This window comes from Vipera ursinii (genome assembly GCF_947247035.1).
Source record: "Vipera ursinii genome assembly, chromosome: 7".
NCBI classification, from domain to species: Eukaryota; Metazoa; Chordata; class Lepidosauria; order Squamata; family Viperidae; genus Vipera; species Vipera ursinii.
Genome location: NC_139521.1, coordinates 54773880 through 54839031, shown reverse-complemented (window position 1 = coordinate 54839031; position 65152 = coordinate 54773880). Strand labels below are relative to the sequence as shown.

Sequence of the window (65152 nt, the reverse complement as noted above, 5' to 3'; positions counted from 1 at the left end):
CAGTACCAAACTTCCTCAGAAAGAAGTAAGACTTACCTCCAAAAAGTTAAGGAATTGCAGACTTTGTGAATTCCGATGGTCGATTAAAGAATTCCGACAAGGTACAATTCCTCCCTCCCTCCCTCCCTTTGCTAATTCATTTTCCTCTTTCTGTCTTGCATTTTCTACCCCCAACACCACCCATGTTGAATTCAGAGTCTGCCACATTCAGACGAGCTGTACCTTCAGAAGGGTTCCATGGCTGGAGAACAAAGTCGGAGAATTGGAAGAGTCCAAGCAGGGGCTCTGCTTCCAGGCTGGAGGCCTTCCAGGCCTTGCAGGCCTAAGGGACGCGCCCAGGGGCCTCTGAAGGAAAAGCAAAGAAGAGGCAAGGGCTGTTGGGGAGAGTTGGTCTCCGGGACTCAAAGGGGTGGGGAAAGGAGAGAGGGACTCTGCTGCTTTTTTTCTTCTTTGTGGATTGCGATGTGGATTCCCAGCCAGACAGCCCTGTTTGTTCCCCGCCTGGGCTCAACCGTGGGGGATCTCGCTGGTGTTTTTAATAGACTCCTCAAGGGAGCAGCAGCAGCAGCAGCAACTCCAGGCACTTAATTGATGACCTGGTGCTTAAGACGTGCAACTTTGAAAAGCAATGTGGATTTCTTCTTTAGAGCCCAGGCTTTTGCTCCTTCTCCCCACCCTATCTCTCTGCATTCTTCTTCCTACCCGCCTTCCTGTCCCTATGTCGCCTGCGATTCTAACAGACAGTTGGGGGAGCCTGCCAAATCTGTCTGATTTACTATGAGTAAACCCTAAATATTGAGGAGAAAGAGGGAAAGAGAGAAGAGGGAGGGAGGGAGAAAACACGCTGGTCGCCGTCTTCCCCATTTTTGGCCAAGGAAAGGGATCAAGGCATGCACAAAGTCCCCGGGAAGGAATAGATGGCCACGCAGAGCCAGAAGAAGAAGGAGACGGAAAAAGGAGAAGGACAAGGGGAAAAGAACAAACAATGATCCCTTAAAATGAGGTGGGAGCCATCATTACCTGCTGGCCTGAAAAAAAGAAGTTTGTCTCCCATTTTAGACAATAAAATGCAAGGTGTTTTTTGAGAGTCAAGCAGGATTCACGGATCGAGTCAACAATGGCAGAATCCAGCATGAGGATTCATTGGGTTCCTTGTACGGTCGAATCCACGTACATTTGTGCCACGAATGAGATTACAGATACACACTAAGGCTGCTGCGGTCCTGAAGCAGCTTCTGTCGGAAGAAAGGCCCACTGAAAATCACGGGGTTTAATCCTGCAACGTCTATAGGAACCGTCTATAAATTGCAACTCTGTAATCCTTGAATAGTAAATAAGTAAATGCCCTGATTTTTTCCGAACCTTGTTTCTAAATTTCCTTGATACCGGAGCCCTGGCCATCTGTGTTCTTTTTTTTAAAGTGCTGGTTCGGGTTAGCCGCAATTGTATTAATCATTACCATTAATTAAACAGTGTGCAGGTAGGAGAATAACCGTAATAAATATCTCCCAGACCCCTCATTCCCCAATCTGAAGGGTTGACAAGAGAGAATCAATCGACAGCAAACTCCTGGCGATGGAACAGGGTGATAAGGGAGAAAGTTCCCGATCCGGCTGCCTCTAGCCTCCCCACCCCTAAGCTCGCCCTGCCTTTACCGAAGTTGGAGCTGGGGTGAATGCAGGCCACTAACCCCCCCCCCCCCCCGCCGCCCCTCCGGGCCTTCCCACTGAGGCCTTCCACCATCAGGCCCTCCAGATGCGTTAGACACCAACTCTCAGGTGGCAACGAGGAGAGTTGCTGTCCCAAACATCTGGAGGTGTCAAGGTGTGCATATAGATAACATTCAGAAAAGATCCATCTTCAGCTGTGATTTTGGAGTCTCAATATTCAAACTTTCAAATTTGACGGGCGCGCATTTTTTTCTCCCCCCACTGGATTCCGGCTTTTTTTTTTTTAAACTCAAAAGTAAATGTCACCTGGTGTTTGTGCTGATTTTTTCCCCCACAGATTAAGCAATCAACGTTTCCCTGAAACCGGAAGATTATATAATCTAAGTGACTCCCGCGCGGGTGAGTTCGGGGGCTTCAGCGCTTTGGGGTTTTGTGCTGAGAGCCCTTTTTTTTTTCTTGATCTGGACTCTGGGACGTTGAGCCCACGCGTGCCTGAGTTGCTAGGAGGGCCTGTCTTTGCAGATTGCGAACTATAAATCCAGCCTTCGCCGAATCCTATGAAGTGGCGAGGGTTTTGCGAGCGGAAGGGATGCGTAACAGGTCAAGCCAAAAAATGGACGGTTGAATGAGGTTCCTGCTGCTGGATTTCACCGCAAAGCGACTTGCAAGTTGGCTCGGGCAGAGGCGACTTCAGGTGCTGAACACTTCCGGCTTCCCCCTTGCACTCTTCCCCCCTTCAAGTCCCCTGCCCTTCCTTCGCTGTCCAGAAAACGAAGGAGGAGAGCTTGTGTGCACAGGCCGGGTCTAGTCTGTTGGGGGGGAATCAAAAGGGAAGAAAAAGGAAGTTGCTCTGTAGGGCCTGGCCATCACCAGCGATGGACTTTAACTTGGATCTTTCTCTCCCTGCTATTTGGCCACGATGCAGAGCAGAACAAAGGCAGGTCTGTGTGCCGGGATTGTTGATAAAGTTACAACATAGCAAAACCCGCACACACACACACACACACACACACACACACCCAAATCTGGGCGTCCGGGGAGAAGTGGGAAGAGTTTCAGCCTCGATTCTCCAGTCCTTTGGCCATATCCGCTGTATGCGCGCTGGATTCCCCCCCCCTCTCCGCTCCCTTTCTCTCCTAATTTTACCACAGTTTTGTTTTAAATCCTTTTAGCTCTCGTCTGTCCCTGTGTCGGAACCTCCCGGCTCGGAGAGCTGGCGGGCTAATCCATCCCGATTTGCGTCATCTTCCCGCAGACACGCAAAACATAATCCGAAATGATTTTAAGAACCGGTAGCTCGAGATACAAGTAGGTCCACCTCGCTGGAAGGCAAACATTGCAACAAATTGCCGACCGGCCTCTCGAAAGGAAACACTCAGCCGCCCCAGGCCAGCCCGTTTATTTCCCCCTCCCCCATTGCCGGTCCACAAGGGGAATTGTGGGTCATTGTTTGGGGAGTGGGGGGGAGGTGCTCGCATCGATTTGGGGCAAAGGTCAGTTCCTCCTTAATTAACGGAGGAACCTCGTTTGAAAGGGGCGGAGGGAGAAAGAGACCAAAAATCGGCGAGGGAGAAACGTTAGGTCTATTTGACCATTTTATTGGTCAGTTATTTGTACTAGGCACACTCCGGCCAAGGTTCAGAACGGTAAACCTCAAGTTTTAAAATGGGGGGTGGGGGGGTCAGAAGGGCAATCTGGGGAGAAAATTCCGCAGGTTTTCAGCGAGGCTTACTCCAGAGCAACCTCTCTGCCTTAAGGCTTCGTGCAGTTTCTTCGTGGGAAGTCAAGAGAATCAGACCTTCTGGATCAAACCCATTCAGACATTGGTTGTTGATTCGATCCAGGAAGTAAATGACAGGCCTGAATTTCTCTCGATCCCGGAAAACACGCTCCACCTTTGCGAGACTTGGCACTTTATTTACACCTCGTTCGTGCTGCTATGCCAGAGGCAATCTCCGAGGACGGAAATCAGACATTTTCAAAGTTCTCAGGCTTAAAGGCCCCCTAATAAAGGTTTCACGGGGTGTGTTTTTTTAAAAAAACCCGAAATAAATCCCTCCTCCCCTTTTTTTAAATAGCAGGTTGGATCAGAGCTAAGTATTATTTTTTTCCTTAGTACTTGGGAAATCCTCCCTGGGAAATTCATTCAAAATTTACAAAAAAAAAAAAAAAATCCAGACCAAACTGTATGCTGTATATTTTACTCCCATGAAACACATTTTTTTCCAATGTTGCTGAAAAGGAAAACACTAATTATACGAAATGTTATACACGGGGTATGTTTTACAATTGCAGTTTCAAAAGTCACCATTGCATCCACCAGAGGTACTATTCTAAAACTGATATTCACACAATGGGACTTCCTTTTTAATAATAATAATAATAATAATAATATTAATAACATGTTAGAAACATACAGTGTTGCATTTTAGTACAGTATATACATTCCCTTGCTCGCAAGCGGAAAAAGAAAAGAAAAACAAATCCCTACTCTCTTGTGTAACATGCTTTATTTTTAAAGCCTAACTTTGAAAAACACTGTGGAGATATTACTAACAACTGCTTTTATAAAATTAATTTTGACATTTCAATATATATATACATCCTTTCCCGTCGTTTTTTTTTCCTTTTAATGTTAACAAGGCTAAACATAAAAAATAACAAGCTTATAAGGAACATTAAAATGTCATACCATATCCAGTCAAACGTTTGTCCGTATTTTATATATATTTATAATATATGTCCTTGTCTCGGTTGGGAACATTTCTTTCCCAATTTATTTTATTATTATTATTTTTTTAAAAAACAAACAAACCTCTTTCCGTTTATTTTAAGGAGCCGAAGAACGCCCTTTGAAAAGCAAGGAAGGCCGAGATTTCAAGGGTTTCCCTCCGCTCCCTTCCGCCTGGGGTAGATTCAATTCGGCCGCCCGGTCGCTCCTCCTTCCGCTCTCTGCCCACCCGCCCCAGCGCCCGTTTGCTTTGGATGGGAGGCTTCCAGTCCTCAGATGCCGAGGCGGAGGAGCCTCCTCCGTCCCTCCCGACTGTCGCGCGCGATCGCCTGCCCTCCTTCCCCGCCCTCCCCCCTCCCTCCCTCCCTCCCTCCCTCCCACGCAGCAACGAGAGCAGCCACCCCGCAGCCTGGCCGAAGAGGCTGGCCCCGTCCTCACACCGGCCTGTCCACGGCATATTGGCAGGCGCTCAGGTTGGAGGCCGGGGTCTGGACGCTGGCGTAGCCGAAGCTGGAGTGCTGCTTGGCTTTGAGTCTCAGGCTGGCCAAGCTAGAGTTACACGTGTCCCGGTAAACGTAGGGAGGGGTCGGCGGGGCGTAGGGGCAGGCGGGCGTGGGCACGGCCGAATTGAGCGAAGGGTTGCTCAGGTTGTTCAAGTTGTTGAGGCTGTTGAGGCCGGAGCCCGGCACGCCGGCCACCGCCGAGGGCACCATGCTGGAAGACATGCTCATGGAGGAGATGGAGTTGGGGGGGGAGAACATGCTCTGCGAGGAAAGCGGGTTGACGTTCATGGAGTTGAAGAAGGGGAAGCTCTTGGTGGAGAGCGAGGCGGAGGTCAGCCCTTTGGCGGCCCAGTTGTTGTACGAGTAGCCCGGGTACATGTCGTCGTAGGGCTGCATCAGCCCGTTGAACTGCGGCCCGAAGCCGTTCTTACAGAGTTCCGCCTGCTGGTTCCGCTCCCGTTTCCGCCACTTGGCCCGCCGGTTCTTGAACCAAACCTGAAGGAGAGGGGAGGGAGGAGGAGGAGGAGGAGGAGGAGGAGGAGGAGGAGGAGGAGGAGGAGAGGAACAGAGCGAATGAGAGCTGGTCAGTGAGGGGAAACCAAAGGACACCAGCATGCCCCCCTCAGCCCTCCGAGACCCCCGCACTACGGGGCTTCCCGACCTCCCCGGGGGAAGGGAAGGGGCAAGCAAACAGCACAAACCAGAAGCCCCCCTCCCCCCACACACTTCTTCAGTGCCGCCTTCCTCTCCCGCTCCAGCCTCGGACTTCATCACCCAGGTTTTTGTTTTACCAAAAATTTTTTTTTAGCCCGTTTTAAAAAGAATGTTAAGTCCTTCAGCTGAGTTTGAACAATAAACGCGCGCCGCGCTCTGATATGGCAAATGAAGCCTTTCAAGGCTGTTTTACACGAGTGGCGGGTGGGGGAGAAGAGAGAGAAAAGGCTTTGGAAGAGTTGTCCGAACGTGAAATGTACCGTTATTTATCTAACAAGAGCCTCTCCTGGCCCTCCCGTTTTTTCGAGAGAGGAGCACCACTGAAAATCTTTGCATCCTCACGATCACAAGACCTCGCTCTCAGCAAGACTCCCTTCCAAGAAAACCTTAAGTAACCTACACGGAAATGGGCTCCAGAGTTAAAGGCCCAAGTCCCAGTAAAAACAGCGCGAGGTTCTGTTGGCAGAGACCTCCCCACTCCCCGCCCCACAGAACGCCATTTCCTTAGATTTCGCTGAAGTTAGCAGGCAAACCTGTTTAGCCTAGAATGTTACACCTTTCACACAAACTGGTCCAAGGAGGGAAGAGTTTTGTTTCTCTGGCCTTATTAACGTATTTATAGCTACATAAACCAACCGGTCTACCCTGGCATTTACATGCGGAAAATAAGCACCCAAGAGCGGGCCTGCGCTGAATTTAACGAATAGGCTTCTCCAAAGAGCGGCCAATCTTCTTCTCCTTAAAAGGGACAAAAATGCTTATCCGAAACTGACTTTGAGACGGGGAGGACTTTGTTCCTAGCCCCGACAAAAGGTATGTTGAGGTCCGAAGGCAAAGATAGTTCATAACAAACTCTGATAACTAGCCAAGAAAACGTCCTATGCATCTGCTGGTTGGTTTTCACCCCGCGTTTCTTCTCTCTCTCTCTCTCTCTCTCTGTCTCTCTCTCTGTCTCTCTCTCTGTCTCTCTCTCTCTCTCTCTCTCTCTCTCTGTCTCTCTCTCTGTCTCTGTCTCTGTCTCTCTCTCTCTCTCTCTCTCTCTCTCTCTCTCTCTCTCTCTCTCTCTCTCTCTCTCTCTCTCTCTCTCTCTCTCCACTTCATTCATTTTGATCCGAGTGGTAATCTTGAACAAAAGGCATGGGCTCAATTTTTCCTCTCCAAACCTCTCACTCTCCCTTCCACCTCTAAAAGTCTAAGGCAAGGAAGTTAATCGCTTTAACACCTATTTTCTACACAGGAGAGGAAGAACGATCCTCACGGTTACATTAATAATCCAGAAGTAGCTTGAAATTTAAATCCGGTCAATGATTTCCTTTCCAGCAGCCCGACAAAAAAGAAATCAACGTAAATATCGGCTAGGAAACCTTCTAATAAATCTTTACCTTAACAGCTTGTGACAGCAGCGTCTTTTCTTTCATGTGCTAATCATTAGTTAGAGCTAAGCCACGTCCGCCCCAGCTTCTTCTCCTGAGCTTTTGGCAAAGTTTGCTCTTTCTCAACGCGCGAAGGACGGGCGCCTCCATCGCCAAGACAAAGGCGACAGGCGCGCGCCTCCTTCGCCAATCCACATTCCCAGTTGCCTGCTCGGCCCACCCGCCCCCTGCCACTTTCTGATGTGGATTCGGATGGTCGCTGCTCTTTGGCTGACCCCACGCGAGGTCTGGTCTAGCTGGGCCCGCCACGCTCCCCCTCGCCACGCCAGTCGTTCGTACTGCTCTCTGCACACCCAAACGCTGAGGCGGCCGCTCCAGACTGCAGACAACCTGCAGGGTGGACCGTCTTTCCGCCATCCACAACGGAAGGCCGGGCGTCTTTTCAGGGCCTCACGAGCAGAGAGCCGTGCGCTTTTGGAGCAGAAGATCGGACTGCAGCATCGCGCACAGCTGAAGGTCTATTGTTCAGTTGTGAGTAGAGGCCCGCTTCCCTCGTCCAGGGTTTGTTTTTTGTTTTTTTTAGGCGTCTGGAACGACAATCCGACATGTTGTTACAGAGTAAATCAGTCTAGATGTGGTTTACTGCTGATTGGAGCCACCACAATAGTACAATTGGAAATCTGAGGGTAATTGCATCGCCCGTTAGAACAGAAACGCAAACTTGCCTAGAATCCCAACAATAGCAGCAACAGCCAAATCTCAAGAGCAACAATTCTATTAGAGAGAACCAAAATGTCGCAAAGGAACCCGGAAGGCTGCTTCAATACACTGTTTCCGCGTTGTTTCCGAAAGGACAATTTTCCAAGGTTTAAAATGGTTTGAACCGCAGGAATTCCAGGTGAATTGACTGAGGAAGCCAAAAGGATCAGCTTCTTCCTTATACTTGGCCATATTTTCCCCAGTCGCATGTTGTTTATTTGCACTAAAGCGTGAGTCCCAACCCTTCCGATTTTTAATTTAAAAAAAAAAAAACTTTGGGATTTGTATACTTTCTGAGCGTTGCAATTAAAAGGGATTCATCAAATGGACGGTATGGAATTGATTGGCATTCATTTAATCTAGGAAAGACATTACATTGGAAATGCAACACTTCCCCCCCCCCCTAAATGTGGATAACTTTGCCACAAAGTTATTTCCACTCTATTGTTCAGTGACAAAAGTTTGGAAAGGAACAGGTTTAAAGTGGAGTAAGTTCTCCCCTTTTATAGCAACTGTTTTGGAGAGTCTTTTTCACTCCTGTCTAAGAAAACAACTGTGTGGTTTTTACACCACTGTTTTTTTTTTTAAAAAAATGCTCCTTCTCCTCTCCCTCTCCCTTTTCTTATGTGTGCCTGTGAATGTGTGTGTGCGCTTGTGTATGAAATAACAGCAGCGACAACATGGAAACCATCTAACCTCTGCTTCTCTGGGCATATTCCCCCCCCCACCTTCATTTCACTGACTTCCACCAAACCTTTCTTCAAGTAAACCTTGGCATCAAATCCAAAGGTTCACTTACCAACTTTCCTCACTCCAAGCAGTAGTAATTATTCAAACCCTACGGAGCTTTAGAGTCACTAATAACACCGAATTAAGAGATCCCCAGCTACCAATTTCTCTGCCTAAAAAACCTAAACTCAGTTTACACCAGGAAAACTCGAGCCGCACTGGATTCCATCTGATTTTTCCAACAAGGGGTAGTTCTGAACTATAATCTCGGTAGAAAAATGGCCTTCCCCCCCCCCCCCGGAGCCGCCGCCCCCTTCCTCTCAGGCGCTTTGGGGGAAGCTTTATTTTTTTTTTCCTCTTCCCCTCCGACTGAGCTGCCTGATCCTGTCGGATTTTAGGGGCTTTGAGATGGAGCCATAAATCTAAGGCGAGAAGAGGGATGGGGAATAAGCCACCAGAGTTGTGAAAGCGGAGGGAAAGGAGGGCGGGCGGAGGGCAAAGAATGCAGAGGAGGGAGCGTCGCGGGGCCCGGGAAGGCGGCCGAGGCCTGGCGTTTGGCGCATTCGGGCTGGGCGCACGTCGGAGCCTGCCCTGAGCCGCTTTCTTGGCGCAGGTTCCCTTGCTCCTTCGCATCCCGTTCAGAACACGCCGCACAGTCGGGCCCATTCATCATCTTCGGAGGGGAAGGCAATCCGTCAGGGCCTGACAGACAGAACCCGAGGAGCTGCGCCGGGCCAAAGCCCGCCTCGCTGGAGGCGAAATCGAAAGCAGCGGCCGCCGCCGCCTCCGCCGCCTCCTCTCCCCGCGAAGTCCCGCCCAGCGGCCCCCTGGCACCTCGGCGCTTCTCTTACCCGGACTCTGGCCTCGGTGAGGTTGGTCCAGACCGCGATCTCCTCCCGCGTCGACATGTCCGGGTAGCGGTTCCGTTGGAAGGTGGCCTCCAGTTCCTGCAGCTGCTGGCTGGTGAAGTGAGTCCGCTGCCGCCGCTGCCGCTTCTTCTTGGACGGATCTTCGGCGCCCGCCTCCTCATTCTTGCTCGGCTGGCTTTTCTCTTTTTCTGCGAAAGGAAAAGCAGCGTCGGGTCACCGGGGCCCGTCGGGGAGAGGGAGGGGAGGAGAGAAGGCGCGGCGGCGGAAAGGCAAGGCAAGGCAAGGCAAGGGGGCAAAAGGAGTCGCTTCGTTCACCCTCGGCCGGCTTCACAGGCCCGCGACTGGAAGCCCACGCAAGGCCAGCCTCTGGGAAGGGTCTGCCGGCCGAGCCCGCTTCCCTTTCAGCCCGCGCCACGGAAAATCGAGGGGACTCGGCGTGCACCATCCGGAAGGAGCCAGCGCCACAGCGATAGGATTAAAACATGAGTTAAGAAGCAATAAAAAAACAAAAAAAACCCAGGCGTGCCCTTATCCGCATTCAGGTACGGGAGCTTCGGAGAGAAGAAGTAGAAATCCGAAGGGCTGCTTGAAATGAAGGCGCTTCCTTCCCGGTGAAACAACCCAACTGAGAATGAAAGAGCGCTCCCTCATCCTCGGAGCGCGTCTGCAGGATGAGTGACACACAGGTGTGAGTGGGTTCCTTGTGCTTTGGAAATTTTACCCAAAAACATCGGCTGAAAATGGGAAAGGAAGGAGAAGAAAGGGGGATTCCCACTGCAAAAATACCTGCTTAGACTTGGAAGGTGGATGGTGTAAATTAATCACTCCCAGCCTGTGTTCAAACTGCCAGGTCCAAGCAGGTTTTCTGTGAATATTCCAGGGATTGCTCACTCTTCCCCCTTAAGCCTACTACGGTTTTATTGCAATTAAATATACAACCACCGGAGATTGTAGTGGGACAGTGCAAGTCTGAACTGACATATCTTCCATAATATAGAACATGAATCTACTGACAATAAACTCCAATGCCCTGGTTTAGGGCACACAAACACACACACAAAAGCTTTCAAAAGGACATACAGGTATGTATTTATTAGAAATTACCTCTCAGGATTTTAGAAGTACAGAGTATTATCTTGCATATTCTTACATTTCTAGACATGCCCACTTTGGGGGCATCCAGAAATTATAAATATTACATCACAAATTGAAGAGTTGATCTTGATTGATACAAACTGCCAAATGTCTCAAAAAGTGCTATCAGACTGAGAATCCTTTCAGAAGCGGTTGTTTTATGCACTGCAGCAACGCTTTATGTACAATATGAAGGGCAGCGAATATCTATCTATGAATCATACAAAGATAGATACACTGTTCTCTTTAGGTCTCAAGATTGTCCTTTATATAAATTAGAAGTGTTCATTAATGAGTTAAAATGGTTTGACCTTAGTATAATTTGAGGTGGTGACTCTAATCCGAGGTCCATATCCAGTGAAAACCTGCATTATCTACTCAGCAGAAGGTTAACTGTATCTGTGGATTTAGTCCCAAATAAAAATGTATGTAGTGTTAACCCAAGACTTAGAGGTTGAACCCGAACTAAAGTTGACCACATTTACTTGCAAACAAATCCTATTCAGTTCTTTCCTTCTCCCTGGGCTAAAATACTGTACATTGCATATTCTGACAGATAGTTCTGAGCTATTGCACACACGAAGTGTAATTGCAGTTGAACTCTATGCACATTAATTCTAAAGACATCCAGTTGATCTTAACAGGACTTACTCTTGAGTAAGCACAGGCAGGAGTGGCCTTGTCTTTCAGAAGCATCTTCTGCATGCTTTAGCAGAATTTCCCAATGCAGCTTATTGGAAAGTCTCAGAAACTTGCATGGGGACTTACAGCCAATCAGTTTCACGTTTTATGAATTCTGCCCTCTTGCAATCACATTATTTTCACTAATCTCAGATTTTGGACAATCTCGTTATTTCAAGAGCTTCCCCCCCCACCCCCATTTAGTTTCCAGTAAGGGAAGAATTCAAATAGTGACTCTTTCAGAGAGATAAATCAGGTGATATTCCTGAGAATTGTTGCTCTGACTGCTTTCACCTTAGTGGTCCAAGTTCCCGTTGGGTTTGCTGCCCCACCAGCTTCTCTCCCTTGCGAACACAAAGGTTGGCCCAGAAGAGGGTATTAAAAATTGCCCCCATTCTTTGCCCCCTCTCTATACCAAAAGCGGCAATACCTGAAGCAGTCTGATTCGCCTTCCCCATCTTAAAAGAAGTGGAGAATTGCATTTTGTTGTTGATGATGATGTTCCTTTGCAGTTCTCTACCTTTCCAATTTCTAACTATGGAAATAACGGATCAGGTCCATGGGCCAATATCTCCCCCCCCCCTTGCCGTTGTCACTGTATAATAATGGGGGAAGGTTAGTGGCTGGATTGGGGCAAGAAGAGCCTTACCTGCGGCCTCGGGGCTGGAGGTGTCGGAAATGGTGTGAACCTCCAGCCGATGTTTGGCAGACTCCAGGGCCGACCGCGGCTGGCCGGGGGTCAGGGCTGAAGCCATAACCAGGGCCGGCTGCTGGTGGTGATGATGGTGGTGGTGGTGGTGGTGGTGGCAAGACGAGGAGGCGGAGGAGGAAGAGGAAGAGGAAGGGGAGGTGGAGCAAAGCTTATTCCCGGCTCCCAAACGCTCCAGGCTGAGGGGTTCTTTCAGGCAGTTCATCGAGCGACGCCAGCCAGCCAGCCAGCCAGCCAGCGAGGCCGGGGGCTGAGCGCTGGCGGAGAAGAGCCCCGGTGCGGGAGTCTGAGCCGCTGCCAGGGAGGGTCGGAGGCCGCCGCAGTCGGTGGCCCAGGAGCGGCGGCTGCCGGAGCCCCCTGACCAGACTTCGCTCTTTCCCGGCCGATTAGCAGCGATCAATCCCGTCCGAAGCTCAAGGCAGGGGAGCTCCCTGGCCGCCCCCCGCCTGGTCCCCCGCCAAGCCCCGCCGCATCAGCCTCTGCAAAGCGAAGGCTCCCGAGGCAGAAGCGCCCCCGCTGGGAGAGCCTGGGCACCCTGAGCCGGAGACTCCCAAGGCGGACGGCGCGGACCATGAAGGACCCCCGAGAGCGGGCCAAGCCGATCGGGCGCAGGTAGAGCGTGGTAGATCCAAAGCGAGGCCGGCTGCAAAAGAGCCAGCAATCCCGGGGCGAGCCGTTCGCGCTCTGGCCTGGCGGTGGCCGCCACTTCCCTCCCCTTCTGGGCAGCTCTGCGCCGGGCGGGCGGACGCTCGGAGACCCGGGCTCCTCACTGGCTTCCCTGTTTGCCTAACATCTTAAACGCCGAGGCCGCCTGCCCGGGCCAGTGATATCACCCGGCCCCTTTCTCTCTCCTCCTTCCAGCCTTCCCCCCGCGGCCGAGACTCGCTGCGGAGACCAAGACTGACGCCCAGCGCGACCAATCCGAAAGCGCAACGCCCCGGCGCAGGCTATAATAAGAACAGCCTATCAGAAACTTAGGGCAAGGCTCAATGGAAACCTTCGCTCTTCGTCCTTCTCTCTCTCCCTCCCTCTCTCTCTCTCTCTCTCTCTCTCTCTCTCTCTCTCTCTCTCTCTCTCTCTCTCTCTCTCTCTCTCTCTCTCTCTCTCTCTCTCTCTCTCTCTCTCCACCCACCCCCACCAAACCCCTTCCCTCCAGTCAAATTTTCAAGCTACGCGTTGCAAGTCAGCAAAGGGAAAATTGGAAAAGCTAGGGCCGGGGAGGAAATCCGTCGACGAAGCAATCTTCTTATTACCTAAGGCTTTCATCCTGGAAGAAGAAGAAGCTTTTTCCTGCATTTATTTCGGAGATGCCTGCAAGGACTCTTGGAGCCACTCAATAACCCAATCTGGAACACGACGATCTTCACATCGCTCCCTAAGCACACAAAGGACCTTTCCTTAGATTAAAAGAAGGCATGTAGCCCGGAGGAGAAACGCAGCCTTGAGAAAAAAAATTTTTTGCGGTAACCTCAGACCTTTGTTTCACTGAGGCAGAAGAGAAACTACACTTTTTAGAAGAAGCACCCAAAGTGAGCGAAAAGTGGATGATCCTAGAAGCGTAGAGAAGCTTCTACCGTTTAGGACCTCTGTGATTCACGGCTGTCAATTGTTATTACACTGAATACACAGTGTAATAAATGTCCCCGATTAACGGTTGCAATAGTATTGTTTAAAATCCCCGGTGACTTTGAACTACTTCAGATGATTTTCACTGATCTTAATGTACTTTTTTTTATAATTGTCTGCCTATCGGATTCTAAAAGATCTTTGTAATCCCAAACACATTTCACCCTTTTGTTGTAAAGACTGCAGAGATTTGAAGCTAGGATCCATCAAACGCCGGAACAAACAGTCTTACTTGGTGGTTGAGCACCTTTTTCACCAGTAAAACCAAAACTGAGGCATTGTCTACCTATTTTAACGTGCCACTATATTTTCCCAATTTCTTTTTTTTTTTAAAAGTCCCTAACATCCTTTTGCTATATTTTATTTTATAATAATGAAAATTAGAGTAAGAAGAATGAAAAATCCCTAGAAATAAAACCTGCCGGGGAAAAAATTGGTTAATTTGTTTCTCGCTTGGCACTTAAAACAAGCTGGGTAAATGTCAAAATCAACGAGACTCGCCCGCAGAGAAAGGACCTCAAAATACACCTTTTACTGAGCCGTTATCGGGAATTAAACACTACGTGATTTACTCTGCTGGAATTATGTTTCCTACCCGCAGATACAGCATGGCAACTTGTTGCAACGTTGCGTCAAAATTGGGGCTTAAATCTCTTTTTAAAAGACACGCATTTGAGCCAGCCTGCCTACACCGCATCAGCCCCGCATTTCAGTGAACAAAACTAAATAAAACAGAAATGCGCTCTCCTACCAGGGCTCTTTGCAGATGAAACTGGCTATTCTTTGCTTTTCGGTTGTTTTTTTTTTAGGGTGGTGTTTTATATATATATATTACAACCTTTAGGGAAAGGCAAAGAGAATCTCGGGTAGACTTTGCTTCTAGGCGGGCTGGGAAACCTTATCAATCCTTTAGCCTCTCCTGTGAGGGGTCAGTGTGAACACTGTCTTTCTATCTCCCGTCGAAAAATCCCGTCGATTTATGGCTAGTTTAAAAGGTGCTTTGTATTCGTTCCTTAATAATCCGGATTTCACTCTGGATTCCCAGTTATTGAAGCCGTGGAGCTCGCAGCCGCTTTAGCAGGAGGGTTGACTCAGCCTGGTGGATAAGAGAGCTCGGCTCAGATTCGCAGGACAAGGCCCCGGCGGGCCCCCCCCCCGGTTTTCGGGATGCACCCAAGCAAGCCGCCGCTGATCCCTGGATGTTGCCATAGGGGGGAAATCCCTGAGCCGGTCACCTTCAACCCCAGCCCCGTTTCCATCTCTTCCCCCCCCCCGCCGCCCCTTAATGGAGGGACGGCGCCCACCCCTTTTGTCGCCTTCCCCGCTAAACTCCATTTATAATTTTAGCTGTATAGCTAAGGAAAAGCAGGTCTCGTTAATTTACATGCTGCTCATTATCCGCTCTTTAAACGCGGAAGCTTTATCCATCAGATTTGGCAGCGACCTGCCTCTCCTCAGGACCGCTCAGCGTTTGGATGCAGACAATTCTCTTAGGTTTGTAGTGGATTTTAAGCTGATAAGACTCTAATTTGCTTAAGTCTTTTAAATAGGGGCTTTCAATGATTCTAGCTCTTTTCTTACTGGATTGCCTCTAATTCCCCCAAGATCATAAAGTATATGTATAAAGTAAATAGTTTATCCCTAAGCACCGCCAGCAGATGACCTATAAGTAAATCAATAAGAATCCGAAGCTTTTCTCCACAATTTGTTTACTAACCGTAGCCCGGTTCTCCTTAACCTCCTAGGGCTATGCGGGGCTACACACGCCGCGTAAATCCCTCCAAGCCTTATTAAAGCGACGGCTGCGGCAGAAACTACTCAGTCGTGGCAGACCAGACGGAGTGGAGAAGAGGGGGGCAGGAAATGCCGCAACCCTAACCCCCCCAAGAAGAAAGCAGGAATTTCTCCTCCAAACTTGGGGAAAGGGGGGTAGTAAGAAGAAATTAACGGGCCCGGAGAAGGGCTTAGCACAGAGCAGTCCTTTGAGGTTAGGTGAAAGAGTATCATTCTTTCTCCAATCGGATTGAAAATGCCTTTAGAAGGGATGCCAAGAGCATCCTAACGCTTGCATTGAAAGCAATCCTAAAGATGCACCCCGTTTTACCAATCCAACAGACTTTCTATGCACAAGGAGAGATTTCAGTACAGAGAAGGAGATACGGCACACCGCGCTTAGCATCTTCGCTGGTAAGAAACCAGCGCTTGCCCTCTGCAATCCGAAATATATCTACGCAGAAGCCAGCTCCTCTGCTGTCAGTGAGTCTTCCCGTTAAGGGTACGTAAGACCACTGCCTTGATAATTGAGTTCTGAGCTGAAGAAGAGAGGTGGAAACACCAGCTTTAGTACTTTTTCAAAGGGAAGATCCCAAGGATTTTAAGAAGACTAGCCATAGCAGTCAATGACAAGAGAAAGATTTAAACCCAGTTAAAGTTGAATTAACGGTGGCGTTACAGATCGGTATATTACAGAACCGGGAAGATGGGGGAGACTCAGGAAGAGGGTTGCTATGCATGGAAATGGTGCAAGCAGCAGACCCAGTCCTGGTGCCCATGGGTGGGTTGGATTTCAACCCTTCCCAATCTCATGGCCATTTCAACTCATTTGGGAGGGCACCTAGTTAGGAAAGGCCCCTGCAGGCATTTCTCTCTTCAGTTGAAGTGGGAGTATGACAGCCTAACTCTATGATTCCTGCTGGATTAAAAACCTCCTTGACAACCTGGATTTAATCATCTAATCTAATCTAATATTTCAGATCATGAAATCTAATTACTCTTTAACTAGTAGCAACTCTCAAACAGAGGCCATTCACAAATTCTCTCCTAATTTTGAGGTGGATTACTAGATCTGAACCTGGATAGATTCTGTAGAAAAGAACCCACACTTTACCATTAACTTTCTCTATCTGCTTCGAAAACACCAACCATTGGAAAATGGGCATTAGCATTTTCTGAATGGCTACCCCAGGGATGGGGTACCTTGGCTCTTTTATGACTTGTGGACTTCAACTCCCAGAATTCCTGAGCCAGGCTGGCTCGGGTATTCTGGGAGTTGAATTCCACAAGTCATAAAAGAGCCAAGGTTCCCCACCCCTGGGCTACCCCATCCAGACTTCAAAAGCTTGCCCCCAATTTTGAATCAAAGATTCACAGATGGCAGAAAATAGCATCCAAGATAACATAATTTTAAAGCACTGATGATAATGATAATATTGACAATATTAATGATACACATGATCTGCTTCTGGACAAAAATCGGGGAGAGAGATGGGCAGTTCAAAAATGTGAAAAGCAAACAAAAAGTGATTTATTCTAGAAGACTTTGTTGGCTTCCCATATAGTTGCTCAAAAAAAGTTTAACTAATCCAACATTAGTCTAGTCTGAGTCTAATCTAGTCTAAGTGGTTGGTGGTTTAATGTGTCATGGGAATTTGTTCATTGCTTTAAGAACATTTTTGAATCAGCCATTAAATATTAAATATTATCTTTAAATATTAAATATTATCTTTACCAATAAATTACTTCAGTGAGCATATCTTATGCCCCTTCCTCCTCCTATTTTCCCCACAGCAACAATCCTGCGAGGTAGGTTGGGCTGAGAGAGAATGACTGTCCCAAAGACACCCAGCTGACATTCATGGCTAAGGAGGGACTTGAATTCATAATTTCCAGGTTTCTAATCTAGTTTCTTAACCATTAGGCCAAACTGGCCTTCATCATATTAATACACTCCCAGCAATGCTCCAAGGTCACTTCCATCAAATAACCATCAAATCCAAAAAAAAAATACACCAATATCTTAAAACATTATAGAATCCTAAAACAAATAATAGCCACATTAAGAAAAAAAATCCGTAACAGCATAAAAAACGTGGCATCAGTGTTCAGAGCCACACAGCAGACTAAAACAGACACCGCAGGAAAATATAATCAGTTTATATTTTTTTCTTTAAAATGGTGTCATGGAGAGACCAATTGCACTGTACCACAATTATGCTTTAGTTTGTGGTCTGAATTCAGTTTGTCCAGTGCCTGGTGCAAACGCACAAGCTTCGGTCTTCTTAGGAAGCAGCCTTATGCCAAACCAAACCAGTAGCTGAGTATTTCCTAAAATAAATCAAAGGCAATGGGTTTTCAATTCCAGGTCAGGGATGGGTTAGAACTTTTGGCATGTCAAGAATCTCTTCTGTCCTTGAGAAAGAAGTGTTGTTTGTGGGCAAGACGGGGTTTCATAAGATTCACCACTCCCCACCCTCACTGTGTTTTATCCAGATCCACAGCCGGGTGTGGGTTTCTACAGTATAACTAGATTGACCAAAGCCACTAATCTCAGCTTTGGAAAGTGAAAGGGCTAATCCCTTAACCAGGTAGATCCTGCCCAAGGGGTGGCATGTGGCAAAACTTTCATGTCCCTAATCTCAGTAGCTTTTCATTCCCACTCATCTAGATTTTTTTTTTAGAAATAGAAATCTTGCTTTGTATCTCTGACACTGGGACTGGAAAATAAAAAAAAAATGGGTCACAGGTTGGAGCCAATGGGAAGGTCTCTTGCTCAAATGCCAAGCACTCTCAATCTTGGACAATATTTTGTTTTTCCTCAAAGAGGTTTGCATAACATAATTTTCTTTTATATGCATATGTAGATTATCCTAACCTGTAATCCTATGCTGTTCCCTGCATTGATATGCATGGGATAAATTTTTACATAAAGTTACAAAGTAAAAAAAACAACAACCATCTCCGTGGGGGTATCTCACCCAGGTTACTTCTCATTCCTTCCAAATACTGTCCCCTTAAAGCATCTCATGAGGAATCTACCAAAACCTAGGCCAGGGGTAGGCAACCTTGGCTCTTTTATGACTCAAGAATTCTGGGAGTTGAAGTCCACTAGTCATAAAAGAGCCAAGGTTGCCTAGCCCTGACCTAGGCAATAATTAAGACACTGTAGTACGATTTCTTGTCTTCCCTAACACCAACCTAAGTGGTTCCCTCATTCCAAGGTGCCTGCCTCAACCCTTCAAGTGAAAGAACAAGGCAATCCAGTTATGCTACCAGCAGCTGGAAAGCTGACAGAGAAACTACCTTTCCCCAGGGCGGTTCCAAACCTTACATTTGAAATGCAAGTCTGTCATATTAAAATTAGACAAACAGACAATTGACTGATAATTAATAGACACCCTCTTCTGAGCTACACTTTAGTGTTCATATCATTCGGGAGGAAACAAGCATTATTACTTTAGTGCTATTTCTAGGATGTTTAGATGGTTTGAGATAGTTGGATCATCAACAGTATAGTTAACTGACAATGATAATTAGTAAGAAATAATTAATATTCTAAAGCTAGTAGAACACAAAGCTACAGAGAAAGAGGAGATAACAAAAAAAAAAAAATCCCCATCCTCTCTCTGCTCTCATAATGAATTGATAATTTTGTAGAAACTGTGAATGCTCCAACACTGGAAGTTTTTAAGAAGAGACTGGACAGCCATTTGTCTGAAATGGTATAGGGTTTCTTGCCTGAGCAGGGGGTTGGACTAGATGACCTCCAAGGTCCCTTCCAACTTTACTATTATGATTATTATGATCTGTACTCAGGTACAGTAATGGGCATGCAAAGGAAAATATAGTATTTTCAAACTAAATTAAATTCCAGTATCTTAACTGGTCTGTAGGCAGAATTATACAACAAAGAACAATTCAAAAAGTCCTTATAAATTCCTCAGCTGCCTTTTAATTAGGAATAAAATGTTGAATCTCCAGAGTTTGGAAATTCATCATCACTGATGTTGTTATTGATAATTTTAAAGAGTAATTTAGTCATGATTCGTTCTCACCAGTAAATCTCAGAATTGTGCTATTAAAAATACAACACACTCTTATCATTCTTTTCATTTCTATCATATCCATTCTTAAAATAGATTTAATTTTATACTCAGAATGCCCTAAGTTGTTTTCTGAAGAACTTTTTAAGGTAGACTGATTAGCCCAAAGTCACATATGCAACTCTCTGATGTGCCCTTAAAAGGTTTGCAGTGTTAGGTTTCAGACTTATAGAAAATAACTGTAAAATATTCCAAAGGCTATTTTTGAAGAATGACACACACATGTCAAAAATGAAATGAAATGAAATAAAGAACTGTACTGCTTAGTCAGGTGATAACAGATCCACAAGGATGTTCTTACTACTACTACTACTACTACTACTACTGCTACTACTACTACTCAATATTAGTTTTTCATGGGTCCATCCCTCAAGATTTCCAGAGGCAAAAGTAGACTGGAGTGAATTCCATAGCATGGCAGGAGATGCGCTGTGGACTTGAGGATACTTCATGGCCCATCCTAGTTAAAGGATAGGGAAGTGAAAATTGGTCCAAATCACATGAAGGGTTTGGATAATGGGCTTTTTTCATCCAAAGCAAATGGTAGGCAAAATCAAGGGCCAGTGTGTTGCAATGACCAAAACGTTGCATTAGGACAAAGAACAACCTGGTTCAGATTTGCTGTCAGACAAGAAATGGTGACCAAGATGCTCTCCTTGTTAAATAAAATAAGTAAATAAAATAAGGCATGTAGCATAGCAGAATCAGAAGAAATGAAAACCACGCTATTCTTCCTTGTTCATTTCTACAACTGGAAGTTCAGCTGAATTTCATTTCGTCCTGTTCTCCGGAGCCGCCAATACCCGAATAAAGCTTATTTTGTCAGGAAGTAGATCTCTGGTTAATTAGGATCACATTATGGAAGCCAGTCAGATAACCCTTATTAGTATGTTGGTGAAAACAGCAAAGAACATGATCAGTCCTTCAGGACTAACCATGTTATTATTAATCAAGAGGAACCGTTCGTTATTTTTATCACTTTCCCCTCCCTAGATTTAGAAAATATAGTCTATTACCACCTTGTGCTACAATAAAATGATTACTCTTCAATTAGCACAGGACTCTGTTGTTTCAGCTTATGGAGCTAAAGGTTTTTAAAGCACCCTCACGGGTGTTCCTTAAACCATTTCCCCGGGGCCACTAATCAATGGGAAATAAACAGGGTCTCCCTTTCCTGTTTTCACAGTCGCCACTTCAGCACCGAAGAACCAATTTTCTCCTAAAAGCTCTATGGACAATTGCAAAGCAAACAAACAAACACCTACCCATCTCTCTTGGGTGGGCCAGCAAGGAAGAAGCTAAAGAAAGATCTCAAATAAAATGCAAAGGAAAGGAGAAGCAAGCGGAGCCAATTTAGCTGGCGGGGAAAGAGAAAATTAAAAAAAACAACAACCCAAAAACCGAAAACCAGAACCGAACAGAAAGAGCAAGCAAGTAGAAGAAAGGCAGGGAGGGAAGGAAGAGCAGAAAGGAGAAATGTGGATAGAGAAATAATAGCTAGCAAGGGGAAAAAAATGTGTACATCCTCTCTCTCTCTCTCTCCCTCTCTCTCTCCCTCCCTCTCTCTCTCTCTCTCTCTCTCTCTCTGAGTGTCTCTCTCTCTCTCTCTCTCTCTGTCTCTCTCTGTCTCTCTCTGTCTCTGTCTCTCTGTGAGTGTGTGTGTGTGTCTCTCTCTGTCTCTCTCTGTCTCTCTCTCTCTCTGTCTCTCTGTCTCTCTCTGTCTCTCTCTGTCTCTCTCTGTCTCTCTGTGAGTGTGTGTGTCTCTCTCTCTGTCTCTCTCTCTCTCCCTCTCCCTCTCTCTCTCTCTCTGTGTGTGTGTTTGTCTCTCTCTCTGTGTGTGTGTGTGTGTGTGTGTTTGTCTCTCTCTCTCTCTCTGTGTGTGTGTGTCTGTGAGTGTCTCTCTCTGTCTCTCTCTCTCTGTGTGTGAGTGTGTCTCTGTCTCTGTCTCTGTCTCTCTCTCTCTCTCTCTCTGTGTCTGTCTCTCTCTGTGTGTGTGAGTGTCTCTGTGTGTGTTTGCGTGCGTGTGTGTGTGTGTGCGTGTGTGTCAGTCTCTCTCTCTCTCTCTGTGAGTCTCTCTCTCTCTCTCTCTCTCTCTCTCTGTGTGTGTGTGTGTGTGTGTGTGTGTGTGTCTGTCTCTCTTTCTGTCTCTCTCTCTTGGTGATTTTTATGGCGCTGGCGAGGTCTCCTGTCTTTCCTATTTATTCCCTCACTGTTCCCTAGATCAGTTGTTCTCCATCTTGGCAATTTTAGGATGCGTGGACTTCAGCTGGCTGGGAAATTCTGGAAGCTGAAGTCCACCCATCCATCTTCAAGTTGCCTAGGATGAGAAGCGCTGCCTCAGATCTCGCCAGCCTCTGGGCGACGCTCGCTCTTCCTTCCATTTAGGTGACCTCGCAAGCTTTTTCTGGCAAGAACTGTTGCCTTTAAAACAAAAACAAACAAATAAAAAGTGAGAAAAAGAGAAGGGTGGCCTGTTGTCTTTCGCCTCCCTCGGATTACCGGTTATTCGCCTTGATGAAGAGCCATTAATTACCCATTCAGTCAATATTAGGAAAGCGACGGAGGTGGGTTTTTTTTTTAAAAAAAAGGATTAAGGAGACCTCAGATTGCTCCATTAAGCGTATTCCTGCTCACGACCGAAGCTTTCGTTGCGCAGCGCTTTCTCCGCACGGCCGATCTGAACCGGCTGCATAAATTAGGTACCGAAAATCAGGAAAGCGCAGCCCGTAGGATGTGAGCGGGTTTGTGTGTATGCGCAGTCTACGTTTGCACGCGTGTCTGCCCCAGGAGCCGAAAGGAGCTGGTCGCCACCGTTTGCAGAAATGCTGCAGTTGGACTCAACGCGGAATGATTGGTTTGGTCCCCTCGACTGGGAGAGTCAGGAGAATCTGTTCTTAACAGGAAGCGCCTCGCTTCGGAAAACAGGTCCTGGGCTTCGCTGCCTCTTCGCCGTTTCTTCCTGCCCTTGAGAGGTCTTTTAAAAGAAAGACAGTAGTGAGAAAACTAAGAAAAAGGGGTTCTAAAAAGTGGAATGAAAACTCCACAATATGAGGTACAGTAAATGGACTGCTTGTGGTCGTCTGAGTTTTAGCTGGTTGACTAAGAGCGCTTTGGAGAAAAGTATATGAGAAGGTTTTAATTTCATGTCCACAAACCAACTTATCAGCTGAATAATGGAGGTGGAATTTGGATTTTGTTCTGGCGGTCAAACGCAGCATTCTTGTTTCATTCTTTCATAGTTCAGTGAGTAAGAGATGATCTTCTTCACACCGACGTCTTTCCAATTGTTCTTGAATATAAGAGGCACATTGTTTGATAATTATAGGAATTGCAATCCAGACACCAGAGGGAGGGAGGCTAATTACAATTGCCCAACACACTTTATCTCTTTCTGCGTTGCACCTTTCTACATTCTGGTTTGTCCAAATTGCAGCACTTCAGGGACTGAGAGGCAGTGGATTGATTGCCAGTCTCCCAAAAGTTCCATGGACCAAATTTTGGTGACAGGGTACTGATTGGCTAAGCCAGCAGAAATGATGGGAGATGCAATTAAAGATCTTAAGGACAGCCTGTTAGAGAAGTTTGCAGAAGCCGATCAAAGCAGTTGAGGGCATTTTGGCCCATTCTCCATATCTAGGAGAGATAGGTGGAAGAATTAACGCGTATCCATCTTTGAGACAAGGATTATTAAAGCTTTCAGAATTGCATCTACATCCCAGCTTCCCTTCCCTTCTTATCATCAATGTTATTGTCATTGTCATCACCGAGGCAGGGTGTTTTGTTTTTCTCCATGTTTATGATGGCTTGGAGCCAACAGAGCAGTAGGAGTGTAGAAAATTTCAAACACTAAAGGAAAATTATATTTAACGTATCTGATCCAATACCCCAAAGAAAAAGTATCAAGTCATTTGATCATTTCAAATCCCGCTTCACGCTTTGGATGGACTTCTCTTTATGCAAGAAGCAGAGGGCAACTACCCATTCCTTAAAAATCAAATATCAGAAGATCCCATTCCCTCTCCGTTAGGATCATGGTTTCTGGCTTTCTGAGGAATACTGTAGATCAGGGGTCCTCAACCTTGGCAACTTTAAGACTTTGCTGGCTGAGGAATTCTGGGAGTTGAAGTCCACAAGTCTTAAAGTTGCCAAGGTTGAGGACCCCTGCTGTAGATGGAATGTTTACTTGGGTTGGCAGAGGCCTCACAAGAAACCCCCAAAGGTGCTTATAGTAGCCAATGCATTCTTAAAACAAAACACAAGCTAAAAATGCCTGTGAATCAGAAGCAGACAAACTAAGACAGTTGAAAATGCTTAGAAAGGGAGGCAATTGTGGCAGAATCAGTTAAACGTTAATCTACCATTTTATTAAACACACACACACACACACACACTGACATGACCATACTAAGTTAAAGGCTTGAACCATACAGATGGCCCAGGAAAGTGCAATGCTATTAAATTTAGAAAAACCTTAAACCAGGCAGTCTACAAATGTATATGCAGATTCAAGCGCATTAACTTTAATTTATGCGTGCAGTGCTTGGCAGTTTCCATTCCTCTCACTCCCGTGTCTCTTGAAAATATCCTATAAAAATGGTTAACTCATAAAAAGCAGTCTACTACTATTTACTGGGATAAAGAATTCAGAGAGGGAAATTTCTAAGCCAGTTTATTCAGAACTATAATTAATTTGTGAAAAACCAAACAACACGATCTAAAGATTGTTGGGTTATAAATGTTCTTTTGATTCTTCTATTCATATGCTACTTTTGGGGGGGAATTTATTTAGCATCCTAATTGTAACATACTTTAGAAGCCAACATATCTTGAAAAATGGGATTATATCAATATAACAATGATACATTTTTCCCTGCAAAATCAGTTGAGTAATTGGATCCTATGCAGCTTACTCAAAAGTAGACTCTTATTTTAAAGATCCTAAGGGATCCTATTAATTAAATTAATTCTAAAGGGATGAATTCCTGTGCCTAAGTAGTTCTTTCAGAAGTAAACCATACTGCTTCATTAGATTTTCAGCATGATAATTAATTAAAATTAATTAATAATAATAATTAATAATATAATAATTAATAATTAATTAATTTTAGCATGGTAATTAATTAATTAATTGTTGGGGGCAATTAAGCTGACTTTGTAATAATGCCGCTTGGGTGTGTGTGTGAAAGCCCTAATAAGCAGGCATATACATAGAATGAAGGCTACTGCTAAGCTTGTAAGCTGCCCTGAGTCTTCGGAGAAGGGCGGGATATAAATGGAATTAAAATAAAATAAAATAAATACTTAAGAAATATTCCTGCTTCCCAAGAAAATCTCCATGGAGCTTGATTCCCCTGCAAAAACTATCAGGACACCAACAAAACTGAAGATGGCTTAGAAATCTGAGGCCTGATGCTCCCTCTCATAAAGGTTTTCCTGGAAAAGAGATTCCACCCATGCAAGAAAACTCCCATTGTTTTCCATATTGCTTTATGTGGTTTCAGGTTTGAAAGGTGGTGTAGAAACAGGGTTGTGGTTCAAATGTAATCAGGAAGGCCCAGATGACCTTCTGGTTGCTGAAATTATTCTAAACACCTTTACTCCAAAGAAAGTCCCACAGACTTGCTCCCCTAATAAAAGGCCGCATACGCACTAACAAAAATATATGATAAATCTAGGACAGGAAGTATGCTTAAGTTTGCAATTCTGGACTCGCTTATCTGAATTCTGATTCAGAACTGAATACAGAAGAGAGAGGCATTATATTGTTTTTGTAAGCTGGAATCCAAGGAGTACTTTTTGTCTGTTTGTTTCTTAAATCTGAAGCAGACCCATAGGTCAGTTACAGGAGAGCCCTGATAAATTACCCAAAGCATCACTGACCATCTTGAGCTGAAGAAATCTGCAGTGAATTGAGATAAACTGACATTCTGCCTATGGAAAACTGCTGTATAGCCCTTTGAAGAATAAAACTCTTCGGAAACTTTGCAACTGTATAGAATGAAGCTCTTTGACATTCTTATATATACAGATATGTATTTTATTTATTTTTACCATAAGGTAACTCTAGGCAGTTTATGGTAAAAAAAACAACAAAACCAGGATGCTGATTGATCATATGGATATTAAGTGCAAATGCAATTAAGATAGGTTTTGGTTAGAAAAGTTATCTAAAACTGACATTATTGATGTTATGAGAAAAATGTAACAAAGATGTTGATATACAATTGTATATTTATTAATAACAATAAGAATTGTATTTGCCTAGTGTGGGAAAACAGGTACTACTGGAAGAAGAGAGGAGACATTTGATGGTGTAATATTGGATCTAGACTGAAGAAGTTAATATATACCACTGAATTACTAATAGACCCAGACAACATGTTGTCTTTGAAGTATTTGACTGTAAAACTAGAAAATTAATAAACTATTTATAAACATATATATATATATATATATATATATATATATATATATATATATATATATATATATATATATATATACCTCAGAAAACATATATATATATATACCTCAGAAAACACACACACACACACACACACATATATATATATATATACACACACACACATTAAAATAGACATAAATTAAAAGCAAGAATTAAAAATCAAGGACATGTAGGGAGGGCAGGAGAATGGGGGAGATGGGATCTGTTGTTAATCAACCACCTCCATTGTACATTTCCCCCACTGGGGCCCCAGGCCAACTGTCAGAGCCAGGACTTTAGGCCTTGGGAAAGGGTAGGAGCATTGGGGCCAACCTCACATGGGAAGGGCAAGATGTTCCAGAGGGCAGGAACCTCTGCTGGAACCCACCCAACTGGAATAATTGAGCTGATGGGATCCACAGCACGCCTCCTATGCCGGCACAAGTGGGATGAGTAGGATGGGCTAATTCCAGTGAGCTGAGATGATCCCTCAGATAACTTGTATGTCCTGCATTGGATGTATGTCCATTCAAAACAGGTAAGTTGAAATCAATGGGAGTTTTTCCTGGGACAGACTTAAAGGTGTACTCCCAAAGCTCACTTAATGCCTAATCCAGCATTTCTCTGGAAACTACTCCCACTCAACTCAGATGACTGACTTCCCCAATATCAACATTAGGTCCCAGTTCATTGGGGAGATCTACTCAGAAGGTGTTCAACTCCTTCTCTCACAGCACTATTAAGTCTTGTGGTTGTCTGGTGGATTTTTTTCATAATTGAAATGCAAAATACATTATCTGACCTAGTAAATGTTGCTCAATACGTTACACATTTCAGTGCCTGCATTAATACAAAATGAATTTCTATACAGGAGAACATTTTAAAAAGTCTTAAAAGATGTGGGGGACAGAGACAACTTGAGTAATAAGACTATTAATGACTCTTAGGACGAATGCATAAAAATATACCATTCCTACTATCAGTTGACCAGAGGCATTGCACTAAGGCCGTGGTGGTGAACCCATGGCACGGGTGCCAAAGGTGGCACGCAGAGTGTCGCCCCAGTCCTAGGCCTTCAACTGGGTTTTTTTTTCACTTTAGGCCTCCGCAGCCATGTGCAAGAAAGAAAAAAAAGGTTCAATCAATCAATCAATTTCAACTTCTCGAGGGGAAAAAAAAGATCTCGTAAAGTTGGATTTGACTGATGGAACTTTTTAGTCCCACCCAGCCTGCCGTTACCATTGCAGCCACGCCCACCCAAAGGGCCACGCCCACCCGGCACCTGACGATACATAAGTGGGTTTTGGGTTGCAATTTGGGCACTCGGTCTCTAAAAGGTTCACCATCGCTGCACTAAGGCATCCCATTGACATGGAAACAAAGGCAAACAAACAAAAAAAATACTCTTGGTCTGATTCAGTTAGCTTTTCTGATATCCATATGCTAACGTGTATCACCTATAGATGGAAAGCAGAACATAAATGTTACAAATTGATGAATTGGTCTGATCTGGCTAAAATTGATTTGGAATTTAATTTGAATCAAATGCCCATTTTATTTGGTTTAGGACTCATTTGGATCATTACACATTGGTGCAGAATGTACTTTTACTCCAAAATTACCATCATCAATTTGGACTGAGATAATATGATCTGACATTCCAAACTGATTGGAATCAGTTGGAATCACTCAATATTGTTGATGGTGAAGGTAAAGGCCGAGACTGAGCAGACTCAGATGAAAGTTTACCCCCAACCCTAGAAGCTCACTGAGTGATTTTGAGCCAATTATTCTTTCAGTCTAATCTACCCATCAGGGCTGTTGTGGAAAAATTTGAGGAGAGACTTTTGTAAACATTGGGATATAAATCAATAATTCAATACAGACACAAATACATAGTCTTAATTTAAAAGCAGTCCAATCTTTGCAGTCTATAATAACAACAATACTACAGCAAGAACATCATACTGGTATGAATACAAGAACAAATGGATGGATAGATGATAGATAGATAGATAGATAGATAGATAGATAGATAGATAGATGATAGAATATTTTAATGTTACACCTTGTGCAGTCACTAATATTATCTTTTTAAAAAGTATTGTCTTTTACAAGTAAAATGCCTGTTTGAAAAACAACAATATCAGCAACAACAAATTTAAGCTAGGTGGTGCTGAACTGAGGCATTGTTTGGGGTCAATTAACATATTTAAAATCTATGAAGAATTAATCCCCTTAACAACATTTCTCCTTTAAAAAGAAAGAAAGAAGGATAAATAGGCAACTTAGCTTGTAAACCTTTCTCAGTACTTCTTTGAATTAGACTTTTAAAATAAGTAATGTTCACATTTGCCTGGCTTACCTGGACATTAAGATTTCAATTAAATGCTTGTAGCTTAAATTTAAGCACTAGTCAGGATACCATCATTTTCCCCCCCTAAGTTCAGGGCAGCTTACTTTCTATGAAGCTCGTTTAGCAAACATCCCACCCAGACTTAGAAAAACTGGTTTGTCACAAACAGGGTTGTCCCAACTGGAACCTTTTTTAAAAACCAAAACCCAATCCAGTGAATTCAGACCCTCCTGCTTAAGTAAAGCCTTGCCTGGAATTGCATCTGCTTGGAGAATTAGTTTTAAGGATTGCAGGAAGTCCAAAAGTCTTTCCAAGACCTTTGGATGAAATACATCTTAAGGTTAGAGTTCTCAGATGTCATTGACTTGATCATAGAACTACGTTCTGGATACTCTTCAACATATTCCAAATAATTGAATTAAACTAGTCAGCAATATTTGCATTTCAGTTATTCTGATAGCAAGATCATACATATATTTATTCACAAGTAAGCCCCACTGAACTCAAGATTTATTCACAAGTTAAATGTGTATTGTTGGAAGAAGAATGTCTAGTTTTACAAACTGCTCACTGCCACCCAGTGAGGTTGTTGAGAATGTATTGAACCACATATTCTCTCATCTACAGCACCCATCGTCCTCAACCATTGGCCAAACCCCCCCTAGAGATTATGAGTAGTGGTGGTCCAGCAAGTCTGAAAAGTCCTGGGATGGGAAAGTTGATGAATATTTGGTTAGCGTAATCAAAATATGGGTATTTTTGTGACATTTGCAAATTGTTCTAAGTTTTGCTAGCCATCAACTTTCCTACTGCATTTAAAACAAACAAACTGGAGGGAGATGTATGAGTTCCAATGCAAAATATCTTCTTTAACAAAATGAATCCTTAATTTTGATGATGAACGCTTAAGTGATGAGGCCAGGAATGCAAGCAGACAAGAGATGGCAATGGAGTGGCCTAACCTCTTATCAATGGAAGCTACCTTTCTTTATCACTTTGCCAAATAGACTTTGGAATGAAAAGGACTCACAATCCTTCCTGAAACTAACTGGCTGCTTAAGATGATTTTACTAGGGACAGTGGCCATTCATTTCACTGAGGCATTTATCAGAAATCTGTTTCAGACCTGTTTTTGAGGCTCTTTTTGCCAAGCATAGAGAAGCTGCTGAAAACAGTAATCCTATGCATTTTACTTGGGAATAAGATTGGTCCACATCAGTAGTAAGTCCTATTTATACTGCATGAAGGAAAGCAGGAAGTGGGGAAGGATAGAGGATGCAAAGCAAATTTTTGAGTTATCTTTATTTCAAAGTCACTTGTGTTAAACATTTCCTGAAGTCTTTCTTCTTAACTTCTATGGCATTTGGACAGATGCATCTTATCACTTTATGTGTTTTAAATTCCACAAGCTGAAGGTTTGAATCTCACCCCCAGCTTTCTTGAATCACTTGCCTTCCAGATATCTAGAATTGCAACTGTGATAATTCCTAGCCCACATAATTTAGTTCCACATACCTGGAAAATAAAGGTCTGAGCAGACCTGAAGTCCAAAAAGTTTAGTTAAGAATCTTTCCATAATTGCCCCGTACACCGCCCTGAGTCCTTCGGGAGAAGGGCGGTATAGAAATAAAATAAATAAATAAATAAATAAATAAATAAATAAATAATGATCACCCAGAATTCTGCCTTTCAAGACTGTCACCATTTTGAATACACACACACACACACACACACACACACACACCCCGCAGCAGTTGAGTCCTATGGACAACTCCATCATTCTTAGGTAGGATATATTTAGCCCTGGATTCTCTTCCCAATATTATACCATCTGGTCCTTAGCTTAGTACAAAAACTTGTTTTTTTTAATTCCACCTTTAATTTAAGATGATTTTCTATTTTTTCTATAAAAAAGGCAACAACAACCTTTACTTTTTATTTAGCCATTTCATTTCTAATTCAAGAGAGTAAAAAAGACCTTGTGGCGTATTGCATAGGACAGGAAATGAACAGGGTAAAAAACTCGTGATGCAGAATGAATGGTTAGAAAAATTACAAAAATTTCTTTTCCGGGAGGGTGGGGGTGGGTCGTGATGGGAAAAAAAAAACATCCTCAACGTTTCTTTAGCTAGAAGTCAAACTCATCTAGTCACGGCTCTGCAGCCAATGTCTTCTGTTTGGGTGCAAGGGTAGCCACTCTGGAAAAGAACGTTTCTGCTAGGCTTAGAAGTTTCCACCTAATTCGACTGGGAGCATCCCCAGAATATGGAGGTACTTTTCTGTTGAAGGTCCCGTCTCCCTCCTAAGTCAAGATCAGATCCCGCGCCTGGATCTGATCTCAGCAGACAACCCTGATCCCTGAACTGGCTTTCTTCAACACTTGGCTCTTCCTGGAAAAGGGTTTGTTGTTGTTGTTGTTTTAAACACCTTTTAACGTACCTTTCAACGTGATTTCCCGACTCGTCATCCTCAAGAGACGTCCCTTGCATTTTCCCCTACCGAGGGATCTTTCGCCTGGAAATTATGCCCCCTTGTTTCGGGTCAAAACACTTTAGGATGACGGTCTCTTTGGTGAGTTCGGCGCGTAGACACAGGCCTCCAGCCAATTCGCTTTTATTGTCTTACAAAGGGTTTTCAAGGGTGGCGGGCAAATTCTTGCACGGGCGCAATTCCACGGCGGCAAATGCCACCGTTCCTGCGCGCGTTTGGCAGGCAAACAGGAGGTTCGCGCCCAGCCGCGTTTTACTCATCGCTGGAATAGCTGAGACCCTCGCCCCGATGCAAACCATTCAGCGCAATTGCCCCGAACTAGTACGCGTTTGTGTACGCTCTCTTGGCAGTAAATCTCTATGGCAAACATTGTTCTTTCAACCAACCGGGCAGCCCCCGAAAGAGTGGCAGACTTTTCCGTGCAAAAGTGCTAAGTTACCACTCTGACCATCCTGAATCGACACTGTCAACTGCACTCCAATTCCCGGCAATGGATCCCCTGGCTGGGAATCGTAGGAGCTGCAAATTCAGGTGAAGGGGGGGGGGGGGTCACAGGGAAGGCAGATTCCACCCCCCCCCTCTTTTACCAACCGCAGCGCGAACATGCCCCGTCAACGTCTCTTTTTCTGCCGCCGGCATGTGTGGAAGAGATTCGTTTGCGCTAAAATGACCCCAGTGGGGCAATAGTGTGGTATTGCGAGCTACTGTCTAATCCCCTTCCTACGCAATTGTGTGTAGTGATGCTTTTGAAACAACTTGAGTGGCACTTCTGCCCGGTACTTTCTTGAGAGGGAGGATGTGCCACTGGAACTTAGTGGAGCTTTTCCAATTAGGAAGCAATTGGAATTACGATTCGTGCGATTTCTCATAAACAACCGGGCCCATCTGCATAAACAACGCTCCAAAGAAAGTTGTTATTATCTCGGGGTATTAACGAAATGGCATTTCTGCTAATTAAACACAACTGCCTTCTAAAAACAAGAACAGCCAGAGCCATCTTATGATTGTAATGTAGCTATACTACTGAAAAAAGAGGCCTCGTTTACTTTTATTTCCAGGGGCTTTTTTTGTCTTCTTTTTCCCAAGGTGCATTTTGGACTGGGAAGCAATTCAGGCTGCTAAACTCGCTTTATTACGAAGCTGTTTTTTTTTTTTATAAAAAATACACTGGGACATATTTTTGAATAAACATCGATACTTAACTGAAAGAAGCAAGAAAAAGGCCACCTGTATTTTTTCCCGACGATGGCAAAAAAAAAGCAGAGACCTAACCCCGCCACAACAGCCTACTACGTCCTCCTTGCTACACACCTACCATTATTGCTAGCTTTGTAGCGATAGTTGTATCTTTGTTGATGAACGCTTCGATTTCAGGGACGATACAGACGGTACGGTCTCTCTCTCTCTCTCTCTCTTTCTTTCTTTTCTTTTTTTTTGGTAAAAGAAAATCGCCAGGGGTGGCATTTTCTGGCAAATATACATGCTCCATGCAAATATTTCCCGTCTCCAGGAAAACCCCCGATCAAATTCCCTTTGCCACAAGCTCATTTTCACCGAGCGGCTCTCCGCGCCGCGCCCACCCTTAAACAGCAGAGGGCGCCCTTGCACCGCCTTCAGCTCGCCGCCCCGCGAGGAAGGCTGGGGGAGCGCGCAAAACCCTCGCCCGGGTCGCCGCAGACGAGCCAACAGCTGCTCAGAAAGCTTCGGAAAAGAGGGGAGACCCCCCCATTTTGGCTCTCCCACCATGCCCCCCCCCCAATTCTCACTGCGGCGGCCATCCCCGGGATCTTTTCCGGGCGCAGCAAAGAGCTTGTCTTTGTCGTGGGATCCCTGAACTGGCCCTCCTTAGAGCCCCGGGGGGGAAATTTCACGGTAGGGGGGCGCCGATTTCCCCCCTCCTTGCTAACAGGCAGAGGCGGGCCGCCTAGACTCACCGTTGGCGCTGGGGTGGGGCCTGCCGAAGAGTTTGCTGCTGGAAGCCTCCTTCCTGCCTTCCGGAGCCTCGCCGAAGTCCCCCTTTTTAATATCAGAGTCTTTGGAGAAGAGACATTCGACCGCCGAAGGCTGCACCCCTAGGAGGGAAAGAGAAAGGGGCCTGTTTGTTCCGCAGAGGGAAGGTTGGGGTGGGGTGGGGGGAGAATCTAAACTTCTCACTGGCTAAGCTAGGCTAGCTGGGAATGATGGGGCTTGGGGGCCTAAGGGATGCACCGTGGCCACTGGGAAAGGCTGGCTCAGCATGCGCGAAGGTGGAGGCGCTGGTCCCCTTTGAGAACCCCGCAGTCCTCCAGCTTTCTCCGGACCTCCGCGGTCCTTCTTTCCCGCCCCTCCTCCCCTCCGTCGCCCTCCCAAAGGAGCTGCTTGTCCTCCTCAACTGGGGTCCGAGACAGAAGAGCGAGGGGAACCGGGCCCTCGAACTGCAAGGGCGCTTGGCTCGGGGCTGGAAGGCGCGCGGCTCTTTTCAGTTCGAGAGCCACGAAGCTTTTGGCTACAACCCCCCCCCCCCGAAGGGGAACAAGCGTCCTGGGCAGCGTTTGACTGACGGAGGACGCTTTAATTCTCGCCCGACCAACGGGAGGGGGGGGAAGGGGGGAGCTACGGGATTGTCGGTGGGCTTCTGAGCCCCGCATTTTGCCCCTGACTCAGCTCAGCACCCAGTACAGATACCGGTATATACGCTCCCCCCCCCCCCGCCGCCCCGCTTCTCCCGATCTTTAAGGTCTCTTGTCTGAAAACAGTCAACAAGTAAACGGCGCGCAAGCAAATTTCGACCTTCCTTAAGTCGTTCTGGTTAAATGAAAAAAAAACAAAAAAACAAAAACAAAAGACAATTTCGGGGCGAAACATTTTTCTTACCTAACTGGACGCAAGCCGATACAAGTTTACGGCAGTTGGACTCCATAACCCGTTACCTGCAAAACATTAGACGTATTGGCATTGAGATGACGTGCGAAAGAAACGTCAGCTTCATGAAGTCAAACGAAAACAACCACAATAACGCGTTAAAGAACAACAAAACAATCGGCTGCGTCACAAAAGAAAGTGAGTAATGGATGGGGAAGAAAAATCTAGCCCTTCTAGACGTGTATTTATTTATTTATTTATTTATTAAATTTGTTTGCCGCCCATCTCGCTCCAAGGTGACCCTGGGTGTTGCCCTTAAAATAAAACCATAAATATAACGAATAAATACATAAAAATCACAACGAAATTGCAATAAAGTTTATACCTAAAGATTGATTTCAATTTCCCATAATTTCCAGCCAAATACTTTGATTTAAGCTCCGGTAGATGCCAGCTAGCATACCGAAATCTGGAAATTGGGGGAAAGGGCTTGTAAGGTATCAGACTGAAAAAGCTAGTATAAAAATCCCAGGAGGAGACATTTGGAAGAAGAATGCTTAGCTCCAGAGGTGTCCACAGGGTGTGGTTAAAAAATAAGTCAAGATGGTGACAATCACACAATCCAAATTTTGCCTACAAATGTATCAACTCTTTTGATCAGACCCTGTGCACAGCCCTGATTTGAGGTTACCTCTGTAACCTCCTCCTGCCCCCCCATGTGGCATTTGTGTGTGTGGATATACATTTGCATATCTCTTTCATCTGTACAGCTCAATGAAGCAGATGTACTTCCCATGCTTTAAATTCTGATGCTCCAAGCAAAGAAATAAAAGATTAAATTCATGCAATCAGGTTGACTAGTGATTTAAGCCTTGTCTTTAAAAGAAATTTAAGGCCATCTAGTTTTCTCATTCATTGAATTTGAATTCTGACTCTGCATAAACTTCATTTTGAAAACTTCATTTCACACACACACACACACATCAAGTCCACTGATGTAAACCTAATGTGAATTCACGTGCAACATTTCACGCCTGGAATCTGACAAATGCCCGGTGGCCCCAGGATATTTGTCTCCTGACAGAACCTTTTCAATGCACATAGATCTGTAGGGGTTATAATTAGAAAGAAAAGTGGATTTTCTCACAGAGTTTTTTTTAATAGGGATGCTGTATGCAGCATAGAGGAGGAGGAGGAGGAGGAGGAGGAGGAGGAGGAGGAGGAGGAGGAGGAGGAGGAGGAGGAGGAAGGATCCTGAGCAAAGGGAAGAAGACACCTCTTGAATCAGTGAAATAAAAATGCATTTGTAGGAAAGTTCTATTCCCTCCTCTGTGTGTCATAAACAGCCTGCTTCAATTTAACTACCCAAAATGAACTTTTTCCTCTTACATTGGAAATTGCACATTTTCCCATCCATTCATTCGTGATGGGGAGACCCCCGGCTAATACAGTACAGTCTGTTTTCCTAGAAATGGGCTCCTCTAAACTTGCTGGATTTTATTTTGATTTCACTGAGAAACTCAACCCAAGGACTTGAAGGGAGCCTGCAGTCTCCTTCACAAAATTATGGCCTTAAGGCTGGGCATTTACCTGAAAGCAAAGCCAAAGTGATTCAGTGCAACAGAGTTCCAAATAAAACCAAACCTGGGCCGCTGGTGAGTTAACAAGGGCTCACTCAGCCTGATCCTATGCAATGCTAGTCTTGTCCAAATCCACTGGAATAAAGCAATAGCTGACATCTTTGAGACAGGAGACTACATCCAGATATTCAGCATAAAAATGCTGTAATTTACATAAGGGAGCAGGAAGGTTTGATAGGTGTCAGTCAACCTCCACCAGGTGGGAAGGGGCATTCTTTTCAAGAGGCACGAGCAGGTGGGTGTCCTTTTCCATTTTCAAAGATGTGCAGTGTCTACTTCACTCAGCCATGGCCAGGCCACTATAGCCTTTGTACTGCCGCAGCCCAGATTGGCTGAGGTTGCTATAAATCACACGTGTGGATTGGCCTTTCAAAAGAGGAAGGTCTGGGTCTGAATTTCCACTCTCCAGGGACTCTGGCTTATTGGCAGAGAATGGAAGATCTCTTTCCAGGTAGAGGAGACACCATCTCTGGTGCAGCTTCCAGCAGAGGCCCTTTTGGGATGGAGAGGAAACAGGGGCAAGCAAGGAAGGCAGTGTACCCCTCCCCTTCTCCGCCTTCCTCCTTTGGCTGGACGAGGGGCTGCCTTGCTAACACTTTAGATGCCACTTTCCCTTCGGCTTTTAACTCTTCTGAAAAGTTCTTTTGAAACTTAACAGAAGAGAGATAACACATAACAGAACGGGGAAAAAAGAACGGAGAACAATGAACAGAGAACATGAAACGGAACAGAACTAACAACACAACGCTAAAAAAGAGGCAATAAGAAAGAAAGAAAAAAGGCACAAAATTAGTGCCTGATTGAGACGTCTGTTTGGGAGATATTACAAAAATCATTACCAGCGCTCTCAACTAACTCGATATGGAGTAACACAGATGGGAGGTTATTAGTCCAGGCTTCAAATGTTTACTTATGGTAATTTTGATAGAAAATTTGCATGTCCTCTTCTGTTGGATAATTTAACATCCCGATTCCCCAAAATCCCCTTCCACTTTTTCAGTGTATTAATGGGTGCTTACCCTTAACCAACTTATCCCTCTGAGCCTTCTCAGAAATCCTTGGGGAACAGGACAGCTCTGTCTAACTGGCTAATCAGAAACAGCCAGGAAGATGAACAATAATCCCCTGGACTTAATGATGAGGATGATACCCTTCCATCCTTTTTTAAGCTGACTTACAAAGCATGCATCTCACAGGGAAAACTGTTTTCCAGTTGAAGATGTGTTTTCTTGCTCCAGGGAGAAAACTCGTAGAAGCTAGTAAGACTGCTGACTTCTTCCCACCCTGGCTGGCCTTAAAATCTCAAATCAGAGTCAAGCCATCTGATTTCTTTCCAAGCCATCAGCTATTCCTAGGCCTCTTAAAGCAGAACTGGGTGCCAGCAATGGATGCAATTGAGATATTGCTTCAGTTTAATGTACATGGCTAGTTCTTTATTTTTCAGGAGGCAGGTCTGACATGTAAGATGCCCCCAACACTTTACCTTCTGAGCTACAAAAAAGGATAGAAGAAGCAAAGGAGACACTTTCCCCATAATGGAGGCCTAATTTGAGACCTGTAGTGAAACTGTTAGAGAAAGGCAGTTAAGAGTCCCTTTTAATTTCTCTTGGAGGGTCCTTAAAGTGGTTTTTTGTCAAGCCGGTTTCCCAGGATAAATTCTCAGACTCTTTGCTTGCCTTACTGGCTAATTAATTGAACACAGAGAAATAAATAAGGTGTTAGTTTTTTGCTTTAAGTCCTTCACTTCCAAAAATTGAACCCCTAGAAAATATTATTCTAAAAATGCGATATCCGGAGTTCTATTTATCCCTTGTTTTAAAATATTGTACTTACTTATTTTGGCATATAAATATTTATTTGATTGCAAGGATTTCTGACAGATGAGAAATAAAGAAATTTGCAGCTGAAGTTTACACAGATTTATATGGAAGGCAGTACCAAGTTAAGACTAATGGCCAAGTAAGATTATGACTGCACTGAGAAAGAAGAAAGAAACCATGATTTTTGCCAAGAAAAAAGAACTGACCATGCCATATTGATTTTTAAACACCTAACCTGCAAATTTACCAATTGGGGGAGGGGGCAGGAGAAGGCTCTTGGGAATGACTGTTAGGCTTTATTAATATTAGCCCCAGATGCTAGACTGCTTATATGTACATGCAAATAATCCCATAAATAGAATAAATGGGACCCCCTACCAAATAATTTGGAGTCCATCGATCAATATTACAACTAGAATCATATTCTTTTCTGGACTCAATTTTCTTAATATACTTGCCTCTTATTTTCATTTTATTTTTTTAAATTCACAAACTTAAATTGCTTTTATAAGCAACACAGACACACTTTAACCAAAAATAGCTAAAATAAACTAAAGTACATTTTTTATAGAAATGTAAAATGAAATACATGGCATTGCAGATTAGAATTTGGTATTTGGTTTTTTTTTCTTCCCTCATCAATATCAAGTGACTCACAATTGTATTTTCACGGTTTTTTAGATAGACCTATAACCTATTTGAAAAAGTGCAAAATTAGGTCAAGAAAGTCGATGGGCATCAAAAGCCATAGCCAGAAATTGTAGAAAGCTGGATTTGTTTTCATTATTTTGAATATTTGAAAAATTAAGCGAATAACGTGTTGCATTTCTCTTCAAAAGTGGATTCATGCCATGGAATATAGAGGAACTTTTGTGAAGCCATCTAAATTAATTAAATTAATTTCCTGTCCGATCTCTTGCTTAAATTAGGTCTCCTTTACTGATCCTTAAAAATAAAAGAAAGACAACTTACTGCTGCCTCTGGAAGAGAAACCAGATTTAATAATAGGGACATGGTGGAGTCAGAAGACAAGACAAGACAAAACAAAACAACCCCCCCCCCAAATCTGCCACAAACTTCAGAACATGAGACTACAAGAAGCAAATAGAACGTTGAGCAATTAAGCAACCCAAGTTTCAGAATCCTGATGCACCACATGGTTTACCATAGCAGAGTGTAAACTAATTGTAATTGTAATTATGAGTTTATGAAAGTTAATTCAGTTATAGAGCAAGTTTCAACCTCACTGTGGCAATTCCTTGGCAACTTGGGCCTCCTCGACTTTTCCCAAGATTGGATGAAAAACATTAAAGCCTCCCCCCCCCCCCCGCAAGGCTAATCAGTCATATTTTGCAAAGGGTTCCATTTGAGAAAGCTCCGTAAAAGGATCTTCCTTCCTTCCTTCCTTCCTTCCTTCCTTCCTTCCTTCCTTCCTTCCTTCCTTCCTTCCTTCCTTCCTTCCTTCCTTCCTTCCTTCCTTCCTTCCTTCCTTGGAGGTTGCAAGGCCAGGATGCCAAGACGTGTTTACCAGCCACAAGGGAAAAGAAAAGAAGAAAAAGACGGGAAACCAGAAGGAAAGGGCGCTCCTCTAAGTCGGGCCAGGGGAGAACCTGGGAATGAGAGAGAAGCGAGGGAAGCCGAAGTCTCAGAGCCAGCCTTGCGAGCCAAATCACCGGCCGGGACCATCCGCCCGAAGTGGACCCAATCTGCAGACTCGCCTCGACTCTCACCGCGGCCGACCTCCGGGATCGGGCTTACCGGCTCCAGTTGGCTCTGGTGGCTCCTGCCTCGCTCCGGCGGGGACGGGTCCTGGATCTCGATGCGCTGAGCAAATCCCCGGGCGGCTCCGGGAAAAGGGTCGCACCCGCCGCCAGCGCCCCCGAGCAGCAGCAGCAGCAGCTCCCGAGGCCCGCCTGAGTCAAGAGAAGGGCGGCAGCCCGGCAAGGTCCCCGGGAGAAGGAAGAGGGGCGTCGAACAGCCCGCGGAAGGGAGGGGAGGGAAGGCCGGGCCCCGGTGGATGGGCGGCGGCGACAGCGGGCAGCTTCCCGGCGGGCGACCCAGCTCCCCTTGCCTGGCTCGGGATCTCCTCCGGCTCCTGTTCCGCTCAAACTCCGCTCGCCTCGGCTCGCTCTGCTTGGCTGGGGGAGTCGCGTGACGTCAGCAGAGATTCCACCAAACTGAAGTCGGCGGCCAAGCGGAGGGAGGGAGGGAGGGAGGGAGGGAAAAGGTAGGGGTGAATAACGTGGGGGGGGGAGGAGGAGGAGGAGGAGGAGGAGGAGGAGGAGGAGGAGGAGGAGAAGGCAGGGGCGGCCCAGCTGCTGCTGCTACTGCTGCGGCTGCTGGGAAAGGAGGGCGCCCCAGAAAGGGGATTGTGGGGGCGGAAGGCGGGACGGAGGGACCCCGGACGAAGGAGAGAAAAGTTAGAAGCCGCCTCCACGCAAGCCCCGGCGCAAGGGAAGCAATGGACTGCAACGCCTTATGGGCCAGGGATGGAGGGGAAGTGTAGTCCAAGATAAGGTGGAGGACGCCGGTGTAGCGAAAGCCCAGGGCTCGGCAGAAACGAGCTGGTGACAGAGGAGGGAGAAAAAAATTCCTAAAACCCGCCGCGACAGAGAGAAGAGGCGCTGGAAAGGGAGCCAGATACTGAACGGGGGGGGGGGGGGGGGAGGGAAGGAACAGCCCATCCCAGAGTCCTTAGGCCAGGGGTCTTCAAACTTGGCCCTTTTATGACTTGTGGACTTCAACTCCCAGAATTCCAAAAGCTGGCTGAGGAATTCTGGGAGTTGAAGTCCACAAGTCATAAAAGGGCCAAGTTTGAAGACCCCTGCCTTAGGCGCTCCAAGTTTCACTAAAGAACACTTAAAAGTTTCCGAGGGACAGAACGAGCGTTTCTTTCTTTCTTTCTTTCTTTCTTTCTTTCTTTCTTTCTTTCTTTCTTTCTTTCTTTCTTTCTTTCTTTCTTTCTTTCTTTCTTTCTTTCTTTCTTTCTTTCTTTCTTTCTTTCCTTTCTCTCTCTCTCTCTCTCTCTCTCTCTCTCTCTCTCTCTCTCTCTCTCTCTCTCTGTGTGTGTGTGTGTGTGTGTGTGTGAGAGAGAGCATACCATAGTCCACAGCGTCAAAAAAGAAAAAGGAAAAGGAAAAAAAAAAAGATGCGGCGGAGCGAAGCCGAGAGAAAAGGCAGCGGGTCAAAGAAGCGTGGCAAAAGAGGCGCAGAGCAAAGGCGGCGGTCGGAAGCCGAGAGGTTTTCCTCCGCGCGGGGGAAGGAGCGAGGCCGGGCCAGGAGGAATCCTTCCCCCCCCCTCCCCACAGGCCCGCTTGCCCTCCCTTCGCTAAGCTCAGCTACCTCTTTCTCTTCCGAAGCCGGGGCTAGGGACGCAGCGAAGGGAAAGCGCTGGAGCCGGCGGCGAAAGAAACAAAAGAGGAGAGCGTAGAGGAAGGCAAAGGAGGGTCGAGGCCCCGGTACGAGGGCAGGGTCGAGCGGTGGAACCGTCCACCCCTACGCCGGGCTTCCCAAAATTCAAGCCGGCTTGAAACTCGGCAGGAAACGGGGCCTTTTCGCTTTTTTTTCTTTTTTTTTACGGTCTGCAGCTGGGAAAGGTGGGTGGCGGCGACGGCCGTGGGGCGCGAAAGGAAGGATGGCGCTCCGGGTTTTCCGCGGACCTACGAGACCCAGAAGCGCCTCGCAGTGTAGAATTTCCTCGGCTCTCTCTGCCCCCAGCAGGTTCACACGGGGTCGCCGACCATTCATTTATTAAAATGACGAGGCGCGAGGCGAAGGGAGAAATAAATCAGGTTTCCCAACGGCGTAGCTGCCGTGCAGTTGGCGCGGTTTCTGGACAGGCGGTCGGGGGGGGGGGGCTATCCCGGGCCAGGCGCGCTTCCTCGGGAGCAAAGAGAATAACGTCGGGAGATCCGGCCCGCTCGGTTACTTCGCTCCTAATAAGAAGAAATAGTGCACAAGAATTTCCGTGTACGTTGGTGATTGATTAGGGGAATCAGGAATATTGAACTATTAACCAAAAATACCAGTAAGATCTACCATAGCAATTACAAAGACAAATGCCACCCGCTAATTACTGCAAAAGTTAGGTTATAGACACTACACTTAAAACGCTGCCAAGAAATTGTGACCGCGTTCTGGCGTTTCTTCCACACTCGCAACAGGCCGTTCAAAATAAAATCTGTTTTTAAATCTCAATTCAGTTACCGTTTTCAGATCCCCATTACATTTGATCGTGTGTTTGGGGGAAAAAGGAAGGCAAACGATTGTACGGCAATTGAAAGAGCTAATTCTCCTTCCCCCACCTAAAAATGAAAAAAAAAAGTTGTTTTAGTTCGACACTCTAATTTCAACTCTCTTACAGTAGTAGTTGGAAGCTGGGAAATGGGTTGTTTCTGACGCAAAGAAATGGGCGCCATTTTGAAGTGTCTGGTTCTCAGCCTACAAACCTAAACACACATGGGGGCTTAATGGATTCTGATTTACCTGCATTTAATTTTTAAGCATTTTCGTTTCTTTTGTTGAAAGGGAAATCCTTTCCTACAGCGTGGCTGTAAACCTAGGCCCATTTGTTTGGAGGCAAAATAAATAAATAAATAAATAAAAATTAAAAAAATATATATGAATAAACATGAGAAGGATTAATTTATGAAACACAGGAATTGTTTTAGTGAGGAAAATTCTGATTCCAACGATACTTTTTTTTAAATCTCCTTAGTGTCTAAACATCAAATACAGTGTTACCACTTTCAGGCCATTTTGGGATTACCTTCCTCCCATCATTTGTCCCACCTATTTTATTTGAAAAGGCAAAGGTATTTAGCAAACTCTACAAGCCTCAAACGTGCACCATAGGCCACAACAGGCACCTTGCGTTGGACGAATCGGATAGTTTTACTGCGGTTCGCACACCACTCCCAACTGCACGTGTGAAACTGGAGCAGATCAACCCACATTCGTGTCCTTGGCGAGAGCCAGGGGCCCGAGTTATTGTTTGCAATAAGGAACGTGAAGGAAAATAAATCCACGGGGGTTAATCCTGAAATTTCTCTTTCGGTCGCTCTGTGAAGTGGAGCGGGTGGGTGGATCTTGAAGATGGGGGCTGGGGTGGGGGTGGGCAGAGCAGGAGAGAATGAAGCCTTTTGTTTGGCTTTCAGAAACTTCCAGGCGGCCCTTCGCCTCCCGGAATACCCTGGTGTTTCATACACCTAATTAATGTACGGAGGGTAAAATAACCAAGGTAAACAGACCTCCGTGTTGTGACTGCCTTTGCTTTGAATTCGTCTGAGGACCGGGGAGGGGGGGCGGCGGCGGCTGTTCCTTCTCCTGCTCCTCCTCCCAACACGAGCCCTGGAAAGATGCGCGCCTCTTCCCCAACACTTGCCTCTTTCAGGCACTTCAGATTAGGATCTGTCACAGACCTGCTTCTCCGCCTCCCCCCCCCCCGTTCCCCCTCCCCCCAGCCCCAGCCAATGTTGGCTGGCTGGCTGGCTGGCTGGCTGGCTCTCGGTCTGTGCTACCTAGCCAGACTGCCAGTCGGACTCCAGTTGTTTTCTTCCCCCACCCCTGTTGCTCCCCGGGCTGCCTCCCTTGGCCCCTTCAATGCCGGGGCTTCAGACGGGAGAACGGCTCGGGCCGGGCACTTCTCTCGCTAGCTAGAAATGGGTGCAGCTGAAGTGAGCAGCTGGTGGGAAATGCAAATGGCTGGTAGAGAAACATAAGATACAGAGTGATTTTCATTCCCTCCTCGAGTGCGTGGAAGAAGCTGGACATACGTTTCACGCTCCTAATCCTTCTTTTACATTTTTAGTCATACTCCTATTAAACAACTAATTAATGCCCAGAATCGCTGGGGAATACATTAGACAGACTGCCTCGAAACAGGAGTTTTCTGCAAGGTTGTCTGGAAACTATGGAGCTGCTTTAATAACACGGATTTTAATTCTTTCTCCCTCTCATCCCTCCCCCCCCCTCCGTCCCCCATCCCAGCACCCTTTCTCTTTCTCCCAGTAAATGAAACACAATCCTGGGTAGGGTGAAGACACTCTTCCCTTTTGGTCCTAGACAGCACCAGCCGCTTTTCTGAGCAGGCAAACGGTCGTAAACGAAGTGTGTAGCGTCTTAATTAGGTGGACCCTAGTGGGTTATCTCAAGGTTACCTCTGTAAGAGGATGCGGTGGTGACACGATTGCACGACCAGGGCATGACTTTCCCAGAGACCATTTTTAAATACTGCTATTATCCGAGACTCCCTTGTAGGAGGACACTCCGAAAGCATCTTTGCTGCAAAAGTCCCTTCTCCCGTCTCCGGCTCTTTTTCCGGCTCTCGCAAAGCTTTTCTTCGCCCGAAGTCATTTTGCCGCGAAGAAGTTTTGTTACGCGGATTTCCATGAATCTCGAATTGAGCAAAGGCAGGGTTGAAGTCTTGGTTAATAAGCAGGTGGAGTTAGTTGCAAGTGCAAATTTCGGGCATTTGATTTTCCAATAAAGGACTTCTGGTTTATTTAGGAAATAAAAGGATACTTAAAAAAAATTAAAGACCTCCAGAAAGATTCCCAAAGGCCAATTTCAATTGGCGATTAGTTATAATGGCTACTAATTGTCTACCAATCGACCGATATTGCGGGGAGCGATTCTTAAAAAAAACATTATTTCTTCAAAAGTGATGATCGGATTAAAGCAAACTAAATATAAGCCTTTGACTTCCGGAATCAGGTGGACTCGTCCACAAATCATTTCCCCTTCCAGATCCCAGAAACGATTGTAACTGCCTTTAGATTGTACTTATTTAAATTGATGGTTAAAAACTGTTCTTTTATCAAAATGCTGATCCTGGAAATGCAACATCCTTTAATAACCTCGCTTAGTAGGAAATAATTCCCCACTAACTTCAGTGGGACTGATCATGAGATGGGATCCAGGCGGCATAATCACCAGAACTTGGTGCTATGAAATTTGGTAAGCTGCATTAAGTTCAAAGCTACGATTCCCAAACAAACACGCAAAGAATGCAATTGCCTCTTAGCCAAGAATGAAATCTTTTTGAAATCAATTTCTCTTAAGTGAATGAATGTAAATCTTTTTTGATAGTTTGATTACGGCTACTGAAAATATGCTGATCTAACATCTACCTATTTTTCCCAATAAGAATGTCTAAAAATTTATCACAGTTAAGGCACACCAAATACTGGAAGGAAAAAAAAAACATGTTGCTGATCAGTTAGCGTCCAAGAGGGGGAAAAACGTTGGAGGGGAATGCAAACTAAAAATTTTTGACATAGTAGCTTAAGTACACTAAAATCAAATTCTAGCACTTTAGTCTAATGAGAGAAAAAATGAAGAGGATGCCTCATAAGAATTCCATTTACAGATATTCAGCTGATTTTATCAAGGAATTGAGATAAATATGAAAACTGAGAAGAGAAAGAGAAGAAATGTCAGCAGTAAGGGGGAAAAAAAACATATCTTTGATTTTGCATCTTTCCTGGCGCATTTAAAGACAGGTGAATATTAATCAGTGTGAAAGAGTGAATCTCTACTTATTTTCCCCCAGTTTTGAATTATGTCTTAGTCCTTCTTCCTCCAATTTTACGAATGGGGCAGAAGTTTACAACACACGTGTGGCATTTTTGTTTTATGACTTCTGCCTTTCCTCCTCCCCCTCCTCCTTATATTTCTTTATGATTTTATTTTCGTATTACTCGTCTAGGCATCTGGATTTCCTGACAAATAGAAACGGGGGTGGGTGGGTGGGAAACCCTTCGAACGGACCCATTAATTTGCATATAAATTAAAACCCATCCTGCTACCTCCTGTGTTCCGGTAGCCTGTTCTCATTGCGAAAGCAGGAACGCTTAAATACTTCAGCTAAGAGAATATATAAATGTCTGCCTGGACTCAGTAATGAACGACCTCATTAAAACGTCCCATCCCGACGCTCGGAATTAATAAAGAAATGAAAAGAATTAGGAAATACCCCAGCACACACACACACACACACACACACACACACACACACACACACGCACCCACCCACCCCAGAGACAATGCGGAGGTGGAAATATTGTTCAAATCCGGACCTATTCGGGCAGAAGAAAACAATCCATGCAAACACAAAAGGGGGGGTCTTCCCCCCCCCGCCCACCCCCAGTTTCCGGAGACTTCTTGAAAAACCAAAGCGAAGCCAACCGGACTGGAAGAAGTACAAAGGGAGAGAGAGAGTCCTTTCCGCGCCGGGTCGCTGGCCTTTGCCAGCGGCCAGAGCTGCCGCTCCAGATCCGAGGTCTCCCTCTAGACCGGCCGCTCTCCTTCCCCGCCCTCCTCCCAGGCCGTCGAGCCCCGGCGGGAGGCAGGGGGTTCGGCTGCGGCGTGAGGAAAAGCCCGCTTCCGGGAGCGCTTACCTGGGTCCGGAGAAGAGGCGCGAAAGGGGCCCTTCCTGGACGGGGCGAAGCGGCGCGGCGGAATGCCACAAGTTGCAGGGAAGGCAGCGGGCGAAGAGGAGGGAACGCGGGCAGGCTGGCGGTGGGAAAAATCTGTCGCCTCGGGGCCCAGGCAGGAGCGCCCTTTCATTTCAAGCGCTTATTGATTTGCTGGTGTCATCTCTGGCCACGCAGAAGGACACTTGAAAGAAGGGGCTGATCTGAGAGAGGAGGTGACCCGACCGGCGCTCTCCCCCAGACCTTAATTACCACCTTCACGCCTTGGGGGGGAAAAAAAACCGGGAGAGGAAAAAGAGTCCGCCACCGAAGGCTTTGCTGGTTGGCAACTTTGCTTCATTATTCCAGGCTTCTTTCTCTCTCCCCGGGGCGATCCCCCTCCGCTCCAGGCGGCCTCCTCCTCTCCCCAGCCGCAGTCTCTCCCCAACGATCGAGCCTCGAGCGCGCCTTCTTCCGGGTCCCGCTTGTTGTGGAGGGAGCCAACCGGAGGGCGCCCGGCTGGGGAAGGCTGCCCGGAGGAGAGAAGTCCGAGCTGGCTTCGGCTCTGTCTAAGCAGCCCGGTTGAATTCGAAGAGTGGAAAATGAGAGAAGGGGAGAAAGTTTGCAGGGTCTGGGGCGGGTGGGGGAAGAGGGTTAGCAAAGACCCGACGTTTCCCCCCCCACCCCACCCCCCCCCGCTCTGCCAAGGGCTCCTCGGGTTTCACTCCTGAACTTGTCTGAATGTCGGGTTTACGAGAAGCGAAGGTGCTTGTGAAAAAACAGGCGAAGGGTTCTGTATGTTTGTTTGTTTGTTTTGCTGTTGATCACAGCAGCTCTCAACCAGGGGCTGGGGGGGGGATGATGACGTGGGGATTGTGCCATTTACTCAGGTTCCTGCTTTGGCAACTACCTGTCCTTACCAGAGATAAACACTCTGCTGTATTCCAGCGGTTTTGAACTTCAATTCCTACCAGTCTGGCTAAGAGCCAGAAATCATCAGAAAGAGAGAAACACCCCCCCCCAACGATCTGAAGGGCACCGGGCTGCCTACTCATCATCTCCAGGTTTTTAGATCCTCTCTCTCTCTCTCTCTCTCTCTCTCTCTCTCTCTCTCTCTCTCTCTCTCTCTCTCTCTCTCTCTCTCTCTCTCTCTCTCTCTCTCTCTCTCTCTCTCTCTCTCTCTCTCTCTCTCTCTCTCTCTCTCTCTCTCTCTCTCTCTCTCTCTCTCTCTCTCTCTCCAGTTTCCACAGGAGAGATTTATCTTTAGCACCATTATAGGAGGGCGGGCAGGGCCGGGGCTAGGTGACAGCTAAAGATATTATAAATAACTGGGGAGGAAATGCCCCCCTCCCTCGACTACTGTTGTTGTTGGTTTTTTTTTTGCAAAAAGGAAAGTCGAGCAGCAGAGATGAAAGAGGAGGAGAATCTTCTCAACTTTTGGAACTAAAGTGTCTACTTGTCTCCCCTCCCTCCCCTTTCCCCGTACCTTTGGGAAGAATTTGGTCATCTCCAGGAGCCTGGAGGAAGCGCGAGGCAACTCTGTGTTCCTGGAAGAGATGAATCTTAAGTTTAAAACAAATCACCACAATGAAAGGAACACTGAATAAACTTGAAGAACCTGCCCAGACTTCGACCTTGGAATAAAATCGGCAGGGGAGACATTAGAAGGATAGTGACAGAACTATAAATAGTTCAGTTGTCAAACTGTTTTGGTATCTGTCAGTATCCAGCAATGGAGCATAGAAAGTAGTTTTCCACAGGGTGAAAAAAGACAAATAGCAGGACAGAACTCTTTTATTCTCCCTACAGTCAGACTGCATTGTTAATTACACTAGGTCCAACCAAATGCTTGTTTAAGCAACCACTGTCCCTATGCCAAGTTTTTGCAACATACAGCCTTTAACTTCCCAGGAAAGTTTTACATCAAACCAAGAATGCCCAATGGAAGTTTTACAGATTTTTTAAAGCTCTAGGAATAATGCTAGGATCTCTTTGGAGAACAAGCAAAACTTTTCACAATTTCTCTTTGGATTCAGAGGTGATCTTGATTTTGCCTTTGAGTTTATCAGCAGTTAGTGGCCCCCTATTTGCTGGGGAACCTCTCCAAAATGCAACCATTTCGGTCAAATTGTTCTACCATTCCCAGTGTCTGCCTTGTGAAACATTATCATTAGCAGATGTTTTACAGAATAATGTAGCAGAGCTAAATCAAAATCAGCCTGAAACCATATGAATAAGATGCACATAAAAAGTGGGCATGGTTCTTAATTATTGAACTTATCATTGTCCAAAGAAGCATTACATACACCATATCTGTAGAAATCAAAGACCAGTAGACTTCTACTTTTTCAAAAAAGATTGGCTGATTCTAGGATGGTAGATCACTTTCAGTTGCTTTTGGATTCTATGCTTCTGATTAATTGCTAGTGGTCTCTGACCTTCAGTTGAGATAAAACAGGCAATCTTCAATAGTAGCAAAGCTAATATTAAAATACAAAACAGAGGAGAAAAACAGAGAGAGACAGAGAGAGAGAGCGCGCCACAAAGCAAGTGTCTTTTATAAAGATCATTGATATGTATAGAACTGCAAACAGGATAGAAGCAAATTATATTCTTGATTGTTAACTTCAATCTCTACCCTAAAATTTCCCCTAGGTGATATCCCTCTTATACATACTGTATAGGTATACTTTATAAACAATGGATTAGATGGTGAACTCACAGAAGCTTTGTTTTTTCCCCAAGCTTAAAAAAGGTTGTCTAAATTAGTATTTGCATCTGAGCTCAATTTTCCATTCTCATATAACATAATAATTTCCTTTCCTCCTGATTTTTGTCTTGATTGATTGATTGATGTTGGGTGTAGTTCAGATCTATTGGTGGGATTTCCATGAGTGGAATTTTCTTCACATTGATGTCTAGAAAACCTCTGTCAGTGAATCCTGAGAACTAACATCTTTCAGTGAACAAACATTTGGTTTGACCCAAATAAGACAAGTTTTGAAAGAGTCAAATACGCCTTAGATTGACATGGGTGTTTTCCAAGTTGACTTGGGGATGAATATGAGCTGAGATTCAAAATTCTGAAGTGTCATGCTTCCTATTAATTGTAAATGCCAGTCAAAAGGATGACATTTAACTGTAGATCCTTTTGAGGATGTGAAATCAGATTTCAGACAACTAAGGACTGGTGGGTTTTTGTTCTAATATTCTCTAATTTTGTAGTGCTTTCTAAAACAAGGAAATGCCAATATATTTGTATATGAATGACAAAGACTGTGTGTGTATGGGGTTGTGTTTGTATGTGTGTGAACTGAAAAATTGTAAGCATTGTTGCCACCCTTGTGGGTATTAAGCCTGCAACATTTCAAATGGATCATGTTACTCATTAAGATACGAGTTAAATCTTCACAGTTTTGAGGTGAGTAATGTGTGGCATCTATCCAAGGACTTGTCCACAGTCTGTTTTTACAGACTAAAAACAACAGCAATAATAAAGACACACTAATTTATAGAAGATGGATCAAGACTGTGAACAAATATTGTAGGATGGAAAACGAAAGATGTAGGAAAAGGACTGGAAGATTAAGATGAAATGGTTTGGTCTGGAATCAGGAAGGGATTAAGTGCTGCACAAAAACAAAAATTATCTCCATTTCCTTCCTCTTCAAAAAAATATCTTGTTTTGTTGAGTCAGAATTAACAATGAATACCCATCTGGACTGAGCAAAACATATAAAACTTCATATTTGTCTCACAAAGTGAATAGTTGTAAACTTTAGTAAACCTTTGTGTGTACACTTACAAGGCAAATGGGACAATCACACACTTCCTTTTCCCCAAACTTCATATTGGTGTTACACTAAAATAGTTTCAAAATAAAATAAAATTAAAATAAAGCTATGTTTGTCCATGAGGCTGGAAAAATCAGTTGCTGGAGCTTTGATCTTAATAAAGATGGATAGAATCCTTACTACCCCTAGTTAGAGTTTGGATATAGATATATATACTTATTGTAAAGGTAATTTTCTAGTAAAATGCTCATGCTGTAAATTTATAATTCCTATATTGAATGCAGTCTTATACTGCATTAAGTCATTTAATCCAATACTATTTATAGTATGAGAGGCACTTTGGTGTAGTGGTTAAGGTGTCAGGCTAGACCAAGGGTAGGCAACCTCGGCTCTTTTATGACTCATGGACTTCAACTCCCAGAATTCCTGAGCCAGCTTGGCTGGCTCAGGAATCCTGGGAGTTGAAGTCCATGAGTCATAAAAGAGCCGAGGTTGCCTACCCCTGGGCTAGACACTGGAAGACTGTGTTCTAGTCCCACCATGCCCATAAAGCTAGCTAGGTAATCTTGGGCTAGTCACTTTCTCTCAGCCCTAGGAAGAAGGCAATGGCAAACCACTTTCAAAATTTTTTGCAAAACACCCCCAACTTTAGCTGGACATGATTTATTAAAAAAAACAATAATGTTGGAACTGACGACTTAGATACAAAAATGCTTGACAAAACATGAAATATTTTCTATCCCATTTATGTCTTCAGTTCATGGGTTGTATCTTTTTCTCACAATGATAAAAAAAATTGGGAATCTATACATGTAATTCCTATTGTAACAATGAATTGAATTTGATGGGAAGGATATACTTGTTTTAAAATTCACTGTATGAGTTCTTACAGCCTGCTAAACTAGACTGGATAGTGAATAGTGTTAGCAAACTATGCATCAAGCTGCCAGCAAGTATCCAGGAAAGTGGTGGCTACCTTTTAAGAAGCTCTACATAGTCTGGAATATGGATACATCAAGACTACTATGTCATGAACGATCCTATCCATCTAATCTGAACATCTAAACAGGGCCTTTGGAGAGTTACAGCTCCATATGAAGTGCAGGGCATGTGGACCAGGGACTGGGCCTTATCAGTCATATTCTGGAATATGCTTTCCTACAAGTACATCTGGTTACCTCTCTTTTCATGACTTTGAGGATTATTTTACTTCAATGCTCTTCACCACTTAGCATAACTGTGGGTGAATGCATTACATGTACCTGATTTGGCATGTTTATGTTGATGGTTTTCCTAAGTGAACCCTGCTCAAAATCTTAATAGATTGCAGCAATATGCTAACATTGTAAAATCAGTGCTTTTTTGTAAAAGAAAAAGGTGCCGGAACTCACACATGTCATACAACCTGCCTTGCCTACCCTACAAGGTTCCATCCAAAAAAGGTGCCGGAACTCCGTTCTGAGCGTTCTATGAGAAAAAAAGCCCTGTGTAAAATAAATATATAAATGAATATTAAATCATGGGTATTGTATAGCTCAGGGGTAGGCAACCTCAGCTCTTTTATGACTCATGGACTTCAACTCCCAGAATTCCTGAGTCAGCTGACTCAGGAATTCTGGGAGTTGAAGTCCATGAGTCATAAAAGAGCTAAGGTTGCCTAGCCCTGGTATAGCTTGTGAATATAGAAACTGTTCTGTTTACCTGATATTAGAGAAGCAGCCACTCAATCACAGCTGCAAAAATTCCAGACTATCATCAGAGGGCAGCAAAGAAAAGGCAAACAAACAAACCCAACCAAATATCTTTGCTGCCATCTAGTGATCACCTGACTCTTTGCAGCCCACATGTGGTACCCCTGTTCAAATTGTATGTTAAAATTTAGGTAGCTTAGTTTATAGAAATTATAGTTGAGTTTTACTTTTTCAAATAAAATTATTTAATTTACAGTATAAATAAATGATCTCTAATTATGATATTAATGATGTATTCCTATATTATATTTACAATGCAGCAATTTCTTTTTATTAAATTGTAACTTAATTTCAGGGAAACATGTCTATTGGGGTAGATATAATGACTCTGCTGATTACTCAGTTGCATTTTTCATTGGCATCCCTCGCTAATTATGTTCCTTCAATTCAAATTCAACTATGTTCAGAGATGGATGTGATAAAGTTGTTTGTAATTTAAATAATGCAAGACTTTCTGGCAACTAGAAGTAGATGAAGGTGAACCAAAAAAATAAAATTACCCTCCGTATCATAAGAAACATTATTAAAGCATATATTATAGCAAAGAAACACATTTTAATCTTTTGAATAAGCTAATACAGACAGATTGAGTTTGCATGATGCCTTCACAGTGGTTTATCTAACCATGCTTTGATCAACCAACCCAATTAAATCCATTTCTGGATTTACATGGCACATCAAACCATGAAATAACTCATACATGCCCACCTACACAGTGGGCCAAACTTAAACATGGTTGACTGGCTGGTGGACTGGCATATTATCTGACCCTTGCTGTAATTTGATGTTGCACTTTGTGCTGAAAAGTTAAGTTCCACTGCTGTCAGTGGGACTTGCTTGAAGGGAAGCATACCTAGGATTGTAGCTTCCAATTCATAATTTTAACGAAACCATTTTGCTGACCAAGGTGAGCAGGACTGGATTCAAAATATCAGCAGTTGGGGAAAAAATGACACTATATCATAGGACCTTTGGTAGGATGACAACTGCAACTTTCCCTTTAACTGTACCTTGGAAATGACAAAACATTGACTGTCAGTTGAGAAAAGCACTGTTTTAAGGGCAAATTCAGTGGCATGCAGTAGATTGCTTTTTGTCTGGGAGATTTGCCAAGTTCTTTTACTCCCTATAATATAGCATGTCAAAAAGTTGGCTCTTTATTATACAACTTTTTCCCCCTCTGAAAATCTGTTTCATCTGGAAGCAGAATGGTACATTTGCTTCTCCAGTGGAATACTCCTTTGCAAATCGCACTACATTTCTTTTGGCAGCAAAATAGTAAATTTTCTTTGCTAGCTGAATATGGCTTTCAAATCTTTTACTTTTATATGAATCAATTCTGGCACCGTCTGTCAAAACAATACGCTTAAATGCTTTTAGAAAACATTTTTTCTGATTAAATTTATTACGTGCTGTCTTTGAATTTATGGAAGACTTAATGTGATAATGTAGATAGAATAGCTCTCAGTGACATGGTTCTTATCTGATAAGAATGCTCACTTGGACTTCACTATGGAGCTTATTAGGGAATGGATTGTGGTAAAACCATGCATCATTCTGAAAGATCACCCGATTGAAGAGGAGCATCTACCACCCACTTCTCCAAATTCTGACATGAAAATTTTACTAAGTACTCAAACTTAACATCCAAATCCAATTCAAAACCAGGTGAGAATTATGATAGCTGTGAACCACAGGGCCACTTCAAGTTGTTGAAAGCTGGGTTGTCATCATAACATACTTCTCTTTGTTAAAAGAAAGCACAATGAAACAATTATCCTTCTTTCTTTATAGGATCACCATAATTTGGCTGTTTTGTAGTTGCAAGGACAGGGGTGTGTATGAAGCATTCAAAACAACAATGAGAGTTTTACTTTTTGCTTCAACACTGGTTCTGTCCACGTTTTGGACAAATTCCAAGATCCTGACATTGGACATGGTGGTTTAATTATTGGGATTGTAGTCCAAAACTACCAGGAGTGTATCATATATTGTACCCATAATTTATTATACTTGGAAGTTATACTGAATATAATGATTGTTATTCCCAGGTAATATGAAGAAGCGATCTGGTGAATAGAAAAGGCCTTTAATTCTAGAACTTTTTTTCCCTAATGAAAACTTTGCATTAATGAGGATCACATTCACATTATTTTATCCATATTGTTGCATCTGGCCTATGCTGTCTGCTTCTTTGTTAGTTTGTTTAATATTTCTACTTGTCATTGCCGTTACAGAGAAGAAAGTTTTCTTCTACCCTCAGATTGGCTGAAATGTTTCAAGATATACATACTTACACACACACACACACACACACACACACACACACAGACAGAGAGAGAGAGAGAGAGAGATTATTAAAGTAGATCTTTACATAGTGATGAGATAACAAAGTGTTTAGCTTTCATAAAAAAATTAGCTAGAAGGGCCAAAATTTAATAAATATCTTAAAAAACTGTTGTTATCCCTTGTGTAAAGGAAGCCCAAACATTATTCATTACTTGTCTGAAAACTCATTTTGCTCTGATGTATCAAAGGGAAAAAATGACTTTTTAACCTCTTGCACACCCAGTAAAAGAAAGCTGAGTATTTTTCTAAATTACTTGTTCTACTGATGAACTATTCTTATTGTTAGGAACTCTGTCCTAACATTCAGCTGGGATTTGTCTGTCTTATTTAGAGTCTTGCCATTCAGAAACAAATTTCCAGGAGTTCTCAAACAATACATAAACCATCAACATATTATTTCAGTACACTGAGATATAATCCATCTGGCCCTCGAAATTTAAGCTAATTCAAAGTAAATAAGTATTCCTTAATCATGTTTCCACCACTCTTAGTTTTCAGTTCGGACACTTCATCCCGCTCTTCACAATTGCCTGATGGAACACAAACTCTTTGTAAGAAAAGGCTGAACCAAATAGAAGTTGAATAGGTTTGCTTTTCCTTTGTTACCTGTCAGCTTTTTGCTACATTCTTTGAGCACCCAGCACTCTTGATGGTTCTTTCAATATTTTGATCTTATTAGAAGAAGACCTTTCAGTTGTTCTTAATATCCTTCACCAACCTCAGATCACTTGCTGAAAGCAAAAAGATGACATGGTTCTCATAAATCAGGCACTTCAAATTGTCTCAAAGCTTCATCTGGCAGTTTCAGTAATTGGAAGAAGCTTCTCTGCATTCATTGTGCATGTGCAAATCTTCTTCCAGAAGCTGATTGCAACAGTTAGCAGATACCTCTTTCATATGTAGCAAATGCATGGAACTCTTCTCTAGCTACTACAACTGCTGGAAAACCCTTTATTTCACTTTTGGAAGCAGCTGCATTGTTTCTGAAACAGTTTTAAAAGAATGTATTACATAAAGCTTTGTTAAATGAAAACACACATCAAAGCTTTGTACAGTTCTATTCTAAATAATAAAGCTGAATTTACTTAGTGAAATCAACATTTGGCTGTTTTTTAGAAGGAAAATTCTTTTTTTCTTCTATCTCACAGGTTAACGGCAGCAATATCCAATTTCCTCAAAGTTTGCTTTGTTGCAAAGTCTTTTATTGTCTAAGGAGTTCCAATATAAATTATGTCTGTTACATTCATTCAGAACAAAGGACAAGGAGAAATAGGAAGCTGGCCTATCATGGTCTATTCCTACATGGAATCTTCAAGTAAGATGCAGACTATTTTAATATCAATGTTTTAATTTACCTATTATAAATAAGAACTGTGCATCTAACCATTGAGGGATAAAGATTTGAAACTCACCAATCACAGGAAAAATACAAAAATATCATCACTTGATTATAGGGCATGCAATCTCAATTTGTGACATGAAAGATCTTTACTGGAAATGGAGCATGGCAAATGTCTCACAGAACGTTTTCAAAATGGGTGTTGTTGTTGGAGATTATTTAGGCTTAGAGGGGAAAAAACCTTGTATTTGTGTGATTTGTGAAAATCTAGCCAATTTCTGTCACAGTAGAAGCTGTGCTGCCTTTTTCGATTGACATGAATTCCCTTAGAAATCAAGTTCTCTTTGTTCTACTGCTATCCCTGAAGCATGCAGCAGAGAACAAGGCCACCCAATTTTGCAGTTTTAAAATAGCCACAAAATCTTGTTATAAGTTGAATTGTTGAATTGTTTGTACTATGTACATTGAACCAGAGACGTCCATTTCTCAATTTACCCTATGGAAATATCCTACACTCTTTTGTTTATGTTTGAATGCTGTAGCATGCAGGCAGAAACAATTTTTTGTCTGGTGGGTACTCTCCTCCATAATTTGACTTATTTGTAGCACACCTTGCTTTGTCTAGGAAGACTTATAATATTTAAAGTTCAAAGGACTCTGGAAGAAAGGAAGAAATGTATAACAGTAATGTGAGTGTGTTGGGGGCAGGGGTTATGCTCATGGCAAATGTATTATTCTCCATGAAACTCGGTGGAGATGATCTCAGAAGCACTATTGCTGTTGATTTCCAGCTGTTCCAGAAGAGGAACACCCCCCCCCACAAACATATCCTTCTTGCAAGGAACACAGTTTGCTAAGCAACGGTGCTAGTAGATTGCACCACATGGGTCAGCTGGTTTGCAGCTGGAGACTGCTGGTAACTCAAACTTCATCCTTTGCATTCTTGCAATGGATTGATATTTCAAACGTCTCATTCCCCTTTGTTTCTCTTTAATACTTCTATCATCAAGGCTAAACTGATGTCGATCTGTGGGGCAATGTGAGGAAATAAAAGCTTCTGTTCAATGTAAATCTCAGTTTTAGTCTATCACTGAGCTTTATGGCATTCAGATTTGGAAAAGATCTTTCTTTAAGCTTATAGTTTTAAATCATTGATTTGTTGTATTTATTGGAGGTATTATGAAATTGAATCAATTTTAAGTATTTGACAATTTTCTTTTTTGGAGACTAAAGCACGTGTGCATATCCTTGTTGCAATGAAAGGAAAGGATTGTGCTAATTCGTCACATACTGTTTGAAAAACCCTTTTGAAGAAGGTATGGGCTAGAATATCAATTCCTTGCCTGTAGGATGCCTGCGCTTCAATAAAATCCTGTTTAAATTACCTGTAAGGTAATTTAACGTGTTACCTGTGCCCCCACTTTTTGAATGTAACACTGCTATCTGTCCTCTCACAGGGGATGAACATTACCTTTTTCTCCTCAAATAAAATCCAACCAATAAAAAAATCAAATATTAACACAGTGAAATAAAATAAAATATGATAAAACGGCAACAGCAGCCATAGTAGGGAGATGACATGTTGTTAACTAATTAGGCCAAAGCTTGTTGAAATAATAGATACTTTAGATATTCTTTAAGCACCACTAAAGAGGGACCCAGGTTTATTTCCAGCTGAGTGTGAGAGCTCTGTTTTGGGTGTCGACAAGGAGAACACTGCCTCATGTGTTTCAGCTAACAATGGATCTTTTCTGTATCCAAATAATGTAAAGAGAAAGTCATAAGTTTCTTTCTGTGTAGGTTGTGGGAAGAGAGCTAGAGAGTGTATTGTAGCAAAAAATCTGAAGAAGCCCAGTAGCATCTTTTCTGACTAAGACATTTTATATGATGGAAGAAGCTGTAGCTCGCTTCATCAGAGGGGCGAGAGTAATTCTCCATTATTCTAGCTAGCCTTTGTCTCTTATGAAGTGGCTGCAGTTCACCAAAGCGTATGAACAAAATTTATTATTCAGAAAACGTGCTATTGGGCTCCTTCAGATGTTTTTCTGTCCAGGTGGAGCACTTGGCACTTGAAAGTGTGCTGGGGACCACCTTCAAAAAATAGGTGTGAACAGAACAAAAAAGATTGTAGGTGGGCTGGAGGCCAGACGTAATCAAAGTGGGATTTAATGTAAGTTACATCATCCACGACTTAATAATTTTCTTATAAAGTTATATTTGGATCTGACTGTTGAAGAGACCCTAGGGGACTGTACTTACGTTTTGGAAGCTGCATGTGGCTTGGGGAATCCACATGCATCTCTAACACAGAGAAAACAAAATCAGATTTATATAAAAGGAAACAATCTTTTAGTTATCCGATATCCAAGACATTTAGGCTTAAAATGAAAGCTCCAGGAATTTCAGTTCAGCTTGGAAACAGGCTACAATGTAAACATTTCTCTTCAACAAAGGGGCTATCTCTTCCTTTGGTTTCATTGTTCTCTTCTTTTAATTCTTTCTGAGGTTCTTATACATTTATATCAATATGTCCCGAAGGTGCTTTTTTTCAAAAGGGAGCTGGGCTTTGTTTTTTCTTTGAAGACATTTTGTTCTGTACCAGCCTGCTACCGGCCCTGCAGAAAAGGCAGGGACAACCCCTTTTACAAGAAGGCAAGAGGCTGGAATTACGCCTGCCAAATTTATTGCTACAAAAACAAATAGAACAAGACACAAACCAAGAAACAGGAGCTTTTCAAGCGGTTGCCTTCAGCAAACCAGCCCTCCCACGCATTCCCCCTTAAATACAGTTCAGGGCGTGGCTTCTCTCTGCCTCCTTCCGAGGAGCCCCATTGCCTTCCTCTGTTTACTCCTGATTGACTGCCTCCTGCGTCGGGCGTCCTTGAACAGGGCCAGCTGTGGGTCATCTTCATCCACGCTGTCAGGCTCACACAGCTGGGTCTGCGTCGTGACCAGGTGAGAGGGGCTTGGCTGAGGGCTCTCATCAAGCTGTCCAACCTCCTCAGCAAGCTCTTCAACACCCTCTCCTCCTCCTCCTCTGAGTCGTCCGACCCGACTGCTGAACCCACAGGCTGACCCTGAATCACAACACATTTCACTTTTCACCTAAGAAGCTTCTTCAGCTCTGACTGAATGGGGGAGGATGGAAGGATTTATATTCCTTACCGTCATCTGGTCATTAGCATTCTTTACGAAAGAAAGTCGTTGAGACCACTTGGAAGTTTATTTATGCCCTCAGAGTCACGGCATAGTGCAGGGGTCGGCAACCTAAAAAAGAAAAAGAGCCACTGGGAACCGGTTCCATCACAAATTAAAAAAAGAGGGAGCCGCGTGCGTGTGTCCATGCACGCGCATGCGCAAAAAGGTTTTTTGCGCATGCGCGGACGCACGCGGCTGCCATTTTTTAAAAAATGAGATGGAACCGGTTCCCGGTTGCCCGATGGCGACGGCCCGTCTGCAAAGCTGCCGCTTTCGGCAGCTTTGCAGACGGGCCGTGGCAGCTTCCTCAAAGAGCGGCGCCCCTGCCCATTCCGAGAGGTGCGCGCGCACCTCTCCGAACGACCGGAGGTGCGCGCGTACCTCCGCGCGAATGGGCAGCGGTGCCGCTCTTTCAGGAAGCCCACCGCGGCCCGTCTGTGAAGCTGCCGAAAGTGGCAGCTTAGCAGACGGGCCGCGGCAGCTTCCGCAAAGAGCGGCGCCCCTGCCCATTCCGAGAGGTGCGCGCGCACCTCTCCGAACGACCGGAGTTGCGCGCGCACCTCCCCAAACCTTTGGGGAGGTGCGCGCGTACCTCCGTGCGAAGGGGCAGCGGCGCCGCTCTTTAAGGAAGCTGCCGAAAGCGTGGAGTTGTCGTTGTTGTTGTTTTCCCAGCAGTTACGTCCCCCAACTGTTGCAGCAGTACAAAGCCTGCCTTCCCGACCGACGACACGCGGCCGACGCCCCAAGGGACTTTAGCGAGGAAACTGAGGAAAGTTCGTTGCGCGGCTGCCCCTCCCCCCACCCCCGCCGGCCTCCTCTCCTCTCCTGCCGCTCGAGACGGGACGGGAAGCCCCGCCCGCTCAGCTTCTCAAACTTAATTTCCAACGGGCAACTTCGACTTCCGCTTCGGGGGGGGGGAAGCGCCCGGCCGAGTTTGCGCAGGGAGCCCGCCAGCGCGCGCTGCTGTGCACGAGTCTTTCCTCCCCCCTCCCCCCCCACCACCACTCCCAACTCCCGCCCGTCTCGAGAGTCTATAGGCGGGGGAGTTTTCCAAGCGCCGGAAACTTGTCCGAAAGTTCCGAGAAGCAAAAAAAAAAAAAAAAACACAACCTCCCCCGCCCCACCCCGTTGCCAGCGGCGGCGTTTTTACGGGTTCGGCGTCGCTCGGAGTGAAGTGGCGTGAGGGAGTGAGTGAGGGAGGGGGCCATGTCCGGCGCCTCCAACGTAGCCGCTATGAAGAAAGTGGTGCAACAGCTGCGGCTCGAGGCCAGCGTGAGCCGCGTGAAGGTGAGCCCCGGAGTGGGGCGGAGACCCAAGGCCGCCCGCTCGCTCGCCGGCCCGTCGGAGCGCCTCGGCCGCCATTTGCGCACCTCGGGGGAGAAGGCTGCGTGGGCGCTCAGTTTACGGCAGTTTACGAAAGCGGCAGCTTCCTGAAAGAGCGGCACCGCTGCCCGTTCGCGCGGAGGTACGTGCGCACCTCCGGTCGTTCGGAGAGGTGCACGCGCACCTCTCGGAATGGGCAGGGGCGCCGCTCTTTGCGGAAGCTGCCGCGGCCCGTCTGCTAAGCTGCCGCTTTCGGCAGCTTCACAGACGGGCCGCGGCAGCTTCCTCAAAGAGCGGCACCGCTGCCCATTCGCGCGGAGGTACGCGCGCACCTCTCCAAAGGTTTGGGGAGGTGCACGCGCACCTCCGCCCATTCGGGGAGGTGCGCGTGCACCTCTCCAAACGGGCGGTGCCACTCTCCATTTGGAGAGGTGCGCGCGCACCACTGCCCGTTGGAAGAGGTGCGCGCGCACCGGGCGGCTGGGAGCCGCAAGAGACAGCTCAAAGAGCCGCATGCGGCTCCGGAGCCGCGGGTTGCCGACCTGTGGCATAGTGCAATTGGGTGTGGAATGGTGACTGAGAATCTCCACAGACATTTATATCAATAGTAGAAAGAAAATATTGTTCTACTACAGGGATGGTAAATTATAAGACTGCATTTTATTTAAAATGCATTTTATTCAATGCATTTAGACAAATTTAAACAAGATTTTTTTTCAAAAAACATTGAAAACAAAGCAAATGAACAGGATGGGGAAAAATTGAGGTTCTTAAAACTGAATGTGACAAAAAAGCAAAATTGATAGGCAGATGTTTGTTTGAATTGCTATGTAGTTTATGGTTGTGAATTATTGCAGTTGACTCTTGCTTTTAATAGTTAAATGAGAGAATCTCCCTTCCATGGTTATAAAAAGTACAGCTATTAAATATGATGTGCAACTGGAGAGTTTTAATTTTTTCAATAAGAATTCATTCACATTTGTGTTAAATACAATTTGATTTTTTTTTTTTAAAAAAATGGACAGGTATTGCTTTATCCCTAAGTTAAAACTTAATAGGTTTAGTGGGCTTACCTAGAACTATTGTAGAATTGTAGCCTTAACTGAGGATTCATTCACATTCCAAACATATTATTATACTTTATAGATACATATGTATGATTCTCGTTTCTCATTTCTATGACCATATAGAGATAGAGATGTCCTGGTCATGATTACAATTAATCTGCCATGATATGGTAACTCAAAGCAACTGGGTTACAACTCATGTGTGAAGAGATACAGTATGTTGTGTGTGTGTATGTGTGTGTGTGTCAAATTTAAGCATGAAAAAGTTATCTGATCAATAAACTTAAATGACATCTGGATTTGCACAGTTTGTGGATGCTAATAGACTTTGATACTTTATGTTTTGCATACATAAATGAGGAATTTTTCCTAGAACCTGTGTGTGATACAAATAGTAGATTTGTACAGAATTGGCTCACATCTTCATTAGCAAGGCATGAATAGATAAAAATAAAGTTATTAATGATTTGTCTAAGAACTAAGCTTTTCTTTCTTTGCAAACAAAAAAAAAACATTGGTTTTTTTTTGCATTACAGACTTTCTCCTTTCACAGAAGGTTGGTCATTTTTCATCTGAGATTAATTTTTTCCTGTGACATTTGGGATGAATGGTTCAGCAGAACAAATTATTCAGTATGTTTCAGTTTCAAGGTTCCAAAGTGGAATTCAGGTTTTAACATCAGGATCCAATTAAATGATAGTTGGATCTGACTGCAAGGAATAATGGCCCAGAAGAGAAACTAGTATTTGTTGATGGTATTTTTCCGTGTTCCTATTTAGAGTCCTCCTGTTTTAAATAGAAATCTGGACAATGACCAGCAAAATATAAAACTATGTATTCCATTCAACAGCTGAACACATGGTCACACCCAGGCATGACTGCTTTATTTAACAATTGGTTGTTTTGCTCTAGGCTGTTCTTAGGTGCCTGCCAGCATCTGCAAACTTGGCTACAACTTTAGAGTTGGGGTAATGCTGTGAAAGATTCTTTTGCTACTGATCTGCTGTCCTATGGAAAGAATGTGATTTGGTCATTCTAAATAATACCTATTCTGTAAATGTTATCATGCCCAACCTTACCTCCTGCCAACCTTTGTTTACATACCTTTCTGGTAATATTATTTTGACATTGTCACACTGTTCATGTTAAATAGATATAGATATAATGGATGTCTCATTGCATCATATTTGTCATAAAGGTAAAGGTTTCTCTTCTCCAGTCATGTTCAACTCTAGGGGGTGGGTTTTTCATCTCTTGTTTCTTAGCCAAGGGAGCCAGCATTGTTCAAAGACATTTCCATAGTCATATAACCACCATGACTATACGCCAAAATGGTACCTATTTATCTACTCACATTTGTCATAGCTTTATGGAAATGATAATGAACATATTTGAAATAACATCTTTTGAAATGGAAGAAATAGTTAAGGAACCCATTTTTTTGTGGTGTGAAGGTTGCCATAAATAGAAGATTAAGTCTCCAGCCTAGTCCGTGGTGATTTTATGGACATATCCAGAAATGTTTTGCTACTTTTCCCCCCCAGGATATTTTGTTAACCGCTATTAATACTGAGAGTAGTCCAGACAAAAAGCACAAACTGGAGTACTATATTTATATTGTTAGATTAGCAAAATTTTGCAAGACTGAAAAAAATTCTCCCCACTCTTTCCTTTTATTCATCAGAAAACTTGGGAAGGTCCCTTCTGAAACATTTGCCACACCACTCCTGTTTCTGTGGGATGGGGCAACTTTTACATACTGGTTATCCAGTCTGTGGCTCTCTCTTCTGACTTCCAAGGTCATTTCCACATACCATTGCTACTATCCAGGCTAGCCTACAGCCCTGATACTAGTTCAATCCAGTGTTGTTTTTTAAATCTATCAAAAGTTAATTTGGTGCTAACATTTAGCTCAGCAGGAGACAGACAATGTTTCTATGGTTTCACTTTTTGCACAGGGCAAATATTTATCTGCATCACATTTGGGTGCAGATATTCACTTGTTGTAAGGGACACGGTGGTTCAGTGGGTTAGGACGCTGAGCTTGTCAATCAGAAGATTGGAAGTTTGGCGGGTTGAATCCTGAGTGCCGTGTAGCAGAGTGAGCGTCTGTTACTCGTCTCAGCTTCTGCCAACCTAGCAGTTTGAAAGCACGTAAAAATGCAAGTAGAAAAATAGGGACCACTACGGTGGGAAGGTAACAGCGTTCCGTGCGCCTTTGGCGGCCACATGACCATGGAGATGTCCTCGGACAAGCGCTGGCTCTTCAGCTTTGAAACTGAGATGAGTACCGGCCCCTAGAGTTAGAAATGACTATCACACATGTGTGGGGGAAACTTTACCTTTACTTTACCTTATTCACTTGCCTGTGAAAAGTAAGATAATTATCCCAAATCTACACACAAAAGCAACACTGACATGCAACTGAATATTTAAGAATCAATACCCTCCTTTGGTGTTAAGGTTTCTTGATAATAAGGGTTATCAGACTACAAGTGGAGACCAGATGCAGTTTATTGGTGACTCTTATTTCCCACTCTGCCCATGTGTTAGAATGCCACAATATGAGAGCAAATGCCCTTTAACTAATGCCAAGTTTATGGTTTCATAGGTAATTCTAATAGGAAAGCAAAATAAACTATATATATATATATATATATATATATATATATATATATATATATATATATATATATATATATATATATATGTGTGTGTGTGTGTGTGTGTGTGTGTGTGTGTGTGTGTGTGTGTGTGTGTGTCTATGGTGCCTTAGGCTGCAAGGGGGTGGGGGGAAAGGAGGAACCAAGAGTCCATATATTTCTCTTGTCTTTTATGTCTTTATTATCCTGTCCTGTACAAGTTGTCTTGACAAAAAATTAAATAAATGGGTGAAGGAGGAGCAATTATAAAAGGTTGTCCACATTGGTTTCAATGGGATAGGTCATGTTACATATCACACTTAGATGGTCTTGATTTTCATTTTGATTTCTACATCATTTTCTTCACGTATCAAAGACACGATCCTATTAATATCCAACTGCCAAGAAGCACTAAAGTGTTATTTACACCACACAGTCTCTACCTACTGCATAGAGTCAGTCCAGATGTACATTAGAAATGCCTCGGAAATAAACTATGACTACTCCTGGTCATAGTTGCAATACTGAAAATAAGTAATGTTTATTTGCTAAGAAAGCTAAATTCAAAATGGCTCTGATTCTCTTCATGGAATGTCTTTTATGGAATGGAATGTTTTTACTAATTCTACAAGAATTTCTTTGCAGATGTTTGAAAATACATGTATTACATAGTACCTTGTATGGGTAGAGGTAGTCCTTAAGTGACTGTTCAAAGTTACAACAGCACTGAAAAAAGTGATTTATGACTGTTTTTCACACTTATGATCATTACAGCATCCCCATGGTCGCGTGATCAAAATTCAGATGCTTAGCGAATGACTCATATTTATGACAATTGCCATGTCCTGGGGTCATGTGATCCCATGTTTACAACCTTCTGGCAAGCAAAGTCAATGGGGAAGCCAGATTCACTTAACAACCATGTGACTAACTTAACAATTGCAGTGATTCACTTGACAACTGTGGCAAGAAAGGTTGTAAAATGGGGCAAAAAAAAAAAAGTTTCATTTAGTAACCGAAATGTTGTGCTCAACTGTGGTTGTAAGTTGAGGAGTACCTGTACTTGCTGTACAGTCTTTGTTGAAGGATGATGAGTAATGTTTGAAATGACCATTGCCTGACCTAGAACCATCACCATCACCTTTTGTGATTCTAATGGGTTCAAAGATTCTCTTGATCCACCGTTGTAGGGACTGGACTACTTAGTGCACAGAGAATGCCACCTGAGAATTAGTCCAGGAGCCAATCCCAACGGCAGCAGCTGTAACCTTGCATTAATACTGGTACCCTATTGTCAAATCCAGTAAGCCTATGTGGTTTCACTGCAGGTCATAAGATTAAAAGCTCCCTGTCAATGTCATCAAAGAAGAATGGTTAGCAGGTTTTGTTCTGAATAAACAGCTGTTCATAGTAGTCCATAAAATTTGAGCAGGGTTAGTTGTATAAGAAATACTAATGTAATGCTTTGAATACTTGATCACAATAACTTTTACATTACTTTGTAAGGCACATAATGATTCTTATGACTTTGCACAGGAAGCTGAGGGAAGGTGACTTATTAAGGTGATGGAGTTCATAATCTCATATCCCCTCTTTATCCGCTTATACTGTGACGTCTTACTAAACTTAATAGGATTTATGTTTGAATAGACATATTTCACATCTGTGGGGTTAATGACTTTGTTCTAAATTTTTGATCATGAAAACTTTCTGCTAATGTCCTAAACTTATAACTTCAGGACTCTCCAATAAGCCCATCAGGAATTTTGAGAATATAATATCCACATTTTCAGAGAATAGGTACTATGGAGGGGGTGGCCAATTTCAAAACAGCTATTTATCAGAAGGAATTGGTAAGTTTTCTTCCTGTCACTTCCTTGAACCTCCTGTGCTTCTTGCCAATTAACTATGGTTTTTAAAATAGTTTTCCTGGGCAAATAAGCCAACTTTCAAACATAGTAGTAAGCTGTAATCACCCAGTTTAATACTACAAATGCTTGGCGGGACCAAGTTTCATTAAAATAAATTTAAATGGAAAATTAAATAGACTCACAAACCTATAAGCAGACATATGCTCATTAAGATATTTATACTTATATTCAGGGCATTTATCTGAAGTTAATTTCTTAACCTCCTCCAGTCTGGTACAGCCCAAAGACAAGTAGTCAATTACCTGGCACAATTTCTTCTAATTCAGATGGAAAGGAGATAGAACACTGAGTGTCCTAAGCATAACACAGAACTTCAAATCTTTGGATGATTGCCCACAGGGCTTCTTGCTGAACAAGAAAAAGAGTCCCATAAGA

At 44.1% G+C, this 65152-nt stretch overlaps 1 protein-coding gene across 4 annotated transcripts; it reads right to left on the bottom strand.

Moving 5' to 3' along the window:
- Window positions 1–4477: 4477 nt before the first annotated feature.
- On the bottom strand, window positions 4478–45825 carry PITX2 (paired like homeodomain 2). 4 transcript variants are annotated; one of them, XM_083367812.1, is made up of 5 exons: window positions 45369–45825; window positions 33522–33577; window positions 32603–32740; window positions 9331–9536; window positions 4478–5399 (listed from the first exon to the last, which is right to left on the bottom strand). In XM_083367812.1, the coding sequence occupies exons 2-5, from the start codon at window positions 33565–33567 to the stop codon at window positions 4836–4838; spliced, it is 954 nt and encodes a 317-aa protein (XP_083223938.1). In that variant the 5' UTR covers window positions 33568–33577; window positions 45369–45825; the 3' UTR covers window positions 4478–4835. The 4 variants fall into 4 exon arrangements, with proteins under 4 accessions (XP_083223938.1, XP_083223939.1, XP_083223937.1 ...); XM_083367813.1 differs by lacking the exon at window positions 45369–45825 and adding an exon at window positions 41176–41191; XM_083367811.1 differs by lacking the exon at window positions 45369–45825 and adding an exon at window positions 38728–39065.
- Window positions 45826–65152: the final 19327 nt, after the last annotated feature.

What these genes read in the sequence shown, in the direction of transcription:
- PITX2 (XM_083367810.1), bottom strand. Translation starts at nt 12,077, where the DNA reads ATGAACTGCCTGAAAGAACCCCTCAGCCTGGAGCGTTTGGGAGCCGGG. An exon ending in CTCCAGCCCCGAGGCCGCAG is followed by an intron (nt 9,537 to 11,812) that starts GTAAGGCTCTTC and finishes TTCCTTTCGCAG; the next exon opens with AAAAAGAGAAAAGCCAGCCG. An exon ending in TCACCGAGGCCAGAGTCCGG is followed by an intron (nt 5,400 to 9,330) that starts GTAAGAGAAGCG and finishes CCTCTCCTTCAG; the next exon opens with GTTTGGTTCAAGAACCGGCG.